The sequence below is a fragment of the Amphiura filiformis genome, chromosome 14, assembly GCF_039555335.1.
Source record: "Amphiura filiformis chromosome 14, Afil_fr2py, whole genome shotgun sequence".
In the NCBI taxonomy this organism is placed as follows: Eukaryota; Metazoa; Echinodermata; class Ophiuroidea; order Amphilepidida; family Amphiuridae; genus Amphiura; species Amphiura filiformis.
This window is the reverse complement of record NC_092641.1, coordinates 50,826,177-50,898,265: the sequence shown is the minus strand read 5'-3', so window position 1 is coordinate 50,898,265 and position 72,089 is coordinate 50,826,177. Positions and strand designations below refer to the sequence as shown.

The window sequence follows — 72,089 nt, the reverse complement described above, 5'->3', positions numbered from 1 at the left end:
GGTACAACTCATTGTTCCTAATGTCAAACTTGTCAAAGTAATTGTGATTGTATCACACAAGTAAATGAGAAACATGTGGTTGTGGACTGAACATGGTTTGGAAACTAGCTCTCGTATATATTTACACACATTTTGTTCTGCTTTTAAAATATTTTTTTTATTGTAAGGATACTTGACCTGCCTAAAATAACTGGATACTGAGTATTGTGAGAGGGGTAAGATGGATGTTGATTTGAGCCAAGTGTTTTCACTGCCAATGTTCAATGGAAACAAAAGTTCACTATTTTCAATTTAGATGTATCCGTAGGAGTCTTTCAACAAATGAATTCTTGTATAAAATTGGAAAAATTGAAAGTGGCCTATGCTCATTTTGTTAGAAAGCTAAAAGAAACAATGATACATTTAATTTGGGATTGTTATAGTGTACCTAGGACAACATTATGAAATTTCTAAAAGATGTAAAATCAATGTGCAGCAAAAATATTTTGACATTTGTCTTACGATTGTAAAAGATACATGTTTAGAAAGATAAAAAAAAATTCTATGTGTTTTAACTAATTTTATACCTGACATCTATAGGCAAATTTGGCATAAATTATTTATATTTTAATCCTTGTCAGTTTAGTATTAATAGGGTGATCGCGTTTTCCGAGCTTGCTCTTGTGACCGTTCTTTCTAAGTAGCTTTTGTTGTTTATTTATTTTTTGATGGCGAAATTAGCTTGACATTTGAGACCACTTCCCTTCTTTTATTTCTGGTTTTGAACACTATATGAACAGGATGTTTGAACACGTAAATTATATTTGGTTAATTAGTTATTAAATATATTCATGATATTTGTCATGTCCTTGTGCATTATTTCTGCTTTTGAACATTATTGAACATTAATGGACGGCGAACATGGAGTCAGGTAAATGACGTTTTTATTTTAATAACATTTAAAAATATATTTTGTTGTTGTGCGCTTTCCTTGTTTGTGTATGCATTATTCCTGCTTTTAACCTTTTTAACATTATTGTTGTTCACAGAATAGCTAAAGTGGACATTTTCAGTGCCATTGAAAAGATCATATATGAACAAGGTCATGCTTGACTCATTGGAAATTGTAATGTTTTTTTAAAAACTAATTAAATAAAGATCATGTCCAATAAAATAAAGAAGCATGCTAAAATATATTCTTAAACACTTGAGAACGTGCCTGCAAACTTATTGGTTCTTACCCGTGTGATACGACACGATATAACACGATTCATTGCATGTGCATCGACGCGATAGGCGTACCCGCTGTTTGACCCAATCGGAGCCGCATAGCAACAAGGGGATCGATTTTAAGGTTAAACAAAGTGTTGAAGGGCTTTACCTCCAGAAAAAATATATTATTACCTTATACGTAAGAAAATATGTCTACTTATCATGTGAAATAAAAAAATCCGGAAAAAATTGTGTGAAAATGTGTTTTTAGCCTATTTTTTAGCTGTTATCAAGCAGTATTATTCGATTTGTTTACAAGCGCCAAGCAACTGTCGTCTGGGAGAGTGATTGACATCTTTATTATTAGAGAAGAATGGAATCTGTATAGTTCATGAATATTCATGTAGTATTTACACAACCTGTATCCCAGCCATTTTTGCCTAGTTATCGTAATCGTTCATATAAGACGCCCATATGATCCATGGTGTTAAACTGATATTCAACAACTTTATATCTCTCGATCTTTGCGATCCGAAATATTGAATTTCAACTTTAGGCACATCTCTAGCAAGGTAATAAATACCTGTCACAAATAGAGGTCATGAAATGTTACTTGCAACGTTAAAAATGTGAATAGAGAACAAATCGGGTTCAAACATGCTTCAAAAATATGAAGGTAATTGTCAACGCCTACTACCAGAATAGCCGGAAGAGGGCAGACTTCATAAGGGAGTGTTCATATATTTTAGTGGGGACAAAGAATTTGGAACTTATTTCGGGAAATTTCCTGGGTTTTTGGTTTTGTTTTTTTATTTTATCTTCCTGTTCGGGTGTTTCGGTTGGCACATTTTCGGGGCATTTTCATGCACTTCACAGGAGTTTTTCGTGGTTTCTCTGTAGCTGCCGTGTGTACTTTTCCCCACGTAAAGGGTATAAATCCCGGGGTATAAATAAATAAATGAATAATAACATATAAAAAAAAGAATCTGGAACTTCAACGTCAAAAAACAAGACAAATTGTACCCTGCTAAAAATATCAACCCATATCCTCTCTGAGAATAAAAATAATAAGACTCCAACCTCACCTGCAAAAAAATATTTTTTCGGGGGATAATTTGGGATAAGTTCGGGCCTATTTTATTGCGACAATTTTCAAAATCTATAAGGTGAAATGTGTCGTGGGGATGTGCGGCAGATTTGGGGTGCATTTTCAGCCATTTAGTTTAGACTCTGTTGTATTTTAGCCATGATTTTATTGACCCTCAGTGTCATGAAAATTAGGTTCAAGAAGGGTATTTTCAATAATTTTCTCGAAAAAGTAAAAATTTGCGAAAACTTTCAGTCCAAAAGTTGATACAATTTTGGGTCTGTTTTCTTCAAATTTGGTTTAAAATCGTACCGTAGTTTTTCGGAGTCACAGCCTCACATCCTTACCCAAACCAGCTTGAGAAGGTTCCCCCGGGTGTGTGCAAATTTGTAATTTATAGGCCTACACTCGTTATTTAAGCCTAAAATCAAAGTGTTAATACCGTAACACTGCCATGGCCCGTTTTGTCGTGATGACTGGCTTCCAAAATGTAGGCCTATTTTAAATTATAAATCTGGTCCCGCTAGAGGTGTGTTTTTACCCGCGGAGGTCTCTCCTCGGGTTCGTGGATGTGCCACAGTTTTGGGGTAGGCCTACCTTTTCAACGACTATGATGGGTGGGTTTACAGCGAAGACCAACTTTTGGGCGCATTTTGGCAAAAGTGCCCTTAAAAAAGCGTCAAATTAGGCCAAATTTGGATGACTTTGATCCCCGCGGTACAAATGTTTGAAGAGACCCGCCCGAGGTGTTTTTATTTAAAAAATGGTCGGGCCTGCTAAAAACCTCCGGAATCAAGCATGGGTAGGCCTACCAAAATGCCTTGAGACCCCCCCCCCCAACCCAGCGCCGGGACCTACATGACATGATATTCTCCGCGAGTCCACCAGAAAATATAAAAAAATTTTGATAGGCCTACTATATTTGTCTGTATAAAGAGCTAGGCGTACCGGGATTTGCCGACTCCAATGTTCATTTTGAACCATTAATATTTGAGCCACGGCGCTCGGGAATGTGAAAAGCGGGGGGGGGTAGGAGCAACAAATTATTCAGGACGATCTTTTTGCGTGAGATTTATTACCTAGGCGTGAGATTATACTACCTTGGCGTGAGACCGTGAGAAAGTGACCCAATGCGTGAGACTCACGGCCAATGCGTGAGAGTTGACAGCCCTGCTTGTAGGCCTACCGCGTATGTCTACCGTGATGACAGTAGCGTAGCTGCCGGGGGGGCAATTGCAAAAATTGCCTATTTGGGCCCCCGCCCCCTAGTGCAAGGAAAAAAAGAGGGAAAGGGGGGGGGAGAAAGAGGAAAAAAGAGAGGAGAGGGTGAGAGGAGAAGAGAGATGGGGAAGCCAAACGATATGCAATACAGCTCAATAGACCTACCATATACGATTAGGATAAGCCTGGAAAAAGGCTATTTGGGCCCCCGGCCCCAGTGGGAAATTTGGTGGATTTGGGCCCCGCCCCATAGGGCCTACAGTCTTGCCCTCCTGGAAAAAAAAATCCCAGCTACGCCGCTGCGTGATGATGTTGCAAAGTTGCGGAAGTTCATTCATAAATTTCCCATTTCCACTCGACAACAACAGACCAGCACGCAGCGCGCAGTAGCTAATCCCCGAGCTAATCAGAGACATGTGCGTTTCTCTTTCAAAAGAAAATAATGTGACCATGTGACTTACACGATGTACGCTTCAAATAATTATGCTCTCGGCGTCAAAAGTATGATAATGGAAAATATTTATAATGAACACTCCCTTATTTAGCCACACCTTTCTCGTGTTGCCTGGTATATCAGCAAAATCCTACACTATCGCCTTCCCTTGGTAAAATCCCTGATAAAAACTCGTGATATTGAAATTGAATTTCAGCGCCAGAACTTCCGTCATTCTAGCATCATGGATGGATATGCAGTGGCGCCGCTAGAGGGGGGGGCAGTATTTCCCCAATATTTTTTCTTTCTCATCCAGTTTTAGGCAAAATCCCCACCATTATGTAATTTTCCACTTTTTGCGGCAATTTCAAGTGCAATAAGTGCCCCGTCTCAAATTCACTTCCCCGGGCCCCATGCCCGGAAAAAAAAATTCTGGTTCCGCCACTACGGGTATGGCCATAGCTAGGGGCGTCCCCCCCGTTGCCCTTGGTTATGCTGGACGTATGAGAAATTTAGAGCTTGTTCAATTCCGCCAATTTTAGAAATTTTAAAGGTAGGCCTATATACAGTGTAGGCATGTATATAGCCTATAGAAAAACGGATCACAGTCAAATAAAATATAAAAATCGTAGGCCCAATAATTTTACTAATGGCATTTATTGAGCTGCTCACTTCTTGAAAATCCTATGGTTTAATATTGATATTATATAATTGAGCTCCTTGTCAAGCTCCTCAGTAGGCCTACACATAGGAGAGTGACTAACTGAGCTCCCGCTATTTTCAGAAATGAAGGCCTGGCCTATTAAATGAATAATTAGGATTGAGGCAGCCTTTTGTTTCATTTTACAGAAGTTTTTTAATCCCCCAAAATTAGTGGGTTTTTTTAATGGGGAGTAGGCTTTTAAAACGAAATTCAAATTTGGCAATATTTTCCATTGCTTAATGAATTGATCTGCGTGAAAATGCCTAAACATGTGGCCAGAGCGGGATGACTGGTATAAAAATCTTAACTTGTGAGAAAGGACGTAGGCCTATGGGGTTGTATGAGGCTGTGGATCACGAAATGCCCCTTTAATGTGTGCTAGGTAAAGTCATTCTTCCTTTCGACCTGCCAAAATTTAATTTTATCCCCCCCCGGCCCCGGCTTGCCAAAAAATTGCTTTCTCGAAAGGCTGTGCAATCAGTACCGGTATTAGCCTACTAATTATAAGCCAAAATTTCCAAGCGACTCGCTAAAAATCGCTTGCCTCCCGTCTCGGCCAGCCGAAAATCGCTTGTCCGCACCCCCTGGACTGCCAAATTTTTGTGGCCCCCCCCTTGGCCTGCCAAAATGCCCCATCCCTTTGCATATAGCCTATATATAGGCATATGCCAATTTTTTTTTTTTTTAATTTCCATACCCATACCCATACCTTAAATGGATTTCTAAATATCTACCTGTTGCAAGCGCAGCATTGGCGCTGGATTTTAAGCTAGAAAATACCTAAATATTTTAAAATCCAAACTCGGCAACACCACTTGCCCTCGGCAACACCACTTGGCAAATACAGCCCGTCGTAACAATGTCGTACGTAAACAACGTGTTTTAAAAAGAAATGAGAGTGTCACTTCTGTCAAAAAATTTCGAATTTTGGCCTTGAGCAGCGACAATCAGAGGTAAGAAAAACACAGTATGACGCAGCTTGAAATATAGAATCACTACATCAATTTTGAACTTTGTACTTCAAAGCACAAGCCGAAACGAGGTGAAATGGTTCGAAAAAAAATTGATTTCGCTGTATTTTTTATCGCGAAACTAGACAATTTGGCAGCAGCGAGTCGGAAAAATAGCAAATATCTCAATTTTCTGCTATCGAAATGAAAATTTAAATAGCACCTGCATGCAGAAGAGGGTTTATAGAAATAATGTAGGTCAGAATTTTGTCTATGAAATCTTGCACGGAATTATTATTACTGGTTACAAAACGACATACAAGTGGAGGCCATTTTACTTCAAATTCGGCCAACATTTTAAGCTTACATAAAAATCGAGACAACCAATATCAAGAATGAATATGCACATTCTTTTATTGACTTGTTTGTAATGTGCGTCGAAGTTCCCAACAAAATCGCCACTTCCAATGAGAAATTATGGCCGTGTTCCCAAAAATCTTGATGCTCCGGATATTGAAAAACATTTTAAATGTTTGAAAAGTACATTTCATTTTGAGCCAAGTGGAAAATTCAAGCATAATAATGACCCTTACACTTTCAGCTTTTAGACGTAGTTTGCGTTTTCTCTCTCCGATATTTATTTCCAGAAATAGATAAGTTTAAAGGGGGCTACGTGCATCCCATTTTGCTTCTGAAAATGGCAAAATTGTGTATAACCTTAAGCCCTAGGTAATTCCTAGTAAAATGTAGGATTTAATTTGAGTAAAATTTGGCGTAATAATGATGTCGCCCGTGTTATATGTGGCGATAGATGCACGACAGCGGCTAAAAACAATACCTATATACACTAATCAGTGCAGTTTGAAGTGTCCCGTTGAAATGTGGTATCGTAATTTTGAAAGTTGTATCGCAACAGGGGGGCTGAAGAAAATTCAATTTTGCCACCCCTTCCTCAACAGCCCGGAAAGGTTGACCCAATTTTTTTCTCTGTCGTTTGAAAAAGTGAAGAGCAAAAAAAAAACAATGGGTTTCAGGCGCTAGCGCCCGAAAAGCAAGACATTTTGGTTGTATAGTACTATTTTTTCAAAAAATTGTATGCTTTATCAAATTTTCCGCCCTTTTTTATTTACTAATTATTATTTCCATCCCCTTCGTTTTTGCCGCCCATTCTTCTTCCGCCGCCCCTTCATTTTGGCCGCCCCGTGCTTTTACCCCGGGGGGCTGGCGCTCCCAAAGCCCCCCTCCAAAAAAAAAAAAAAATACGTGCTTGTATTGAGGTACGCTATGTCAAAGGTTCGCTACGTCGAGTATCGCTATATAAAAGGTTTGCTATGTCAAATATAAACTGAGGTTCGCTAAGGTGAATTTAAACTTTTTTTATGTTGAAGTTAATCCTAACCCAGTCCTAGTCCTAACCTTTTATACCTAAACCTACAGTTTGATCAGCTCGTAATCGGCGGGAATTATTAGGTTTTTTCTCACTACGCTGAAAAGTAGACCCCCTCTTAAAATGTCATAGTTGACCTGTCTGGTCCCTATTGTGCGTGTTAAAGAAAATAGACAACGTATTGGATTTGAATTAATAATTTGTGATGCTTCCGGTTCTCGAAATAAAATATAGGCCTATAGATATTAATCCGCGATGTTATAATGCCCGCCGATTACGAGCAGATCAAAGTATAGACCTAGCCCTAACCCTACCTAACTCTATTTCATATTCGACACGGTGAACCTTATTATTCGACAGTGGACCTTCGTTATACATGTATGTCCTAATGCATTGGGCTTACAAAGTTATAATACTTCGTACACGTATAGAGCTGCTTTTCAATGGTATTTGCTTAACGTCCAAATATAAGTTTAAGACGTTTTGAAGGGCGCCTTTTCACTTGTGTGTTGTTGGAGGTACTAAAAATATTTGTATTTATAGAGGTGCTAGTAAATAAAGTTATACGGTATCATCATGATCATAGATTAAAAAGATGCTGTGTATTAAATTCCATACGTGTTTCACTAGTGGAAGTTTTGGATGAGAAAACGGACATTTTGATGAGAAACGGCCAAAATGGTGAGAATTTAATTTTCTCATTCTTTTGGATGAGAAACTTCCTGGTGTGTGTGTGTCAATCATTATTGTCTTATTAAAACTGGTGAGAATTGCTAATCCCCACTGAGCTCAAAATAAACATTATTTTCTCATCCAAAAGAATGAGAAAATTAAATTCTCACCATTTTGGCCGTTTCTCATCAAAATGTCCGTTTTCTCATCCAAAACTTCCACAAGTGTTTCCGGGATGATTTTGGATTTTTTTCTGCAAACTGGAATAGCAAAATAACGCCTTCCTTGAAACCACGGTGCCTACATTGTACATGTGAGAGTGCGAGTGATGAGTATAAATAATCTCTTGTTTTTGCTTTTTATAACTAAAATAGTTTAATTTAAAGTTACTCTGAATATAAGCAAACTTTATTGACAATTTTATATTAAAAGTGTACTTTCTTTTGTAGGCAATTTCAAATATTTAGAACATTGCTTAGTACACCAGTGTCTTGACACTTTCATATAAATCAATCATATGATATTTGAGAAAGTACACCTAGATGTCATTATTTGATAACATCCGTATTTCGCATTAGCTGACACACATATATATGACGCACGCACAATAATAAAAAATCAGACGCATTCATCATTATATTATTAACGCGAAATTATAGTAAGTGTTGGAGCGCTATCTTTGCGGCAAACTGAATACAACACAACGCATCATTAATTTGTCTAAAGGCCACATGAATAGACCATATTAAGTTATTGCTAACTAAAAGCTTTTGCATTAGAAATCTCGACAAACAAATTGAACCATTTTAACCTTAATTTAGGAAACAACTCCAGAAAATGAGTAAATATTTTAGATGCTGAGTGTACTTTTTGTGAACAAAGACATGTGTATATTATCGAGGACTACTAATAAAATGACAAAGTTTTCCAACTTGTCCAAATATGCTCGGTTGTTGGGTTTAATATCAGACATTAGACATGTTTTTACGTAGACATCCTCGGAAAGTCAATTAAAAATCCCTTAAAGGGAATGCCCCCATCATGAATAAGTTGTTCCATCGTGTAAAATTATCAATTTAACCATTAAATTTCCAGAGGAAGAGTTTTTGGAACAGAAAAATACTTCACTCACCTGTGAGACGGGAAAAATGTATCAACTCTGTATACACTCAGAACGCTAGTCAGTAGATGGCAATTGTTATACAAGACCCACTTAGTCGCTTAATTAGGCACTAGAAACGATCAAATTTGGTGTTGAAATTAGTAATATTTTTAGTTACACCTTTTCATTTTATAATTAATTTTATCGGTCAAATTAAAAGCAGTAAATGTCAGAAAAAAATAGAATGCTTGGTACTGTATTTTTCAAACCCTTTTCATAGGTTTTAAATTGCCCCTGGAGCTTTTTTTGCGGTCAACGTTTTAGCTTTTCAAAGTAACATAATAAATCTAATGGAAGATATCTGTGAAAAATCCGTGACTAATTATTTCTGCTGGTTATATTAGAAATGAAGTACTGAGTTGGACATTTTGGCAGTCGCAAGTGAAAAAAGGAGAAATCAAAACGGATATTCTGACAAACTATAATAATAGACCTGTACGATGTGCCTTATAAAGTTGGAAAAAATCTTTCTTTGGCGAACTATATTAGTTTGAAACGCTAAAAAGTTAAATCCAAAAAAGCTCATGGGCGAAGTTCAGGCGTGTAAAAAAGAAACAATTTCATGCTTAATTTTAACACCAGGATTTTTTTGTAAAAGTGTATAATCCAAGCACTATGCTTTTATCTGACATTACTGGAAAAAGTTAATTCCAAAGCAAAAATGAGTATCGATCGACTTTTAGCAGTACTATGGATAACAAGAGGATTGTCAGTAGCGTTCTGAGTGTATAAAGGTAAAGAGGTCCTGCATGTTTTTATTGATTGATTTCAAGGGCATATCTATTGCAAAAACAAGTTTAACTCCATTCGAAGAGAATAATTATTACATTACAAGTTGACACTCGTTGCAATTGTTTTATTCGTATTTCTCCTGAAAAAGGAAAAATTGTGTTTGTAAAGTGCTGCCTCGTACACAAATGTACGGTCCTGCCCCTGTTGGAAGCAAAATTGATTTCCATGGCAGGAGACTGGTGACGTCACAGTAAATGAAGAGTCATGTCACATACACATGAGCCCTGGATATGAGCTATTTTAACATTCAGTCATGTGTATACTATGCGACCTTGTACCACGAGAAATCGGGAAGGTTCGAACAAAAGGTCATATTTGCATAATAAATACGATATGGATATACACAAGGAGGTTAGATATAGAAAGGAGAGGAAATAGATTACGTAACGCATATTGTTCCTTTGTGCCCATTAGAGTTTCCGCCAAGCTATTCATCGAGAGGTACCTTTTGGTCTAGACAAAGGGCTTCCGCCATTAAATCGGTATCTGCCCTGACAGCGTATTAACGCTATATAGGCAGGCTACTGTCAATAAGTGATCAAACGAGAGTCACGTGAAAGCGCCTACTCTAGCGAGCGGTACCTTTTGTCATACTATACTACCACACAAGGGTGTGTTCGAGTTGTCGCACACACGCAAAAGCACGCTTTACCGTAGATATAGAACTATTTACCACCCATCTTAATTTAGGCGCCTCATTTAAATAAATTCAATAGAGTTGCTGCTCGATTACCCGTAACAACGTGTCGTTGCTGCCAGGTATATAGGTCTATCTGTGTCTTTTCTATAATTAACTCCTTCGCAGCTATTATATCATGAATATCCATTTTAAAAGCCAGAGCTAATTGAAGTAGTGGAGGAGGGGTCGAGAGATGAAAAGAGGGTCGAGATTGTAGGGAGGGGAGGAAGACAAAAGGAAGGAAGAGGGGGAGAAGGAGAGAGAGAGGGAGAAGAAGAGCGATGGAGTCATAGGGCTCTCAATTACATAGGCGTATGTGAGGGGATAAATCCCCCCCAATATGTTGCCAGGGGGATGGTCAATATAATCACCCCCCCCCCCAATATTGACGCCTGTGTATTGGTTTCTGTCGAAATTAACCTCATATTTGGCCATTTTATAGCCACAAAATGCCACTTGTTTGCACTTCGCGCGATTTGATTCCACTTTTGTCCCATATTTCACCAGTTTAGTTTCAACAGGCCTATGCTAATATTTTTCGCGCGCATTTGTACCATAAGGTTCGCTGTACTGGGTACTTAACCCCCCCCCCTGTCAAAAAGAAATTTACGCCACTGCTTAAGTGTGTGCATAAGAAAGAATAAGTGCAGAGAAAGGAAAAGATAGTGAACTTAAAGAAAATAATAATTATTATTATAGAGTCTAAGCATATAACAGCACTAGGCATCCATTTAATGATGCCAAAACCTTAATACGTTACGTAATTAAAACACCCAGTCAGATATATTTCACACCTGTTAAACACAAGTCACCCAATTTAGATAACTGGACGTTGAATGTACACCCTCATGAATATTGATTGGCAACATTTTCCAATATGTCAGCGCTCAAATCGGACACAATAGAACAATAGACCCTTCAGTGCGTTGGATATACATCACGCTCAAATTCTTAGCTGGCACAGTAAAATTAGTCTAAACAATTTTTTATTGTTTAGGCCAAATATTTTTCAACAACTTGATATACATATGAACTGTAATATCACAATTTACTAATATATAAAAAAAGAAGCGGCTGATTTTATCCGTATGTTTAAAAACCATTAAATTTGTAACACTTGATTAGACTTTTTTCTGAGAACAACAACAGAATACGTTCTGTGCATTGAGAGCGTTTACAGTCCATTCTCACAATGCACGCACATCTCATTTCATGACGTCAACTTTTTCTAGGTAGACTATGCCATAGACTATTTTTGATGTTAATCATGATGAAAGCATTCAGTTGAACTCGAAATTATACTGATATTAATTACATCAAAATACTAGTATAAAATTGTTATGAAAAAGTTTATATAATTATATTAGTGACAGTAAAAGTAAAGTGTACGTAGGCTTATATTATTGAATGCAACATATCATAATGTCATAATTGTATTGGCACTTCAATACTGAACAATTCTGAAGAATCTGCCAGTTTATTAATCGCGAAATTCCAGGTTAAAAATAGACTATGGACTTTTGATTTTAAACGGGATTTTGAATGGGCAAAGTCCCTAACACTCACACTGTCAATCATACTTGTTTATCAATCAAATTTAACCGCACGCAAATACAAGACGCGTTCATGAACTTATTGACGCGTTCATGCAATTACACAACACAAAGGCGGGGTAGGCCACATACTTGTGTACCATGTAGTTATTAATGGTAATGACAGGTACCCGGAGGATTTAAACCATAACGAGATCAGGGCGACCAATCACAAGCCAGATCCATTTAAAGATGCATTACATCATGGCCAATTTTAGTAGGCCAGATTTCCGACAATCTCATCCATAGAAGCTCATAGACAGCCGTGTTAAGCATGAAAACCGCAATCCAATGTCAGTAGTCCACTTGGGAAGCTAACAAACAGAGGGCGTAGGGTGACTGAAAAGAACAGATGTGAAAATCTATCAATTGTGCACACATTAATTAAATCAGAGTGTTAAGCTTAAATACAATATCCAGAGTATGCACAATGGGCAAGTGGACTACGGGGTAGTCTATTTTCTAGGTTAAGTTGGTTTTTGCGGAATATCAATTTTAAACGTCTTATTTTCTCAAAAAGGAGTCATTTTCATTGTCCTCATAATATTAGCTTGCCAATGATATAATGTTGTCCGAGCAATATATATGACCTTTAAACAACGCGCTGCAGGGTTGTATTGTTCTATTGTGTCTGATTAGAGCGCCGAAATATTGGAAAATGTTGCCAATCAATATTTATGAGAATGTACATTCAACGTGTAGTATTTGAAATTGGGTGACTTGTGTTTGGCTGGTTTGAAATACATCTGACTGGGTGTTTTAATTACGTAACGCATAAAGGTTTTTGGCATTATTGAATGGCTGCATGTCTAGTGCTGTTATGTGTTTAGTTTCTATAATAATTATTAGTCTAGCCGAGCGGCGGCTAGACTCCTGTTTCCCAGTAGTTTCTTAGTCTAGCCGAGCGGCGGCTAGACTCCTGTTTCCCAGTAGTTTCTTTCTTAGTCTAGCCGAGCGGCGGCTAGACTCTTGAATCCCAGTAGTTTCTTAGTCTAGCCGAGCGGCGGCTAGACTCCTGTTTCCCAGTAGTTTCTTCTTCTTCTTCTTCTTCTTCTTCTTCTTCTTCTTCTTCTTCTTAGTCTAGCCGAGCGGCGGCTAGACTCCTGTTTCAGTAGTTTCTTTCTTCTTCTTCTTCTTCTTACACAGCCGTGACGTTAGTCACGGCTGTGTCTTTTTTTTTTTTTTTTTTTTCTTTCTTTCTTCTTCTTTCTGCCGACCACTACATTTGCTCTAGCACTTAGATGCTTGCACCGATTTTGACCTAACTTGGTCACAACCATCATTGAACATGCCCCTACATGTCACATGAAATTCGTGGGGTCAAAGGTCAAGCAGGGGTCATAGGGGTCAAAAACGTGATTTCAACTCAAAATGCTTCTTCTCTCACAGATAATGTAGGAGAGTGACACCACTTGCACACATGCATTGTTATTATCCAGTGTCTATGGGGTCCTCACAGATTTGGGGTCAAAAGGTCATTAAGGGTCACTTCCGGTAAAAACGAAAAACCTTCAAAAATTTTATTTGCTAAGAAAAACATAAGACAGTAACGGTATGTTCACACATAAATTGTGGTTACCCCGTGTATATGTGGTATTTTTTATTTAGGGTCAAAGGTCATTAAGGGCCACTTCCGGTACAAAACGAAATACCTTTAAATGCTTCTTCTCCCACAAATTACGTAGGACAGTAACACCACTTGCATACATGCATTGTTATTATCCAGTGTCTATGGGGTCCTCACAGATTTGGGGTCAAAGGTCATTAAGGGGTCACTTCCGGTATAAAACGAAAACCGTCAAAAATTTTATTTGCTAAGAAAAACATAGGACAGTAACGGTTATGTTCACACATGAATTGTGGATACCCAATTCATATGTGGTATTTTTTTATTTGGGGTCAAACGTCATTAAGGGGTCACTTCCGGTATAAAACGAAAAACCGTCAAAATTTTTTATTTGCTAAGAAAAACATAGGACAGTAACGGTATGTTCACACATGAATTGTGGGTACTCAATTCATATGTGGTATTTTTTATTTGGGGTCAAATGTCATTAAGGGTCACTTCCGGTCTGAGACGAAAAACCTTCAAAATGCCCTTCTGCCACAAGTAACATAGCAAAGTGGTGCCACATGCACCCATGCATTGACATTAGCCTATGTCTATGGCCGTTTTCATATATTTTGGGGTCATAAGGTCATTAGGGGTAACAACACGGCTGTGTTCGTGGGTTAGACCACAGCTTAGTCTAGTTCTTCTTCTTTCTGTCAACATTTAACATAATTTGCTCTAGCTCCTTTATTATTTGACCGATTATGACCAAACTTGGGCACAAGCTCCACTACCCCAGCCTTTACATTTGACATGACCCATTTGGGGTCAAACGTCATGCATGAGTAATTTTGGCTAAAAATGTGATTTTTACCAAAAATGCTTCTTCTCCTACAGATTACATGGTACAGTAATGAGATTTATACATTGACCTTGGCTATAGCCGGGGCCTATGGGGTCCTCACAGATTTGGGGTCAAAGGTCATTAAGGTGGTATTTCCGGCACATAACCAAATACCTTCAAAATGCTTCTTTTCCTACAGATTCTATGGTACAGAGATGCGACTGACACATATGCATTGACATTAGTTGGTGTCTATGGGGTCCTCACAGATTTTGAGTTCAAGGTCATACAGGGGACAAAAATGGTTGATTACTGAAAATCACTTTAAAATTCAATATTTTCTGCATATTACGTGCTGTGATCATCCGAATAATGCCAAAAGGGCTCTAGCATTATGTTCATATACGACTGTAATCAGATTTGGCTTAAACATGGAGGAGGGTCTGTTTTGGGGTCAAAAGGGTAAAATTCTAAAGTTTGTCCGATTGAAATGAAATTTAGTATATGTGATCTTGATATGATTCAAAATATATTGGAGGTCATGTCAAGGTCAGCAGAGGTCAACCAAAGGTCAAAAGGGGTCAAGTTCTAAAGTTTGTCCAATTTATATGAAAATTAGTGTATGTGATCTTGATATGTTTCAAAATATAATGGATGTCATTTCAAGGTCACCAGAGGTCAACCAAAGGTCAAAAGGGGTCAAATTGCAAAGTTTGTTCAATTTGCATGGAAATTAGTATACGTTATGTGGATATGATGCAAAATATGTGATGCAGGTCATTTCCAGGTCATCAGAGGTCATTTCAAGGTCACGGCTAGACTTCGCAGCCTTACTAAGGATGCAATATATCTAGTTCTTCTTCTTCTTCTTAGTCTAGCCGAGCGGCGGCTAGACTCCTGTTTCCCAGTAGTTTCTTTCTTCTTCTTCTTCTTCTTCTTCTTAGTCTAGCCGAGCGGCGGCTAGACTCCTGTTTCCCAGTAGTTTCTTTCTTCTTCTTCTTCTTCTTCTTCTTCTTCTTTCTGTCAACATTTAACATAATTTGCTCTAGCTCCTTTATTATTTGACCGATTATGACCAAACTTGGGCACAAGCTCCACTACCCCAGCCTTTACATTTGACATGACCCATTTGGGGTCAAACGTCATGCATGAGTAATTTTGGCTAAAATGTGATTTTTACCAAAAATGCTTCTTCTCCTACAGATTACATGGTACAGTAATGAGATTTATACATTGACCTTGGCTATAGCCGGGGCCTATGGGGTCCTCACAGATTTGGGGTCAAAGGTCATTAAGGGGTATTTCCGGCACATAACCAAATACCTTCAAAATGCTTCTTTTCCTACAGATTCTATGGTACAGAGATGCGACTGACACATATGCATTGACATTAGTTGGTGTCTATGGGGTCCTCACAGATTTTGAGTTCAAGGTCAAACAGGGGACAAAAATGGTTGATTACTGAAAATCACTTTAAAATTCAATATTTTCTGCATATTACGTGCTGTGATCATCAGAATAATGCCAAAAGGGCTCTAGCATTATGTTCATATACGATTGTAATCAGATTTGGCTTAAACCTGGAGGAGGGGTCTGTTTTGGGTCAAGAGGGGTAAAATTCTAAAATTTGTCCAATTTAAATGAAAATTAGTATATGTGATCTTGATATGATTCAAAATATATTGGAGGTCATTTCAAGGTCACCAGAGGTCAACGAAAGGTCAAAAGGGGTCAAATTCTAATATTTATCCAATTTAGATGAAAATTAGTATATGTGATCTTGATATGATTCAAAATATATTGGAGGTCATTTTAAGGTCACCAGAAGTCAACTAAAGGTCAAAAGGGGTCAAATTACAAAGTTTATTAAATTTGAATGAAAATTAGTATATGTTATGTGGATATGATGCAAAATGTGGTGAAGGTCATTTCAAGGTCATCAGATGTCATTTCAAGGTCACGGCTAGACTTCGCAGCCTTACTAAGGATGCAATATATCTAGTTCTTCTTCTTCTTTCTGTCAACATTTAACATAATTTGCTCTAGCTCCTTTATTATTTGACCGATTATGACCAAACTTGGGCACAAGCTCCACTACCCCAGCCTTTACATTTGACATGACCCATTTGGGGTCAAACGTCATGCATGAGTAATTTTGGCTAAAAATTTGATTTTTACCAAAAATGCTTCTTCTCCTACAGATTACATGGTACAGTAATGAGATTTATACATTGACCTTGGCTATAGCCGGGGCCTATGGGGTCCTCACAGATTTGGGGTCAAAGGTCATTAAGGTGGTATTTCCGGCACATAACCAAATACCTTCAAAATGCTTCTTTTCCTACAGATTCTATGGTACAGAGATGCGACTGACACATATGCATTGACATTAGTTGGTGTCTATGGGGTCCTCACAGATTTTGAGTTCAAGGTCATACAGGGGACAAAAATGGTTGATTACTGAAAATCACTTTAAAATTCAATATTTTCTGCATATTACGTGCTGTGATCATCCGAATAATGCCAAAAGGGCTCTAGCATTATGTTCATATACGATTGTAATCAGATTTGGCTTAAACATGGAGGAGGGTCTGTTTTGGGGTCAAAAGGGTAAAATTCTAAAGTTTGTCCGATTGAAATGAAAATTAGTATATATGATCTTGATATGATTCAAAATATATTGGAGGTCATTTCAAGGTCACCAGAGGTCAACCAAAGGTCAAAAGGGGTCAAGTTCTAAAGTTTGTCCAATTTAAATGAAAATTAGTGTATGTGATCTTGATATGATTCAAAATATAATGGATTTCATTTCAAGGTCACCAGAGGTCAACCAAAGGTCAAAAGGGGTCAAATTGCAAAGTTTGTTCAATTTGAATCGAAATTAGTATACGTTATGTGGATATGATGCAAAATATGTGGTGAAGGTCATTTCCAGGTCATCAGAGGTCATTTCAAGGTCACGGCTAGACTTCGCAGCCTTACTAAGGATGCAATATATCTAGTTCTTGCACATCCGCCATCGGCGATGTGCATTCTTTTTACCGCGTTCTTCTTCTTTCTTCTTCTTCTTCTTCTTCTGTCAACACTATGATCAGCCATCGTAGCCACATGCTTTCAGGCATGTTGACCATACTTGGTCAGTATAACCGTTTGGTGGTGCCACAGATGTCACATGATCAACTTCCGGTCAAATGTCATCCACTTCCGGTCAATGGCCAAAACTTGGATTTTCACTAAAATTCCTTCTCCTCCCACATATTACATAGCACCGTGACGTCACTTACATGCATCATCTATAGCCAGTGTCTAAAAGTTATACCACAAAATTGGAATCAAAGGTCATTAAGGGGTCACTTCCGGTAAAAGTCTGAAAAATTTGTAAAAAATATTCAAAAAATCACTGTCTTTACAAATTACATAGCAGAGAGTCGCCATTAGCACACATGCATCGCTATTATCTAGGGTCTTTAGGATGCCTACAGTTTTGGGGTCAAAGGTCATTAAGGGGTTACTTCCGGTCAAAAACCAAAATTATCAAAAAAGTTTACATTTTTTTTATCTCAAAATGTAAACAAACCAGAGTAATATACCCATCATACATGAATTAGTGTTACATGGTGTATGCATGGTATTTTTTATTTTGGGGGTCAAAGGTCATTAAGGGTAACTTCCTGTTTTAGCTAAATAACTTCAAGAATTTTATCTCAACAACTAAACATAGTAGAATTTTTTAATTAAAAGTGGAACAATGCATTTTGTCGTTGTATATAAGGTTTTATTTTCATTGAGGTCAAAGGTCATTAAAGGGGTCAAAAGGTCAATCATAAATTTAAAAAATCATAATCCATGTATAAGTTCCGATAAAGCTGAAAATTCACCAGGAATATTCCTTATGACATCCTAAGCACTATGTAATATTTTTGCGGGGTCAAAGGTAATTAAGGGATCACTTCCGGTTCTCACAGATTCGGAGTCATAACTCATTTGTCACTGCTGGCTGTGCATCCTCGCGGTCGCAGGCGAACGCAATCAGATCTCGTTTACATTATTGATTTTTATTTAGGGTCAAAGGTTATGAGGGTCACTTCCGGTGTTAAACAAAATACCTTCTAAAATACCTGGCGGTTGTGCATGCTCGCGGTCGCAGGCGACCGCAGCCAGATCTTGTTCTTCTTCTTTCTGTCAACATTTAACATAATTTGCTCTAGCTCCTTTATTATTTGACCGATTATAACCAAACTTGGGCACAAGCTCCATTACCCCAGCCTTTACGTTTGACATGACCCATTTGGGGTCAAACGTCATGCATGAGTAATTTTGGCTAAAAATGTGATTTTTACCAAAAATGCTTCTTCTCCTACAGATTACGTGGTACAGTAATGCGATTTATACATTGACCTTGGCTATAGCCGGGGCCTATGGGGTCCTCACAGATTTGGGGTCAAAGGTCATTAAGGTGGTATTTCCGGCACATAACCAAATACCTTCAAAATGCTTCTTTTCCTACAGATTCTATGGTACAGAGATGCGACTAACACATATGCATTGACATTAGTTGGTGTCTATGGGGTCCTCACAGATTTTGATTTCAAGGTCATACAGGGGACAAAAATGGTTGATTCCTGAAAATCACTTTAAAATTCAATATTTTCTGCATATTACGTGCTGTGATCATCCGAATAATGGCAAAAGGGCTCTATCATTATGTTCATATACGATTGTAATCAGATTTGGCTTAAACATGGAGGAAGGGTCTGTTTTGGGGTCAAAAGGGGTAAAATTCTAAAGTTTGTCCGATTGAAATGAAAATTAGTATATGTGATCTTGATATGATTCAAAATATATTGGAGGTCATTTCAAGGTCACCAGAGGTCAACCAAAGGTCAAAATGGGTCAAGTTCTAAAGTTTGTCCAATTTAAATGAAAATTAGTGTATGTAATCTTGATATGATTCAAAATATAATGGATGTCATTTCAAGGTCACCAGAGGTCAACCAAAGGTCAAAAGGGGTCAAATTGTAAAGTTTGTTCAATTTGAATGGAAATTAGTATACGTTATGTGGATATGATGCAAAATATGTGGTGAAGGTCATTTCCAGGTCATCAGAGGTCATTTCAAGGTCACGGCTAGACTTCGCAGCCTTACTAAGGATGCAATATATCTAGTTTTTCTTCTTCTTCTTCTTCTTCTTCTTCTTCTTCTTCTTCTTCTTCTTCTTCTTCTTCTTTCTGTCAACATTTAACATAATTTGCTCTAGCTCCTTTATTATTTGACCGATTATGACCAAACTTGGGCGCAAGCTCCACTACCCCAGCCTTTACATTTGACATGACCCATTTGGGGTCAAACGTCATGCATGAGTAAATTCGGCTAAAAATATGATTTTTACCAAAAATGCTTCTACTCCTACAGATTACATGGTACAGTAATGAGATTTATACATTGACCTTGGCTATAGCCGGGGCCTATGGGGTCCTCACAGATTTGGGGTCAAAGGTCATTAAGGGGGTATTTCCGGCACATAACCAAATACCTTCAAAATGCTTCTTTTCCTACAGATTCTATGGTACAGAGATGCGACTGACACATATGCATTGACATTAGTTGGTGTCTATGGGGTCCTCACAGATTTTGAGTTCAAGGTCAAACAGGGGACAAAAATGGTTAATTACTGAAAATCACTTTAAAATTCAATATTTTCTGCATATTACGTGCTGTGATCATCAGAATAATGCCAAAAGGGCTCTAGCATTATGTTCATATACGATTGTAATCAGATTTGGCTTAAACATGGAGGAGGGGGCGGTTTTGGGGTCAAAAGGGGTAAAATTCTAAAGTTTGTCCAATTTAAATGAAAATTAGTATATGTGATCTTGATATGATTCAAAATATATTGGAGGTCATTTCAAGGTCACCAGAGGTCAACGAAAGGTCAAAAGGGTCAAATTCTAATATTTGTCCAATTTAGATGAAAATTAGTATATGTGATCTTGATATGATTCAAAATATATTGGAGGTCATTTCAAGGTCACCAGAAGTCAACTAAAGGTCAAAAGGGGTCAAATTACAAAGTTTATTCAATTTGAATGAAAATTAGTATATGTTATGTGGATATGATGCAAAATGTGGTGAAGGTCATTTCAAGGTCATCAGATGTCATTTCAAGGTCACGGCTAGACTTCGCAGCCTTACTAAGGATGCAATATATCTAGTTTTTATTTTCTTTATTCATTCTTTACTTTTACTTTCTCTGCACTTATTATTTCTTATGCCTACGCTTAGGGACCTATCACTCCCTCACCCTCCTTTTCTCCCTCTTCCTGTTTTTCTTTTTGTCTCGATCGCCCATTCGATACTCCTCTTTTTCCCCTCGACACCCCCTTCACTCCCTCACTTACCTCTGGCTTTTAAAATGGATATTCGTGATATTAAAGGAAGGTGACCTGATATATCTGGGAAATCAAATTCTTTAAAACTTATATATAACGCAAAATGTCGTTCCTTTCAAGCATTCATGCAAAAAAAACACGTAAATGTTCTTGGTAAATGTGTCTAATTCCTTATGGAATTAATACAGACATTTATACAGCGTGATACTGGTAGTCTATACAGTGTTTTTTACTAATGGTAACAATCCTGATTCTGTAATAAACTGAAATCAAATTAAGGATCCTATTTTTCTCATTAACATAGGTATTGGGAGTTTGATTTTGTCACAGAATTGCAAGTGAATATGGGTAATATTTTGGTCATTAGAGCATGACGACCAGATAGGTGGATCGCTTGTTTATTTACAGGGTGTCCCAGAATGATTTATACCGGGAATTTTTCTAGGTATGAGGTAAAAGTTAAAAAAAAGGTAAAAAAAGGGTAAAGGATGCGAACCTGCGAAATTACTATAGCATTACTATTGGTCGTATTGTTTTAATATATTTATTATTATATATATTTAGCTTTCTTAGAAATTTTAGATTTTAGAAATTGGACGTTTTTAAAAGAAGTTACAGGACATTGCGTAAAAATGGTGAATTCCAAGTTTTGACAAAAAACCCATTTTGAAAACTTGTAAAATTACTAGCCGTTCAGCACAAAGTTATTTAGAAAATGTTATGCAGGTATCTTTATTGTGTCCTATTCTTAGTTATACTAAAAGTCGATATCTATCAATTATATATGATGTTACGAAGCAATCCTTGTGTCGAGACTCCTCCATGTAATGTTGCTGTAGGGGGATCGCTACACCTCCTCCACAGCGAGTCTTTGGACAAGGATTTGTTACTCTTGTGTAACCTTTCTACCATTCTTTCTTTGGCGGTGGTTTTGAAGACAATTATTGTGGTATGTGAGTTTAATCATTTGAAATGCCGGCAGAGATAGATTTGTCATCAGAGTATAGAGAAGGTTCGTCCTTAGTGTCACAGTTTGTATTAATGTCCACTTTGTATTAGCAAACCCACAGCTACGTAACAGAGAAGATTAAAATTAACTGCGGAGGATCCTTGAGGAAGTTTATGTCCTCTGTAAAATGATATTTTGGGTAAAATTGTGGTCAAAATAACATAGAAAGTATGTCTTTCAACCTAAATATCTGAAGTCATATTCAATGTTTCACTTAATCGTATGTCAAGAATTCTCTACATGTGTGCCAAATCTGGTGTATTTTCTATAAAAGAATGTAGGATTTTTCCAATATATTGCACAGTAACGCTGGACGATGGTGATAAAGGATGACTTTGCGCTGTAAATTACACACATGCAGTTTTCATCCATTTTCAGTGAATATCAATGTCACGCCAAAACGAATCAAGCTATATATTTATATGAAAGTCACCGAATAAGTAGGAGACATGTGTGTCATTGTATCGCACTTATTAAAATTAGATACACTGTTGACTATATATTTTTAAATTTTGTTCAAACACGGTATAAATCATTCTGGGACACCCTGTATATTTGTTCTTTAACTCTATCAAAGTGCATTTGTTTAAAACAATAATCGCTCGCATGTGGATAAGGTATTCTGTTAACACATTTATTAATGTTTTAAATATTAATTAGTTTATCGCTAGGATTCTTTCAAAGTCGTTTTTAATGGCAACCGAAATGGCAAAAGTACTAATAATGTATTAGTCTAGTCGAAGCAGTAATAAAACAGACGCATAGACCATTAAGTGAACCTTCTATCATACAATGTATTTCTTTGTCATCATTCATATTTTATTTATCTAACGAGAAAAACCCAATAATACTATTTGAAGTAACTTAAAATAAATCAAACGCGTGAAATGTCCCTCATACAATGATTGCATTTTTTTGTCATTATTTTTTAGATATCAAATCTTTACCGTCTTTATATGTTACTGTTTCAACTATTACTATTTATTTGTGATCACGGTTTTTGTCATCACTAACTACTGAGCCATATTTTGTAGCACGGACTACGAAGGGGTGGGGGTTGCAAACCCCCTAATTTTCAATTAGAAACGCCATATACCATAAATCTGGTACCAAGGTATAGCTATATGGGTCGCATCTATCACGTGATGCCAAAATAAGTACAAACATTGGAAATTATGGCTATGTACAAAAGTATAGGCAAAATTGATTTTTGGCTAGAAATTCTGCAAAAATTGGATTTCCACCGAATTTTCTCCTGACTATTTGAACCTGAATGACAAGTAAAACGTTAGTAGCTCTTGGAATAATGTCACAAGAGCGAAAAGAAATCATCGATTTTACTTTAGAAACCAATGGTGGGCCTCGCCAACCCACCTCTATGATCATCTTTGACGGCTGGTCTTACCCCCGGGTGAGGTGCTGGGGGTAAAATTTATCACTGTGCTGTAAATATTTTTAACCTTTCGTTTGAACAAAGTCTTGATGGTCTTCGACATTTAACAGCGATAATATTTTGTATTAATTGTTTGCATTAATTTGTATTTGTTTTAAGTCTTAACACGTAATTGAATGGGATTTGACAGACATTTTGAAAAGCGCCATCTAGAAATACGCCTCCATTGTAGTCTTTATTGAGTAATTTTATCTTCCTGTACGTAAGCCATTTATAAATAGTTTTGGGATTTGGCAGCCATTTTTTTGAACGCCCTCTAGCAAAGTTATTGCCAGGTCACACAAGTCCCAAAAAGTCTACAACACTTTTTTTATTAAGTATCATAGTCTACTATAAAACTATGAAAAGAAACAACTTAGGAGATGGGCTCAAGTGTGGAACCAAAATTAATTTATCTCCAGTACTAAAACAATATTTGAAGACCTGAGCGCAAGAAGACCGTAAGTCCACTTGGCTACATGTTCCATAAAACATTACCAAACTATACGCAACTTTAGTGTTTACATGTTGAGGGGTCAAGTGGACTTAAGGTCTTCTTGCGCTCAGGTCTTCATTTATAGAACGGTTCAGTTTGCAACATGTTAACGAGAACATTTTATTAAACAGTTTTCAAGTTTTCAGGAGATTTTCTCTTTAGATGAAACGTGTTTACATTATGCTTTCCGATGATTGAGATTTATATTATATTGTATCAAGTCAAAAATCAATCAAAGGTAAAGATGAAATTGCCTGTGTAAATTCTGGATATGGTAAAATCATTGACATATAAAATCGAACACTTGCTTAACACCCTCACTCGTCAAATTACTTTTATTACTATAGTAATCATCTATATTGCACTTAGCGGCTGTTTTGTGTCCACATAAGCGCAACATTTAACATTCACGCTCTGCTTTCATCTTATATAGGCCACGGTCAAGTATTCCCATTTAAACGCTTCCAAATTAGGTATGGAAAAAAACAAGCAACATGCGATCGCCAAAAACATTGAAGCGCTACATCGTTAATGGTGGAGTATAATGGAATTTAATTACACCCTCGCATGCATATGTGACTTGGTAACCACGTTATAATTGATTAGATGCAAAAACAGTTCAGATGGACGATGACGTATTAAAACTTTGGATTCATTTGAAAAACTGCGAGCATTGTGGCTTTTATATAAATATCTGTTTCTCTAAACTGATCGAGTCAAAAGGCACATGACAGTTGCTCAGATATTTTCCGAATCCGCTGTTGTTAATGCTATTTAGTGAAAGCATACAGTTATTTCATCTGAATATTATCGAAACGTAAATAGCAGCGACAAAGAGCAATATGGCGTCTTTACAGAATTCGACATCGTTAGCAGAGGATTTTGCCAATGCGTCAATGGCACCAGAAGAGATGTCAAATAACGATTTTCCTGGATTCACCTTTCCAAAAATACCATCAGAATGCAGCCAATACGATTATTTGATAGATACAAATGCCTTTTACTTTACCGAATCGTTGCGGATTAGGCTTTTCGAACGCAGATACTTTGAGAAGTTCGTTATCACCATTCTCTTTCCCATTGTAATTGTCTTGGGATTTACCGGTAATGTTGCATTTTTGTTCGTTGTTGCTCGAGTCAGAGCAATGCGTACATTAACCAACTTTTACCTCTCTAATCTTGCAGTGGCAGATCTGCTCTACATTATAATGACAACGGTTACGTATTGTGTTCCGTATGCATTATCCAACGGTTTGAGTTACGCGGAAATTTTTCAAACAAACGCGCAATGTTTCATAGGGTATTGTATCCAATATGCAACATTTTATGCTTCTCTTTCTTTGGTAACATTAGTGACCATTGAACGATTCCTTGCAATTTGCCATCCTCTTAAGCATCGAATGGCTAACACTATGAAACGCACGGTTATTCTGGTAGTCATAGCGTGGACTATCGCCGTGGGAGCAGCAGCGTGTGTTGCACCAGCCCATGGAAAAGTTGTTATAAATTGCATTATCTGGCCGCCAGCAGAACGTTGGCAAAGATTTCCTTCTATGAAATACTCTTGCGTTTATCTCCACAAAATATATAACGACATTAGAGATTTTGCTTTGCCAGTTCCGTTTATCATAGTGCTTGTGATCAATATCATATTATACAGCAACATCATCGTAAAACTCAGCAATCGAGCGGTCACAAAACACGAAGAACCAGCTGGACAATCTAGCACCAACAAAGTTCGTAACCAAGTTGCCAGAATGCTGATAATCAACGGCATCATTTTCTTTTTATGTCTTATACCGTGGCAATATCGTCGGCTTTCTCGGTTCATCTTTCGTCATATTGATTATTTCCCGTATTCGGGCGATACGGAAGAGGCATTAACGTGGATTTCAAACTGCTTATTGGTTCTCAATTCGGCAGTTAACCCATATATATACTGCTTTACCAACCCACGATATCGTTCAGCATTCATGAAAGCTATCGGACGTGCAGAGATTCATTCAAAAGAAACAACAGGCGTGTCATCTGTAGCACAGACCACTAAGGCATGAGACCTAACAAAATTGTAAATATGCCCACGATTGCTATTAAGGTTAGCAACTATTTTAAACGATTGCTGTTAAATAAGTATAGTATTACGTGAAACAATTGAATTAAATGTTTGTAATTTATAAGTGGAGTTGTAGGCATTTGCTACACTGTAAACTGGCCAGAACACATGGAACGCGTTCATTAAAGTAACGGTTTTTTAACACATGACACGTGTTCAACTTATTTAGAGAACACTAGTGTTAATGTAGAGAACACAGGTGTTATTACCTCAGAACACTAGTGTAACATGTTCTAATCCTTTAAACTCTGGTGTTCAAAATTACTATCTATGAACACCTCGGACACATGAAAGAAATGTAACAGTTTTTTAACACATGACACGTGTTCAAACATTGATTTTCAGAATGCTGGTGTTCAACCTTTATTTATACATTTTCAAAATCTAATCTCATTACTCGACAATAACAAATGCATGGTAGTATAAACAAGATAATGGCGGTGTTCCGAAAAATTCCGATGAAATCAGAGAGTTTTCACCTAAGGCAAGCCCAAGGCTCGAACCCTCGCCGATCGTATCTCCCGGCTGACAGCGCAGCGCATTAATCGCTCTGCCATTCCCTCTTGTGTCTCTCCGAGTCGCTCCCAAAGTTGCCCTGAATTTCATTCTTCTCTAAATCCTTCGAATTTACTCTCACTATCATACCATTTGTCTTGAAAAAGACAGTTTGGAATAGCGTTTCCCGGGAGCGTTTTCACGTTGCCTCGCCATTGTTGTTGTTGTTGTTACTTATATCCCTCCTTCAAAGGAGCACCGTGTATTTCTCGCTGACACGTCGCAGCTCTCCAACGCCTATATCTGCTCATGCGTTCCATTTTTGAACACCAGTATTCAATATAATCATTCAGAACACTTGTGACACGTCTGATCAATACTATGTGTTCTACATTATACTAAAAGAACACTAATGTGCAAGGCTTATTATATTTTCAAATACACTAGTGTTCTAAAGAGGCAATTATGAACACCTCGGACGCGTCTGACTAGCGTCATGTGTTCGGGAACATTTGCAGTGTAGAGTAATCTATTTCATGATGCAGTCATGTCTATAGTAGAATTCACTACGACCTTTGCAGGCTTAAACCCCATTAAAGCTATTAAACCAAGATAACACTCATTGAAAACAGCTCAACTGATTAAATCAGATCTTCTCTGGTTGTGCACATGTGTCTGTTTTACCAGAGAAGATGAGAATTGTTTTCTCATCTTCTCTGCTTTTACCTGTGCGGTATCGCAATGAGCTGGTATGATGGTTTCAGTTGGGTAACCGATTATAAAGGAAACGGAGGGTAACAATGGTATGTTGGCCTTTGTTCACGAAATTAGACAATGGTCTGCTTTTTGTAACCAGCGTTCTTGAAAATGAGCAACATAATGATTGTTGACTTAACACGGTTTGGAAATAATTTCTTCATATTTGTTGGTGTTATCTGTCGTTTACATATCCTTCCTAAAACACCAAAGTACGAATATTTCTAAACATCTAAATTAGCTAAAAATTTAGGACATGTTACAAAACTATATTTTCTAGAATTTAAGAAGAGTACTTTTAATATTGCCCGGTTATTTTTCACACAGCGACGTTAACTAGGCAATGTACTATTACCTATAACATACACTAAAACACCAAAGTACGCATATTTGCAAACATCTAAATTAGCTAAAAATTTAGGACATGTTACAAAACTATATTTTCTAGAATTTTAGAAGAGTACTTTTAATATTGGCCGGTTATTTTTCACACAGCGACGTTAACTAGGCAAATCCACACACTACTAACGTACGCTATTTGTAGAGGTCACGCGTCAATGGTAAGAGCACTGTGTATTGTGTATAGGAAAACGGACAGTAACTGCAGTATGTGTCGTAAGAATTATAAAGAATTATAAGGGGTTGTGGAATAATTATGAGCCTTGGGGGAGGGTAAAGTAAGGGTGAGGCAGCCGAGAGGGAGACGCAAGCATTTGCTCGGCAAGTCGAGAGGGGGCAAGCGATTTTTGGCACACATTCATGGGATGCCTTTAAAATAAAACGCTCTAAAAGTCTTAGGAAACGCTTAAATATGGAGGGGGGCAAAGATTTTTAGCAGGCCGAGGGAAAGGGTGGAGGTAAGCGATTTATTTGTTATATCTGGCCGCCAGCAGAACGAAACTATTTTTGGCACGCCATTTGGAAATTTTTACCCTCTTCCCCGGGTGATCTTAATTATTGCACATCCCCTTAGAGACGTATGTGAAGCAGCTTTTCGATAAATGACCACTAAATAAACAGTAATCGAACCCTGACGTTGGGAGACTGTGCATTGTTTGACCCTCTAGGCTGCCTATTATCTATTGCACAGTTGTGTTTTCTATTTGACTCACACAAGGACTGCTTGCAATTTCGTTTTGCTGTGTGTATTTTAAGTTTGCGGGGGTTTATTTTGATGTAAAAGTACTATAATATTAAATAAATAAAATTAAAATTAAGGGAAGGGGTATGAACGTTTGGACAGTATTTATTTTGGGACATTAGAGCACATCAGACATATCGAATTGCATTCTGAATACAAAGAATGTCCTTCTGATATCAAATAATTTTGATTTTTGAAATTCGCAATGTAATACACATTTTATGGCAAATCATTAAAAATTGATATTTTTGATATTTAACAGTACTCGAAGTAAACTTTATAAATCTGATGATTTATACTTAAAGTGTATGTGGGTGTGATGAAAAGACCTATTTTTTGGTGTTTTGGGAAAAAAATCCATATCTTCAATACAAAAGGTCAAAATTGTCAATTGATCGTCGGCTTTTCCTCCCAGCTACATACACTTTAAGAATTTATCATTAGATTATAAAATTTATTTCGAGGACTGTTATATATCAAAAATTTGAAAAATATCAAATTTTAATAATTTGTCATAAAATTTGTATTATATTGTGAATTTCAAAAATGAAAATTATTTGATATCAGAAAGACATGCTTCGTATTCGATACGTCTGAGGTGCTCTCATGTCCCACAAAAAATACTGTCGAAACGACATAAACGCTCATTCTAGATCCCTTAAGATATCTATTAGAATTAAAACTGTTTTGTATTAAAATACAAATAGATTTAAATTTGAATTTTTGTTTTTATTTCTATTTGTAAAAGTTTAATTATTATAGTTCACCTTAATTTAAATGATATCAGTATTTTGTTATTTTATTGTTAATATTCATTATGTATGCGTGCATTTATATATTTCACGATTATTCGGTTTAAATTTAATAAACATAAATAAACTTCAATCGAGAGAGATTGTGCGGAGGGAACACTCTGTGAAAAGATTGAAAATTTCACTCTAAAAAGATTGAAATTTACTCGTATTGAGGAAAATATGTGATTTTCACTCTTGGTAGATTGAAATGTCAATCTTTTCGATTGACCCGAAGAGTCACTCCGAGGAGGATTGACTTTTTCACTCTTTGGAATTTAGAGAGTATAAAATAGCAGAATTGTTTCCAATTAAATCCATCTTGACAAAATAAAACACACACTATTATATACGATTTTCATACGTAGTGTTATATAAAATGATTAAAGAGTTTAACCTCAACACAACACTATTTTTTCGCTCACCTGGAATGTTTTCGCTAGCTCAACTAGCATCTTCAGCAGATGGCGATGCTGTGATGACATCTTGTCTACAGTCGTGATATCCTTCACTGATGACTTCATATGATTGACTGAATGACGTCATAGGATTTTACGATGTAGTACCGTCCCTATCAGCAAGTTATCCTAAATAGGATATATTTCTAGTCCTTTGTCACGATGCAGTCTCGGTTTCTGAGTCCTTATGTGTATTGCTTCCAGAACTCTACGGGAATACTCTTTTTGCTCCCGTTCTAGAACTTTTACAGTTTCCCAGTCAATCTGGTGTCCTTTAGATCTTACGACATACTGGCTGCTGATACCGGTGGTGGATTTGTGTTCACTAATCCTTTTCTCGAGCTTCCTAACCGATTCATCTGTATAACTGGCATCACAGTCAGCGCGTATAATCTCATTCTCATGTCTTGTCTTTTGCCACAGACCCACTGACAGCGATCGGTGAACATGTATCAAATCACAAACACCTGTACCTACAGGTAAATTAGGTAATTCTTGGTCAAGCTCGAACACTCGGAACGCCAGTTCAGTGGCTCCGCGATAAACACGCGCAGTACAGAAGAAATTTAACATGCACGCGCCTTATGTTGCGTACACGCTTAGTACGCTACATGGACACAACATGTAAGTTCGAGCTTGGCCAAGAATTACTTAAGTAGTGCCGAGGGCTCTTGCTATCTTACCAACATAAGTATCCGTGCACTCAGGGCAGCTGATTTTGTATATATGTGATTGGACACTACGAATCAGCCGTAAAGTCGGCCCGGTCAATTTTGTTTTATTTCGTGTTTAGAAAATATATATCATAAGCTTTAAAATAGTATATCATTTGACTTTTGACGATATCCAGAAGCGGGGTTATGGTTTGTTGAACTCTGCTCCTTCAACAAAATGGTAACCTTTTTCGGTTCTACGTGTGTCTCTTTTTCCACATTGCTGGTAATAAAGTCATTTCAAATCATCTCCAAGTCAACAAGTTTCAGGAATGTCCTCTCATTGTTATTGTTGGTTATATATACCTAGACAAAAAACAATGCAATTGTAACCCACCACTTGAACAGGATTTAGCCAAAGCAAACAAAGACTAGAGTTATTTAATGATTAGATGATTATCCTCTTCAGCAATATATTGATTCAGGATTATTGATTGGTTTAAACGCTATCAAATGAGAAACATGTCGCGCCTAATTGAGACACCTATGAATACGACCTGCACGCACACTTTGCACTGTATCTCAGAATACAATTTGCCGAGTTTACGGCTTATTCGTAGTGTCCACTCACATATATTACTAAATTGTGTTGGAGTCCAGGATTGTCGGAAATGGATTGTCTGACAAGGGATTGTCTGCAAAGCCAACAAACATCTTCCGTGGCCACGGGGTCAACGCACCAAGCCGGTTAAAACGATAAGCTCCTTCCCCACATCGTCAACACCAGGTAAACAAACTAATAGAAATACGCCATGTAGCGAAATCACGTGGAAATGTAAACTCACCCTCAATCGACAGTTTACAACATCAAGCGCCAGTCTAATTAACTGAATTTATACTCCGTCATTTAATAAATGAGTTTCAATGAGAGGATTTGAAATGACCGCCACACTTGAGATAATTTTATTTCTAGCTATAATAATGGGAATAGAAAAACATGTAGCAGCCTTGTGTTATCAGTGGGTCTGAATTGAATTAAATTAACAGTAAATCAACTGCTGAATACATAATACGGTGACGTTACTTTTGAAGGCGAGTTGTAATCATGGTCATCACACGGAATTAACAGAAACAAAAACAAAAATGTAGGTGTCTATTTATTATGTGATTTATTAGGTATTATAATAGGTGATGACTAACAGATGAACAAAATGATGCATGCATGGAAAAAAATAGAAGATTGACCATCCAGGTGCTCCAGGTGGCAAAAAAATATCGGAATTTGTTATTCCCGTTAGGGAGCAAACCAAAAGATGCGATGTGAGCATCGATTGCAAGGTTATCAAAGTTGTCAAAAAGAACTATCATCATCGGCCAATGTAATGGATCGCCACTCCTTGCGCCAAAAGTGCGATTCATGCTGTGGCTCGTTGTGATCATAACATATTGACAAATTGCTTTTAAATATAAACACGTTTAGGTTTTTTTTTAAATACTTAAGTCTGGAGCAATAATTAAATCTATGAACACTGATACATTTGAGTATACGTATCTTTACTACGTGTAAATAATGCAAATCTGGTTATATAATTATAAAAATTGTACATGGTCCAAACAGTTGTGTATTATTATAATAGTCTTTAGCACATTGTCCACAGTCATGCTGATGTTTATGCTTCAAAATATTATTTGTTTATCATCTCTGCAACCGAGGGCCTTGTGACAAATGCTGTTGCAAAAAATGTATGTTAAAACTTGAACAAAGTTTATTTTGGCTGGTGTTTATTATGAGATAATCTCCCACCAAAGCAGAAAGTTTGTGCAACTGAAAAATAGTTCAACTTTGATCAAGGAAGAATGTTTTTGTGCTTTGCATGTGCATTATCTTTTATATATATATTATTACCGTTTAAAGGCTGGGATAGCGACGTGTTCATGTATTTATTGTGGGACCTGAGAGCACATCAGACATATTGAATTGCATTTGGAAAATGAGAAATGTCCTTCTGATATCAAATAAGTTTGATTTTTTGAAATTCGCGATATACACATTTTATAAAATTTATACTTTTGAAATTCAACATTCCTCGAAGTAGACTGTATAAATCTAATGATATGTACCTAAAGTGTATTTGGCTGGGATGAAAAGCCGTCCATTATATGAAAATGTTGACCTTTCGAATTGAAGACATAGATTCGATATATCGATATATCGAAGTAAATTTTATAAATCAAATGATATGTACCTAAAGTGTATTTGGCTGGGATGACAAGCCGTCCATTATATGACAATTTTTGACCTTCAGTATTGAAGATATAGCTTTTTTCCCCAATACACCAAAAATCTGATGTGCTCTAATGAATATGAGGAAACATCGCTATCCGAGCCCTTAAGTGATGAAAATATGATTCAAATATTGATATGACGTCATTCGCGGATGACAAACCGGGTCTTGACACCAGAACTGAAACAGAAAACGAAATAAGGCACAGTTTTCACTATCTAGGGCGCTTCGTTAACAGTTAATTGTGCCGGGTCAACTGACCCAATTTAGATCTATAATTGGTGGGTCCTAAAAAATGCTATTTATTGCCTAGCTAGGTAACGAAATGTCCCGGATAGTTCAAGCTTTCCTTTTTGTTCTAAACTTATTACCAAAAAGTGCGAGAGTTTACTTCAAACTACTTCGTTTTCACAATATACAGGGTATCCCCCCAACAAAAAATAAAGAGAACCCTCATTGCGCCCTCTTTTTCTCCTATTTTAGAAAAGTTAATCAAATACAATCGGCTCACAAGTTTTGAAGATATGCTCTTTTTAAGAAATTTACCCGTTTTTCACTCTGTCCACGGATGAGGTTGGCTACTTCAAAAATTGAAAAGGAGTACACGTACCATTCATGAATATCAAATATTCCTCAATGATAACTTTATAAGATACCTTTATTTAGGGAATGGGCTTTTCCAGTCGGCTAATGGGCTATGGATTTTGTCAAGTGTCATTAATTTGGTGGTGTGGGATGGGACTTCTTTTGCTATACTTGCAATCACTTATTTGGGTTTTTTTATTTATGCCTTTTTGTTATGTTTCTAACTTTCTTACTTTGTTGTATGTTGTTTTCTTTTTATTTACAACATAAGTCATTATTCTTTTTGGAATAAAATGTAGCTCTGAAACGGCTGTTTCGTTTGTCTTTGGTTCTTCTGAAGTAAGTGTACTGTGTTGCTCTGCCCTCTACCTGGTTTTCTCCTTGGCGAATACAGGATTCAGCCCTGTTCCTCGTTGCATCAAATGTGTCGCGTACAATCATTGTACGCCCGGATACTTACCCCAAAGGAGTAAATTGAGTGGTGTGAGGTCTAGTGATCTTGCAGGCCACTGTACAGCATGACCTATCTCAACCACTCTGTTTGCTATCCGTGGACAGAGTGCAAACGGGCACATTTCTTAAAAGAGCATATCTTCAAAAGTTGTAAGCCGATTGAAATAATTGTTTCGGTTTATTAAAGATTACGATTGCAGATTTCTTTACATACCAAAATATATTTGATCAACTTTTCAGAAATAGGAGAAAAAAGGGCGCAATGAGGGTGTTTTTTTGGGGGGGTGGGAGTGGGGGCACCCTGTATGTCAAACAGATGGCGCACACGCAATGCGACCGTTATCGCAGTTTTGGGGAAATATTAATTACATTGACCATACCATCAAATGACTAAATTTGAGCGCCACAGATAGTCTGAGGGGTCATTAGTTAGAAGAGGGTTAGGGTTGGGGTAAGTGTTAATTGGGTAGAGTTGTGTTTAGGTTTTGGGTAAGTGTTAATTATGGTTATGTTTAGGGCTTAGGTTATATGTTAGGGTTAGGGTATAGTTTAAGGTCCGTGTTGGGGTAAGGGTTAGAGTTTATAACTATTCAGATTTTTTAACCATTAACCTGTACACCAAGTAGTCGAATCCGATGGTGATTTGTTTGATCGTTTGAACACATCGGGTGTTATCGTTATCTAAGAGAGAAGCACCAACTTTGTCCCGGTAGTCATGGTAGTAGTTTAACCTATTTACATGAAAAGATCATTCCTATATCCAAAGTTCGGTGTAATAGAGCAAATACTACATGGTTTATTATATAGGAGAAAAGGGGCAGCTATTTCCCTCGGTTCAGGGTACGCTGTCTACGCTATATAAAATATTTTGTTCCAATAAAGTATGTAAGATGTTGTCATTGTCCGCAGTTTCATTTCTGTAGTCATTGAAGAACCATATAACTGTGGCAAGAAAAAACAAAACAAAACAGAAATTTAATAAAGCGTAACAAATTTAAGGTCAAGTTGATCTGCATAATTTAAGATTCCTGCTCTCCGATTTCGATATTCCACCCCCTTAAATGGTTTGGAAATTTATTTCAAAATTTGAGATGCATTAGCAGCGAGCAAGAAAATCTATTCCCACTCTTGTCTTCACCCCGATGCAAGAAAACCTATCGAGTTTTGCGCAAGCTAGTTGAGATTTGCGCACAATGGTCGAGCTATGCAAGATAATGTATGTAATTTTGCGCACACTTACGCACAACTCTAGTTTTGCACACCTTGATCTAACAGGATTAATAATTATAGTAAAGGGTTTACACTATTTTAAATGTATTGCCCTGCACTAGACATTACGTCGTTCATCTAAATTGCACAGAGAGCGTGTTTATAGTGAGCCAGGTTATCCGGTATTTGGCGTATCACACCACTCTTTGTCATACATAAATTCTCCCAGCCACATTTCCCTAACATAATATGAAATTTGAAAAAAAAAAAAAAAAAAAAAATTAGTTCGCCAGAGGCGGGGCTCGAACCCACGCTGCACTGCGCTGCTATCATGCATACAGTATCGACATATTACCAGCGCCTTTACGCTCGGCCACCTGACTTGTTGGTGCCATCTTTATAATTTAATTCATTCTTGAACATATAATCGCAACTTCATTACTTCAACATACCACGTGATAAGCAAAGACAGAAAACGTGCCATATTTTGGAATCTTATCTGCTTAAAAACATTAATGTGTATTATAATAGAGCTATCATTATCAATATTGTCGAATTCTCAAGCGCATACAGACAATTAATACGAGGGGACTATGCACATACATAAAAACACAATACATAAATCGATTTTGATTTCGGCCTCGTGCTCTGCTCAGGACATCGCGTCGGTTGCGAGCCCAGTCAGCCTACCATTTTTCTTGTAAGACGGTCTGAATTTTTGAAATTTATAGTAAAAGTCCACGTAGCTCCCCAAAGTTTCTTTCAGATGTTAAAAGATTAGATTCCCATAAAGACGAAACAGTAATCTTTAGTCGGGACTTACGTAAAAATTTACATAAAATTTTCACCATCAATTCAGTGTTAATTTTGACTAAAATCAAATAATATTTTGGCGTATATAAAATTGAAGTAAAATTCTCTGCCTCCTAAACCACATAAATTTTAGCACGATTGGATATTACGAATCGTTATATGTGACCGTTCACGGCGAATGAACCGTAAATTCCTCCCCCGGTCAATTTTGTTTTATTTCGTGTTTAAAAAATAAACATCATAAACTTAAAAATGGTATGTCATTTGACTTCAAACGATATCCAGAAGCGTGGTTATGGTTTGTTAAACTTTGATCCTTCAACAAAATTATAGCTTTTTTCGTTTCTACATGTGTCTCTTTTTACACATTGCTGGCAATAAATATCAAACAGTCTTAATTGGCGGTCATTTCAAATCATCCCCAAGTCAACGAGGTTTAAGAAAGTTCTCTCATTGTTAATTGCTGGTTATGCATACCTATACAAAATACAATTCCTGGTAACCCACCACTTGAACAGGATTTAGCAAAAGCTCACAAAGACCAGAGCTATTAAAAGTTCTATAGCCATCTAAGGTAGAAGCTTATTATCCACTTCAACAATAGGATTATTGATTAGTGTTTGACTATCAAAATTTACACCGTAACTCAGAATACAATTTAGGGAATTTACGGCTCATTTTTGTTGCCGGGTCACATATATGATGTGCAGTTGATATTCATAAATTATATTCTTTTATACACAGGATGCTACAGTTTTAACACCAAAAATATTTCACTGAAAATTTCAAAAAGGTAACCACGCTTCCCTAGAATGTGCAATAAATTAGCATTAAAATTGTCTTATTTTGCAGCATTCTAAAAACACTTAGCGTATGGCGAAAAGAGGAGTATTAGCGTATATTAGCGTTTAAATACTCCAAAATCAATTGTTATTACAGTGTGATCTTTCCGTATACAGCTACTATAAACACGCTCAAAGACCCGGATCGTTATTCTATAGAATTTCCACATCATGCTATTCACTCGCACCTGTAAGATTAGTGTCTTTGAACAGAGCAGTGTCGTAGTAAATCTATAAATACACACATACACAGATGAGTGTATCCTGCTTATAGTGCAGGGAAATACATTCAACATTAGTGTCAACCCATTCCTATTGTAATTTATCCTGTTTCATTACTACGTCTACGGTGAATTGTGATTATTGCACATCGTACCGATCCTAACGCTCATTTAGATTTAGTGCAAAAAGCACGCATTCAGTATTTGGTCTTCCTAACAATAATATTGTCAGTCGTCATTTGATTCGTTGGTTTCTTCTTCTTTCTTTCTTTCTTTCTTTCTCTCTTTCTTTCTTTCGTTCTTTCTTTCTCTCTTTTTTTTTCTTTCTTTCTTTCTTTCTTTCTTTCTTTTTCTTTCTTTCTCTCTTTTTTTCTTTCTTTCTTTCTTTCTCTTTCTTTCTTTCTTTCTTTCTTTCTTTCTTTCTTTCTTTTTCTTTTTTTCTTTCTTTCTTTTGTCTTCAAAGAGCAAGTATAGGACCTTTCTTTCTTTCTTTCTTTCTTTTTTCTTTCTTTCTTTCTTTCTTTCTTTTGTCTTCAAAGAGCAAGTATAGGACCTACCTTTTTGATCCGTGTCCGTTTCAAGAAAGGTTGGTGAAATTGTATCGATCAACCTGTAAGATTAATACACGAATGATCACACATTGAACTCTATTTTATATTGTATCGTAGGGGAGGGTTGTCACTATTTATCATGAACTTCAGTTGTACATCTCAAAACTACTATAATCGGTGCCAGAGATAAAGATACTAGTTCGCGTCTGACGTCACTGGCAGTGGTCAATCAAACTCAGAAACACTTTGCTTACGAAATATCGTGTGGCTGATATTTCTGAACGCAGCGATATAAGAACGTGCCCTATGGTTAGTTTCTCACCTTCAAACAACCCGTCTCAAAAGTTAGGCCTTCTTTTAGGTAGGCACCATGTCAACAATGCCTTGTAAAGATGCTTTTGCATTGCAAAAGTACCGTCATCGTTTGCCATTTTCTGCGATCCCTTTCTCCGATGAAGACACCAGGTGAATCAACCTTTCTTATACACGCTATTAGCCAATCACGGCCTGCGGGGATTTGCCCTGATTTTGACATTCGACGAGAACTAGTATATTTATCTCTGGCTCCCATTATACCTCAAAGCTATGTTGTTAGTCGAAAATGTTGCTCTTACTCTAGCAAAATAATAGATTATAATATGCTGCTTATAAAAGATCTATAGCTGGTACAAGGTATGATTTAAACAGTCAAAAGATTTATGCGCTACGATAAATATAGGGTGCATAACTTATAAGTTCCCCCCTACATATATTTTAAAATAAATCGAAAACTATTTGACGAAATGCAAACTTGTAAAATGATATGGGTAGCCTTATTTGTTTTACACATGTTGACCAAATTTTAGCGTCACACGTCATTGCGTTCAGTCACAATGGTTCATTATGTAAAAAAAGGAGACCGTTTTAAACAGTGTTAAAAGTTGCATTTGAGTCCATAGGACTCAATTCTCAAACAATACAGTAGGACAGGGGTATTCATGTGTTTGTAAAACAAAACTTAATCTTTGGTATTCTTCTTCTTCTTCTTCTTGAAAAGCAAAGCAGGTGTTTTATTCTTTTCTTTTTAATGATAAATTTATGAGATGGAAGGGATATGTACTGCAGTGAGAATAGACCACATCGCCAGTAGTTCATCACATGTGATAAGTCACATTTTAATAATGCCGCGTTTGCCCGAACTGGAGAAGAGATGTTAGAATATTGCATACAAGGTGTTGACCAATATCATGGAGGGAGTGTGATGTTTTGGGGTGGGATTAGCAGCAATGGAAGAACCGATCTGGTAGAAGTTCCAGGTCGACTTAATGCCGCTCGTTATGTTAATGAAATCCTCTCACAACATGTTGTTCCCTACCATGGTGCTATTGGTGCAGATTTCATATTCATGGATGATAATGCTACACCTCATCGTGCCATGATAACGAACGCATACCTGGAGAATCAGGGAATTGAAAGAATGGATTGGCCAGCAAAATCTCCTGACATGAACCCCATTGAGCATCTTTGGGACCATGTTAAAAATGAGGTTGACCTTATCAATGAAAACAGAACACTGCAAGAGCTAACCCGAGCAATCCAACATGTATGGAACAACATGGACCAGCAACGGGTCCGGAATTTAATAAACAGCATGCGGCGACGTTGCAATGCACTTGTCAACAGTGCAGGAGGACACATCCCCTACTAAACATCTAGACTTTAAGTTTTATTTCCATTACAAACACATGAACAGGCCTAACATACTGTATTGTTTGACAATTGACTCCTATGGACTCAGGTGCAACTTTTAAAACTCCCTCTTTTGTTACAAAATGAACCATTGTGACCAAACGCAATGATGTGTGACACTACAAATTGGCCCAGATTTGTAAAACAAATAAGGTTACTCATAACTTTTTACAATTTTGCATTTCGTTAAATAATTTTCGATTTATTTCAAAAAGCATTAGGGGGAACTTATAAGTTGTGCATTGTATAGTTGATGTTAACTTATCGATGATGTGGCAGTAGGGTGAATTTTAGTGCAAAAATGCATCATGAAAAATTTCATAAAAAAAAAATTATGATCAACTTTGGACGGTGCGCCCGGGCTTGAAGGTTTGTATGCAAATTCAATAAGGTTTTGGTGCAAAGTTTGTCTTCAACAGTTTTTTCACAGAAAGACTCAACTCATGTGAATGAATTTCTCAGGTGTGTTAGATACACATGTTTCCAATGTAAACCCATCGGAAATTTATATCACCAAGTTCAATATTGTCTATAATAATTTTTAAAAAAGTACATTCACTGGAGAGAGAGTGAATCCTCTCAGTAGCACTGCTGATAGTTCAACTTCTTGTAATAGTTAATGCAAAGGCAGATAAATAAACTCATGAATATTAAGGTTACACTAAGAAACGTATAAAAAACGTATAAAAGACGTATAAAGTTGTACTCTAAAACAGAGTTTTCTGAGTAATCAGATATCACAGCGAGTGAAATGTTGGTGCATTGGATGTAGCTTAACATTATCTTTGTATGTTTACACACATGTTTTGAATAAATTTGAAAATCATTCGTTTAAAGCGTTTTTACGCACCATGTTCACAAGATCAAAAACGCGTTCCATGACGTTTTTTTCAAATGTGCGCTCCGTATAAAACCACGCCAAGTGATTGTTTTCCCCTTTTTTTTATTGTACTACAAATCGATCAAAGAAATAATGTTGCCATGGGGAAGAACCAAATACAGTACCAATTAAATTTTAAAAGCCTGTTTTGGGGGAACATTTTCGAGAATCTTGATTGAGAAAAATTGTTTTGTTACATTATCGATACCTTGATTGTGGAACGTTAATTTTGACATCTAACTACCAACATTATTTCTCAACAGTCTGTCGATTACTCTACCATTTGATTTTCATTCAAAATTGAAGCTACTTTTGCAAAAAACGAGTTTTTTCATTATCGATGCGACCAACTTTGCGAGGGTAATGCGTTTGTTTATCATAACAGCCTGCATGCACTATTGAATATCATAGTCAGTTTGAGACCATCTGCTTTCGTAAGCCTCCTCAGTAGCTCAATCGGTTAGCGCGTTTGGCTTTTAATCTTCTCGACTATGTAATATGTTTTGACCTGGTCAACTAGTACGGGTTCGAGTCCCTGTGTGGTCCAATTCTATTATTTTCTATTTTTTCTTACTTTTTTCTCTTTTTCTGTCTTCTTTCTTGTTCGTGTCTTTCTTTCTGACTGCAGTCAGGCTCTGAAGAAGTCAGAGCTACTCCTGACGAAAGCTTGACAGTTCTAAACTTGTCCGACGGCGAACCCACTAAAAAACCCACTAATTAGAGATTATTTCGAGGGCTTAGCGCCAGAACAAGCTATGTCCATTTGTTTTCTCAATTACATGTTACTCGTTTCGGCAACAGATGGACAGTAAATTATACCCTCCATAATAGATGCAAGTGACTTTGGGGTATATGCATGGTCAAAACAGTTAGTTAGACGCAAGTGACCATGCATATACCCCAAAGTCACTTACATTTATTATGGAGGGCATAATTAACCGTCCATTTGTTGCCGAAATGAGTAACATGTAATTGAGAAAACAAATGGACATAGCTTGTTCTGGGCTTCTGGCTCTAAGCCCTCGATTTAAACCATTCATTCATTCAATTATAGGCTACCTTAAGGCCTGGCCAAATGTTTTGGCTGTTCTGTCTACTGCTTTCCCACCATTGAAATAATTGAGATCAATTTTGAATTTTCTCCGCTTGTCAATACTTTCATTTAATTTTTCTTACATATTTGTTTCATGAATACCTAAGACCACATGCTAACAGGTTTAAAGCATAGTTGGATAAAGTTGATTATTACTTACCAAAAATCCTCATAGACTCTACACACAAATCTTCAAAGCCCGGGCACACCCTCTAAAAATTATTTGAATTTCATGAAATTTTGCATGGTGTATTTTTACACCAAAATGAACAATATTAGGGGTTGGCCTGTTAAAAAATAAAAACTTTTGTATTTTTGAATCACCCTAATGTGGCAGTCTTGTTCATAAATGCTGGAACTTAATTTGGTACCAATACTGCTGATGCTGCAGGTAGAGGGAAGGGCTCTATACCACACTGATCTGATATGCTAAGAATTGCGGGTAAGCATCATTAAGGGATCTGGAATGAGCGTTTTGAGCGTTCGACAGTATTTATTGTGGGACATTGGATCACATCAGACATATCGAATTGCATTCTGAATACGAAGAATGTCTTTCTGATACCAAATAATTATCATTTTTCGAAATTCACGATATAATACAAATTTAATGACAAATTATTAAAATTTGATATTTTTCACATTTGTGATATATAACAGTCCTCGAAGTAAATTTTATACATCTAATGATATATTCTTAAAGTGTATGTAGCTGGGAGGAAAAGCCGACGATCAATTGAAAATGTTGACCTTTCATATTGAAGATCTTGGTTTTTTTCCCCAAAAAGACCTAATTTGTTTTCGGAAAAAAATCCATATCTTCAATACGAAAGGTCAAAATTTTCAATTGATCGTCGGCTTTTCATCCCACCTACATACACTTCAAGTATAAATCATCAGATGTATAAAGTTTACTTCGAGTACTGTTAAATATCAAAATATCAATTTTTAATCATTTGCCATAAAATGTGTATTACATTGCGAATTTCAAAAATGAAAATTATTTGATATCAGAAGGACATTCTTCGTATTCAGAATGCAATCGATGTGTCTGATGTGCTCTAATGTTCCACAATAAATACTGTCCAAACGTTCATACCCCACCCCTTAACTTGATCCACTGAATGACATTACCAGCATGGTTGTGAGAAGAATTAAGGAAGCGAAAAAATCACTTAAATTTACTTACAACCATTACCACCATACACTGTACAGCAGATATCACCACATTGGTCGTTACTTGTGGTAGTACTAGTGGCCAAGCAGCTGAAACAGGCACAAACATCATCATTACTAGAGCAAGACGAGGTAAGAACGAAAGCGAGCTGGCACACCAAAATCGCAAATACAAGGCAAGTTATCGTCCAATTCTAATACACAAAATGGAATGTAAAAACGGCAACAAAATATTAGCACTTTATATGTATAGACGAATCCAACGAGCCAAGTCATGGTCAGGATTTGGTCGGCCATATTTGGTTCCCCGCATGCACCAAACAGGTGTTGTGACTGCCCAATTGGGTGGATTAAACCCGCTTAAAATTCGATGTTAGATTCTTTTGTGTTGTAAACTGTCATCATTCTTTTGTCTACGTGTAACACGGGTGATAAAATGCAGTTTAAAATACCCTCCCAAGGGCGCATCATTTCACATTTTAGGTGAGATAGCTGGGTCCCCGTCGCGGTTAATGGCTGCCATTGAGGAATAGGAATGCGTGAAATTGGATTCGTCTATAGTGTTCGAGGGTTGAGGAACAGAAAGACGTAACTCGCAGATGACCTGGTCTCACAAAAGGAGCACATAGTTGACCAACTAACTTTCTGAGATATTCCAGATTTGAAATCCTTATAATATTATTAATTGCATACTCTCTATTGCTTAAAGCGTTCAACCCATTATGACATAATCTGTCATCCTCAATGTCAAAAACCAGTCTCTTCCCAATTAATGAGGCTTTTCCCTGAAAAAAAAATCATTGAGGCCATTATTGAAACCGTATTCGGTATATTTGTTGTTATTAGGTCTGTCACACTACGACGGACTGGATTAACGTACATCACCGAATACAAAAATATTTTATTCGGTGGAAAAATCACCAGTCCGGCAGAAGATTCGGTGGGATTTTGGGTCCGATTCCCGTTCGTCTCTCTATGCGTTGTGGCCGCTAATAACCCTGCAGGCGTCTTATATCCGATCGTTCAACGTCCGACAAATGACCGGATTTGGGGTCCGAATCCCGTTCGTTTCTCTATGCGTTGTGGCCGCTAATAATCCTGCAGGCGTCTTATATTCGATCGTTCAACGTCCGACAAATGACCGGATTTGGGGGGCAACGTCCGACAAATGTACGGATTTTGGGATCCGATTCCCGTTCGTCTCTCTATGCGTTGTGGCCGCTAATAATCCTGCAGGCGTTTTATATTCAATCGTTCAACGTCCGACAAATAACCGGCGAATCCGTGGCATGTGGCACCAACAGGGACGTCCACACTATCAGAAAAGTGGGGAGGAGAGGGTGTTTGAGAGGGTTTTGACCCTTAGAGGCAGTGACGTAGCAAGCACCTTTTCAGAGGGTGAACAAAGTGGGGAAAGACAACTTTTAAGGGGGAAAACTTTGACGAAAATGGTCAAATATTGGCTAATAAGTACAAAAGGGCTACAAATCTGATATATCAGGGCAACCAGAGTCCGGGGGCAATAGAGGTGAGAAACCTTTGGACAATGAAGGCCCAATTGAAGCCATTTGTCATTTTTAGATCAATTTTAGCACTATTATTGGGTACTATTTTAGTTTGAAACAGCCGCAAATTGGTGAAACGAAAGCCTAATTAAAGCCATTGAAAAGTTTTCACAATTATTGTATAATATAAACAATTGTTTTAAAAATAACACGTGGATGTCCATAGCAGAAGCAAAATGGAAGACTTGTCCATTTTTCAATATGATGATTCAATTGAAGCCATTTGCATGGGGACTGTAGGGCCTATTAGGCCTGGGCCTATTGTGTAAAAATTTAGTTTTAAAAATGGAAAATTTGGACACTTGTTTTTGGTGCATCATTTTTACACTATTATTGCCTTAAACAAAAAACAAAGAAGGCCCGAACTGAATTTGCAAAATTTAAAATGTTACACTGATCCACTGACACTTTAAGATATAAGACTTCAGACTCGTAATTTCAGGTAAAGCATGCATGGATTGATATGTTAAAGTCAGTAATAGACCTAAGTCCGTCTTAAATACTGATTTTGGTGACAAAATGGGAGTACAAAATGTCACGGGCCCTACATATCGACGGGCCGGCAGTAATTTTCACAGGCTTTTGGGCCAAGGAACGACATTTAAAGCACTGCCTATAATAATCACAGGCCTATACTTAGGCTTACTATATACTATCCTGGGCCTACTCAATAACATACAATTTAACCTTTTCCATGTTTTCTCTTCTTTTTCTTTCTTGTCAATCACTAAAACTGGTAGGAATTTGCTATTGCGTCCTCTCCCCTTCAGAAAGTGCCCTCACCTCCACATGCTCAATACTACTTACATGCCTAACATACAATTTAACCTTTTCTCTTCTTCTCTTCTCTCTTCAATTTTTCTCACATTCTCTTTTTTTTTTCTCTCCTTTCCCCCTTTTTTCTACTTGTCAGTCAAGTACAAAATGATATTGCGTCACACACCTTCAGAAACCCCCATGATTGATGATATTTCGCCATAGGCCTACATCCAGTCCTGCGAAACCTTGCAAACACCTTCGGTATATAAACGAAAGAATAACGAACCCTCCCTCAACTGTATGCTCAATACAGCACCTCCGTTTTCAAGTTTTGTGCATGCACAAAACTTGAAACATGACAGACTAAACAATCATCACCTAACACGAAACGCAATAGCAGGACATATGAAGAACATAAAACGAACATTGACGAACAACAACGGATTTACTAAAATACCATCCGTTTCTTGTACGGAAGACCTATTCGGTGTCACTTTGACAGAAGCATTTTAGTAAATCCGTTGTTGTTCGTCAATGATCAGTCACAAATGTTCTTTTTATGTCCTGCATCATCCGCCAAATGCGTTTCGTGTTAGGTGATGTTCGCCATTAAGTCCGTCGGCATGCACAAAACTTGAAAGGGAGTGTACCGAATACACATGTTCGGTATTTATCCGATGTGTGTTCGTATGGTGCTGCATATTGCCGGAGTTTGTTCGCTCTCCTTTCGTTCATGTTCGTTCTTTATTCGTTGCACTCGGCCCGTGTTCGTTGAAAATACGTTCCTGTGAGGCCTTCACCACCGGATAGCATATTTTTGCATTCGGTGATGTACGTTGACCCTGACAGACCGTGTTAGTGTCACACTACACCGGATCGGTCTTCCGTATAAGAAACGGATGGCATTTTAGCAAATCCGTTAGTGTTCGTCAATGTTCGTTTTATGTTCTTCATATGTCCTGCTATTATCCGCCAAATGCGTTTCGTGTTAGGTGATGTTTGTTTAGTCCGTTGACAATACGTTTCAAGTTTTGTGCATGCACAAAACTTGAAACGGAGTGTGCCGAATACACATGTTGGGAAGTTGTCCGATGTGTGTTCGTACAGTTCTGTATATATACCCTGGGTCTGTTCGTTATTCTTTCGTTTTGCAGGTGTTTGCAAGGTTTCGCAGGCGCTTGTGCCGGATGTAGGCCTATGGCGAACATGTGGATCAATCATGGGGGGGGGGGTTCTGAAGGGTGTGTGACGCAATATCATATTACCCCAGTACTTTAGTGACTGACAAGTAGAAAAAAGGGGAAAGGAGAGAAAAAGAAAAGAAAGTGAGAAAAATTGAAGAGAGAAGAGAAGAGAAAAGTTAAATTGCACGTGATTTAGTAGGCCTATGCATGTAAGTAGTATTGAGGGAGGGGCACTTCTGAAGGGTAGAGGACGCAATATCAAATTCCTGCCAGTTTTATAGTGATTGACAAGAAAGAAAAAAGAAGAGAAAACATGGAAAAGGTTCAATTGTATGTTATTGAGTAGGCCCAGGATAATATATAGTAAGTCTAAGTATAGGCATGTGATTATTATAGGCAGTGCTTAAATGTCGTTCCTTGGCCCAAAAGCCTGTGAAAATTACTGCCGGCCCGTCGATATGCAGGGCCCGTGACATTTTGTCACCAAAATCAGTATTTAAGACGGACTTAGATCTATTACTGATAATAGTGTAACAATGATGCACCAAAAACAATTTTCCAAATTTTCCATTTTTAAAACTAAATTTTTACACAATAGGCCCAGGCCTAATGATGTAAATAGGCCCTACAGTCCCCATGCAAATGTCTTCAATTGGACCTTCATTTTGAAAAATGGACAAGTCTTCCTTTTTACTTCTGCTATGGACATCCACGTGTTATTTTTAAAACAATTGTTTATATTATACAATAATGGTGACAACTTTTCAATGACTTCAATTAGGCTTTCGTTTCACGAATTCAAACTAAAATAGTACCCAATAATAGTGCTGAAATTGATCCAAAAAATGACAAATGACTTCAATTGGGCCTTCATTGTCCAAAGGTTTCTCACCTCTATTGCCCCGGACGCTGTTTGCCCTGATATATCAGATTTGTAGCCCTTTTGTACTTATTAGCCAATATTTGACCATTTTCATCAAAGTTTTCCCCCTTAAAAGTTGTCTTTCCCCACTTTGTTCACCCTCTGAAAAAGTGCTAGCTACGTCACTGCCTCTAAGGGGTCAAAAACCCTCTCAAACACCCTCTCCTCCCCCACTTTTCTGATAGGGTGGACGTTCCTGTTGGTGCCACATGCCACGGATTCGCCGGTCATTTGTCGGACGTTGAACGATTGAATATAAAACGCCTGCAGGATTATTAGCGGCCACAACGCATAGAGAGACGAACGGGAATCGGACCCCAAATCCGGACATTTGTCGGACGTTGACCCCAAATCCGGTCATTTGTCGGACGTTGAACGATCGAATATAAGACGCCTACAGGATTATTAGCGGCCACAACGCATAGAGAAACGAACGGGAATCGGACCCCCAAATCCGGTCATTTGTCGGACGTTGAACGATCGGATATAAGACGGCTGCAGGATTATTAGCGGCCACAACGCATAGAGAGACGAACGGGAATCGGACCCAAAATCCCAGCGAATCTTCTGCCGGACTGGTGATTTTTCCACCGAATAAAATATTTTTGTATTCGGTGATGTACGTTGATCCAGTCCGTCGTAGTGTGACAGACCTATAAATGGTTTATGGAATGATGTGGGGCCGTAGTGGTCAGCGACAACCTGTAAAGTGTACTGAGGCTTGTGGATTAACAGAAACCTTAAGGTTTTGGTCGGCGCTTGCACTTACATTAAACAGGCAAAGCTCGCTAACCTAATGACAGCTTTATTTGCCAACCTTTAAGGATACGATACATGATTCACCGACAAGTGACTCATTTCGGAATGCGATCATGAATTTTGAAGAAAAAAAGTTTCCACAGGCTTTGTTGGGACTCGAACCAGCGATTCTAAACTTCCTTCGATTACGCGTCTAGCGCTTTACCGCTGGGCCACCGTGGCAGGTGGGCAGATGAGTGTAATGATAAAAGATAAATCTCATAATGCCATCTTTAGCCTTTTGTTTACTAAAAAAGACGCGTTTTGTAAAGATAGATAAGCCGTTTTATGCATAAATATCACGAACGTTTGGGAAAGGTTTCAAACAAATAATAAAAACACTGATGTGATGATGAAATTGCGTAAGTCGGGAATTATCTGCGTCGCAATGTTTTGTTTTGGTTTTAAGAATTTGACCTTACAATTTACGACTTCATGACATTATCATTCGAAATCAACAAAAGATATTCCAACACTATATATCCTCATTCTTTCTCTAGAATGTTTTGTACATGTATGTGAAATAGCTTCAACAATGGTTCGCTGCATAATGGTAAAAATAGCCTTGACCTAAAAAAGGGCGAGAGGTACCATATTTACGGATTCAGGCTAAATTTAAAATTGATATAAAACGTTTTTTTGATTTTTTACAACAATTAATTTTTGTCGTATAAAGAAATTGTATCTGGCGTGAATTACACTACAGTTTTTATTCCTAGGGCTCTTTGACTTCTTCAAATAATTTTTTTTAATGATAGAGTGAATCCCCTGGCCCTCTATAATTACGCACAAAAGATCGAGTCCCCTTAATGCGGCCCACACGTTCAATTTATTGATCAATATGAAATCAAGGAGGCGCCCCACCTGACCCCCTCAGATTTGCTTTATATTTTAGTCATATGTTGTACCTGTAAAAATATTAAAAACCTGTAAATTTGAGGTCTGTAGCTCTTACGGATTTTCTGTGGCAGCCATTTGAAGTTTGAGTAGGGGGGTCTAAATTTGGACCCAAAAGTTGCCCTTTACATAAATTTCATCTTTGGGAGTCTGTGCCTTCTTTATAAAATGAGAGAGAGGTCTGAAATTTTGTATACACACTAACTGCATGCCCAATTTGTCAAAAATAAAAATAAAAAAATATGTAATTGCGCGTTGTGTCACGGGGTCATTAAATATGCAAGAAAAAATGTAATGTTTTGTAAACTGGCATGTTTAGCCCCCCTAAATTCACTTTATTGGTCAGATTAATTATTTTTTGTTATCACTGATGCTATATATAGGATAAATACAATGCATATCCAGAAAATTGAGGTCACAACTCATTTACATTTGGAACAGCGCCCTCACGAAGATGAAATTTATTGCAAATTCAACATTTTCAGGGGGCCCAAAGTCGATGTGGTCCACCTTCAAAATTTATAAAACATCACTTTTATATAACTACAAGTCTTAAATTACAACTTTGTTAAATCCCAGTAATTGTATAGGTTGACTTCATATAAAACGACAAGCCCAAAGTTGACCATTTTCTTATGATTGCATGTACTGCAAATGTGCCGAATTTGGAAGGCTTAAAAGTCAAATTGGCCCCAATATTGAAAATAAAATGAAATAAAAGTAAATAGGGCCAATAACTACGCATCTAATCATTTATTTTCAATATTGTGGCCATTTTGACTTTTAAACCTTCCGAATTCGGCACATTTGCAGTACATGCAATCATAAGAAAATGGTCAACTTTGGGCTTGTCGTTTTATATGAAGTCAACCTATAAAATTACTGGGATTGAATAAAGTTGTAATTTAAGACTAGTAGTCTTATAAAAGTGATGTTTTATAAATTTTGAAGGTTGACCACATCGACTTTGGGCCCCCTGAAATTGGTGAATTTGCATTAATTTTCATCTTCGTGAGGGCGCTGTTGGAAATGTAAATAAATGTTCACCTCAATGTTTTGGATATGCATTGTATTTGTCCTATATATCGCATCAGTGACAACAAAAAACAATTAATCCGACAAAAAATGTGAATTTAGGGGGGCTAAACTTGCCAGTATACAAAACATTACATTTTTTGTTGCATATTTAATGACCCCGTGACACAATGCGCAATTACAGACATTTTTTTTTTTTTTTACTTGTTGACAAAATGGGCATGCAATTAGTGTGTATACAAGGTTTCAGACCTCTCTCTCTTTTTATTAGGAAGGCACAGGCTCCCAAAGATGAAATTTATTCAAAGGGCAACTTTTGGGTCCAAATTTAGATTCCCCTACTCCAACTTTAAATAGCTACCATAGAAAATCTGTATATATTGAAAATGAAATGGAAATTAAAGTAAATAGGGCAATAACTACTTATCTAATCATTTATTTTTAATATTGTGGCCAATTTGACTTTCAAGCCTTCCGAATTCGGCACATTTGCACTACATGCAATCATAAGAAAATGGTCAACTTTGGGCTTGTTATTTTATATGAAGTCAACCTATACAATTGCTGGGACTTTACAAAGTTGTAATTTAAGACTAGTTGAGAAAAGTGATGTTTTATAAATTTTGAAGGTGGACCACATCGACTTTGGGCCCCCTGAAAATGTTGAATTTGCAATAAATTTCATCTTCGTGAGGGCGCTGTTCCAAATGTGAATGAGTTGTGACCTCAATTTTTTGGATATGCATTGTATTTATCCTATATATAGCATCAGTGATAGCAAAAAATAATTAATCTGACAAAAAACGTGAATTTAGGGGGGCTAAACTTGCCAGTTTACAAAACATTACATTTTTTCTTGCATATTTAATGACCCCGTGACACAACGCGCAATTACAGAATTTTTTATTTTTTATTTTTTGACAAATTAGGCATGCAGTTAGTGTGTATACAAAGTTTCAGACCTCTCTTTCTTTTTATAAGGAAGGCACAGACTCCCAAAGATGAAATTTATTTAAAGGGCAACTTTTGGGTCCAAATTTAGACCCCCCTACTCAAACTTTAAATGGCTGCCACAGAAAATCCGTAAGAGCTACAGACCTCAAATTTGCAGGTTTTTAATATTTTTACAGGTACAATATATGACTAAAATATAAAGCAAATCTGAGGGGGTCAGGTGGGGCGCCTCCTAGACCATTGATAGTAACAAGAGTGGATATAAAATATACCATTTTACACGCACAATGGTAGATTTTGTATCCATTGCTGCATCTAGGGTCCGCAATATTAATCAATAACATTAATCGTATAAGGGCCGCATAACGATGGGCGAGCTTGACGTCATAAACTGGTACCTTTGTGTTACATGTCACAAATTGTTGAAAATCAGAGGTGATGTGGCATAAAGTGCTGTAACATTTTTTCTATAAATCTGACAATAGTAAAAGTATATATTTTCGAAAAGCTTATAATACAGGGATAATTATTTTTAGTTTCAAGTTGATACACATGGTTGCCCGAAATATATACAGGGTGAAACAAAACAAAATAAGTGCTTGAAAACTTGTCCATGTAATTTACATTTTTTTTTTCACTGAAATCATTTTAGTAATAATAATAATATATTTAAATAGATAATGACGAAGCTTTCAAAAATATAGACTTTATTTAAGTTTTGCCTAACGTTAAAACATACAGGGTGTGCCAAATACCGTAAACGTTCGCCTAATGGCGCTATGGAGTGCATGGAAATGAGAGAGCGCCATCCCTGTAAAAGCCGACTATTATCACTGATCATTAATGGTACGTGTAGTTAAAGGGTGAAACCTATCGACACATACAATTATGAACAAGATCGAACAAACTTGTTCATGATAATGCGGTAATCATTCACCTGATACATTGTGGCCCAGTGAGCAGAGCATTAGACTATAGTGCGAGGATAAAGAGAACTTGTGGAGAAGATTGATGGTTCGAATCTCATGCAGTAATTTCTGACAGATTATTATGTCTGTCAATGTTTTTTTTTTTGCTGATTTGAGGAAATTTTATTCTCTATTATATCTTTAACATTGTTTATATAATTTTATTATTTTATCTTGTATGTGTCTTTTTTCATGCTTTGTTTTTATCGTTTCATTTTAATCAAATGTTGTAATGAACCTATTTGATTGTATCATGGAGGTATACCTCCATGATTATATAAGCATTTGTTATGTGTGTGAGACGAACTGTCGTGTGCGACAAGTCTTTCAATTCGCGCGAGTGTCCTTGCCTATACATCAGTGGTCATAAGAGGTATATCATTTTATTCGAAAGGGGGGGTCCCAAATATATGGGGGTCATAAAGTCTTGGAAAGAATAATAGGAGGGGTCATAAAATGTTTTATGACTAAAATGTAGGGAGTCACACGATGACCACAGAAAGTGTGTTATTTTATTCAACAAGACTGATTTCAATACAATTTTGGGGTTTGGGATTATAAAATTTTTGTTGCCGAAATAGGGGGTGCGCAATTTTATTGACGCAGACTTTTTGTAAATTTGGGACCCCCCTTCCGAAAAAAATGATAGCCCTCTAAGAGGATTCAAAAGCTAACCTCTGCCCCAATAATCCCTAGCTACGAGTATATTTGTTTGAAACTGTTCCACGGAGGATGTATCATAATAGGCTCAGTCTTCAAATGATATAAATAAAATTTGAATGAGTGAACGAACAAAATCATACAACGACCAACTGAATAGATGCTGTGCATATGACGTATCGTCCCGTAAATATGGCGGACTACTCAAATGCATTCAACAAAAGCATGATTGCATCTACCGCGACAGTTTGTCTCACACACATAACAAAATGCACTACGATCAAATAGGTTGATGACAACATTTGATTGAATGGACTGCACTGCGCCATGATTACGGGGAAGAAGCCGGTTCAAATCCTTTGTTTGGAGCCAATCGATAAACGCAAGGCCTCTATAGCTATCATTGAATACTGGCTAGGATTCCACAACACAATGAGAACATGTTATAAGGCGCTTTGGAAGGCACACAATGCCCCAATGGCTTTCCATATTATGTGCACTCAACAACTATTCAGTATCGAAGCCCGGTATCGAAGTTACTTAATGTTACTATGTCAACGGGATCACGCGCTTAAGTAATGAACCACGATCGAAACAATCAGTACACAAAAAAGCATACCAAAATAGCGTGATCGTAATGATCGCCATACAAACAGTGCTTGGTTCCGATACCATCACGGAGTTACGTAACTATTTCGTGGTCTGATAGTTATATGATCAATGGTCTGATCTACTTGGGTTCATCCTTTTAATAAAAGAAAAAATAGCTGATCATTTATAATGCATAATGAATAAAGTAATGTAGTTACACAATTTGAAACATTGAGGCTAGCTCGAGATACTCTAGCTAAAATACAGGTTTACATTTACTATCTTACATTATCTTGCTGTATTTCTATTTTTCAAAGGTCATTTAACTGTTAAATGTAGTGGAATATATCACGCATTGATAGGTAGCAGGTGGAGCAAATTTTGTCAGCGGTTTTTGTTGCCGTTTGTTCGCAGTGCCTATTTATCTAAAAAAAAAATAAGAAAATTAAAATTAAATTAAAAAAAATTCACAATATTCATTCGTAAAATGGGGACAAAATCAAAAAACATTTCTTGACCTTCTTCACATAAAAGTGGGAGCAGAAATCAAGATTCGAACAAGTACCATTCACCATTCAAGGCGCACCCTCTACCGACTGAGCTAACGTGTCAGACAATAACAGGGTGTAATTTTCAACTGAAGAATATTAAAAAAATATAATATAAAGAAATTACAATGATATAAAAAGATTTACCAAAATGAATTAGGTATAACGTATGAATCGATTTATAAATTAAGTCAAATGGCACTTTGAGAAAGAATACCCGAAGAAACCCCAAAACATCTGCTGCTCTAGCAACTAACCTAGTGACCTAAAGTATTGGGTCATGTCACAATATTTTTATAGGCATTATGTCCATGTTGCTCAATTTAACATACACGTATCCTTAATGCTGTTGAGATTTTACAAGGATGGCGCTCTCACATTTCTAAGAATCCAAAAGCGCCATTAGGCGAACGTTTACGGTACCTGTACAAAATTTATATAAAATATTAAGATAACTGTTTACGTATACATTATTTGGCCAAGTATTAACAAATGAATACTCAAATATACTCCAGAATGACTTGAATGTTGCAGATTACAGTAAAAATCTTAAGTTATGCCATACAAAATTATACAGGGTGTCATTAAATACTAACGCAACATAATTTCTGCTATTTTAAATGTACGACATACAAAATAATATGCTGTGAATAGAAAAAAAACAGGTTTAAAACATGAACATGTTTCCTACATGTACATCATCCCAGGAAGCAATCCCTTATTATTTATTTTAAAAAGGAATGGAAATTAGTCGTGTTCGTAAACTTCACCATGCATGTATAGGGTGTACCATAAAATTCCATGATTTGATTTTTTCGTAGCATAAATTTACTACAATTGTAGGTGATCTTAAACTTCAAACATACCTTGTCCCTTACAAAATGTTTCATACAGTGTAAATGTTTCATACAATGTAGGGCTAATTCCAGTGCACTTGGTAATACAATGCTTAAGCATGTCAATAACTAGGCATAATAATTGAAATGTTTACGATTTTCCCAATATCCATAAGCCTATTAGAATTTTGACAACAGTAGGGCCTATTTTGTGATACATTATACAGGTAATTCTAGATTCCTAGAGACAGTAGCTTTCCAAATATGTATACTCTTACTATGCTAGGGTGAATGGCTCAAATGATTTTTAAAAATGTGTATGCAATGAAATCGCGCAATTCACACTGCGAATTACTGAGTCTTGCATACCGACAAACAGGATGGTCACGTGACGTTCTTTTCTGAAAAAATTAATTTAATTAAATAACATAATCATTATATAGCGCTTTTCCCCAGATCTCGGAGGGTTCAAAGCGCTGTAATTTCGTTCCCATGGTGAATCATCACAATCAGATCGCATCAACTAGGCTGGTTACTACCGAACCTGGCGCAAACCTATCCGCACTTAGATTGTAACATCCACCAATTATCTGTACAGGTCTCCAAATTCCATTGGGTGAAGGAAGTTTTTGATAACCAAACAATTAGTCACCGATTTTTGAAAGCAAGTATAAACCGGAGATCCCGGAGAAAACCTGCGAGAGCGAGCATGGAGTCGGGGTAAACCAAGTGCACATAAGTCCTTTGGCCGCGCCGGGGCTTGAACCCGGGACCGCGGGCTTTGTTATAATAAAATCAATTTATTAATATCTAAGTGCAACATGTTTCCTTTAAAATGATACCAAGTATTAACATGTCGTCCATTAAGGTTTGCCAGAGTTATTAACAAAATTAAGGGAAGAAGTGCACCAAAAATCATTTTTTAAAACTAAACATGCTAGGAACTTCATACTTGGTGTAAATGACACTTGAGACCAAAAAATCAGAAAAATGAAAAAAAAAAAATCTCATTTGCATATTTAATTGGCGGCATCTTGGATCTTAGGTGTCGGGTTTCAAAAAAATAACCGGAACGCAACCGTAGATGCTAGAGATTTAATTTTTTTAAATGAAAGATAAAAAATGGCAAAAAAAAGTATGAGAGCAGATTCTTTATAAAATGCTTCATTTTTGAAAAAAAAGAAGTCTAAAACCTGATAAGACCAAAAAATTCAATTTTTTGATCTAAAAAATGTGACGGTGCGTCAAAACAAAAACAAAATTCAAAAATCTACTCTCATATTTTTTTACAAATAACAAAACACACATTCTGTGAAAATTTCATTCAAATCCGTCGTAAAATGGCTTCCCGGTTCTATTTTGAAGGCTCAAAAATGCAAAATTGAGAAAAATTCTAGAAACATCTAGAAACACCTTTTATGCAAATTAGATGGCCATTTATTACATACAGCATGTAAAAGAAGCAGGCACTTGATTTATTACAATTTGTTGTGAAGATAACATGATAAAAACTTATTTGCTTTATGAGATACAGATTTTTGACTGTAGAGATGTTATATATCGCCTCTTGAAAAACAATAAAATACATAATAAATATCACTGCTTGAAAAACAATAAAATACATTAATAATACATTTGATCGCGCAAGATTCTTCACTTCAAATTGCAGTTTTCGTGTGGGATCCGTAAGTGCGATTTTTGTGGAATAAAAAGTATGTGAAAGAAAAAAATCTGCTCTTTTACCTGGAATGACAATGAAATATGACTATAACTGGGTGTTTTTGCTGCACTTCTTCCCTTAAAAATGATACATTGAAAAAGCACGATTCTGCATCGATATTATACACTGTCTCTCCCCCTAATCCACCGCCCCTAATCCTCAACCACCCTTGGCACATTTCAATTAGAACGTCATCAAAAAGTAATGAAAGATTATTTGAAAACTGTATTTTACATGAGTACTAAAGAATAAATTATCTTAAATTTAAGACCTTAATGAGCTTTCTAGGTGAAGGAATACGCAGGAGACAATGTTTTGAAATCCATGCTGCGCGTCAAAATGTAACAAAACCACATTTTTGGGTTCCCCGGTACAGGGTGTATCAAAATGATTGGTACCCATCAATTTTGATGTTTATTGAAAAGCCTACCTCTTCCAAATACACTTTTGGATACATTTGAAATATCCAGAATGTATAGTTTATGACTTGTTTTTGTAATTAATTTACAAATTATTTGGATCTTATGTTGAATTTTGATGTGTCAGGCTCATCCATTATCGATGAAAACTGATGGGTACCAATCATTTTGATACAGCGTGTATATGGCGCAGGACCAGTTATCTATACCTAGCCTCACTCGAACTCTCAAACCAGCCAAATTTGTCATAGCTTTGAATTGCTGGTAGAAAAAACTGTGATTTTAGTGTCAACCTATCTATATATAAAGCAGGTCGTGTATAAAGGGAACCGGTCGCCATACTCAGTTCTGGATGTATACATAAAGAGCTAAAATCGCCAAATTGGAATACTAGTATAACTAACGGGATGCCCATGCTCCGCGCGGGCCCCCGCTAACTGAGTAATTGTGAATCACTATCACGGGAAGAATCACTGAACATTTGACATATGAAGACCTGAGCGCAAGAAGGCCGTAAGTCCATTTGGCCCCTCAACACGTATACACTAAAGTTACGTATAGTTTCTTAGGTGTTATAATGTTTAATGCATGTTCCAGGGTGAAAACATCATGAAAGGTCGTGAAAGATTTGTTTTGGCCCCTGAACATGTATAAAACATTACCAAACTATACGAAATTATACGCAACTTTAGTGTATACATGTTGAGGGGCCAAGTGGACTTCGGTATGGTATCAATCGCCATACTATGCATATGAAGAGTGTGATGTGCCTTGAATAGTTTAATTTGATGATTTATCTTTGTTTACAAAGTTACATGAGTGATGACATTTTGGGGGAATTCCCCTCTCAAATTGAGCAAAACAAGTTGAATCATATCTAATTTGGAATATTTGGAAACCCCCTGAGGGTTTAGTAAAGTGAAGATGACATCACGGGATTCCCCTCAGGAAATGATGTCATGTGAAAGGTTAATGTTATAATTAAGGCTTGGGAATTTCCAAGATCACATTTGGCTATTAATATTTGGGATTTCCCACTGCTTGATATATAAGAAAATGTAAACACAATTGTTCACAGTTTGTAGTGTTGATCTGGGCTGGCTAGCTAGCTAATATGCTTACAGTCCAATTCCTTCAAAGAAAGGAAAGTGCGAACCAGAATTAATTTAAGTAGTCAATGCACTACTATCTGCCAGTGTTGTCGGAGAAGATCTAGAATACGTCAAAGAACGTACTTCTTCCAAGAAAGGAATATATATTCTTCGACTCGCTGAAGTCTGGTTCATGCATAAATTATCCAAATATGATGATCTATGGTTTTTGATACAACACAGCTGTCAAAATAAGTGGGGACAACTACAACGCAGTCCTGCTTCCTGAAGATATTGTGTGTGAAAGGGGGAAATAGCACTAAGTTTGGAGAAAGCAGCACAAGGAGTTAATTTTGGAGAAAGCAGTGCAAGGAGTTAAGTTTGAAGAAAGCAGCGCAAGGAGTTAGGCGTTTGGAGAATGGCGCAAGGAGATAAGAGTTTTGTGTGAGCATTTTATTCGCAAGGATTTATCAATGCAAGTGCACAAAGGACTTCGCTGATTTTCGCAGGACAAGTGAATAAGGATATACATCAGCCGTCCAGAACATTGCAAGAACTCTTTATGATCACCAAGAAGAAGAATGCTGGCTAAGTACTAAATAGATAAAGAGTGATTATATTTGATTATTGTGTATGTGCATTTGTTGTCATATATTGTACCAATCATAACGTGCTTTCAATTAAAGACTTAGATTTTGTAAGCTTAATCAAACAGTGTATTTGTGTTGTGCATTCGTGTGAGTTCGGGTAAAAGGTGATTTTGGCCTTGAGTCAAGTACGACTCGTAACAAAATTGGGGGCTCGTCCGGGATATACACTGTAAAAATGTTGACATTATTATACTGAGTCTTGAAAGTGAAAGTACAGTATGGCAGAGTTCAAAGCAGAAGAGTTTCTTGAAACTATAGATTGGGAGAAGTTTGATGAGTTGAAGAAGCCTGATTTATTAGCATTTGCCAAACATTATGACTTGAAAGTAAAGCAGGCTACAAGAAAGCAGGCAATCAAAAATGCCTTGATGTTTTGGTCGGGAGGACATTTTTGATGAATCCTTGTTGGGAGAGAAAATAGAGGTCGAAACTGAAATCGGTGGGAACTCTGCAGTTAAATTGAAAGAGTTGGAAATTCAATTAGAACTGAGGAAAATAGAAATGGACCAAAAAGAAAAACTGGAAATTATCAAGTTAGAGAATGAAAAACAAGAAAGACAAGAAAGACTAGACATGGAAAACAAGAAATTAGAAATGGAAGACAAAGCACGCCACGAAAAGATGGCGCTTGAACACCAAAAATTGGAAATGCAAGAAAAGGAAAAGCAAACAAAATTGCAAATGGAAACACATTTGAAAGAAAAAGAAATTGAGGAAAAGTACAAGTTTGAACAAGAGAAGTTGGCAAAGCTAGGTGACAAATACTCATCAAGTTTCTCCTCAAAGTCAGGGTTTCATGTTACAAAGTATGTGAAGCTTGTGCCTAAATTCAAAGAAAAAGAAGTTGACGAGTATTTTCAACATTTTGAAAAGGTAGCTACAAATTTGAAATGGCCTAAAGAACATTGGACCCTACTTTTGCAAAGTAGTTTTGTGGGGAAGGCCAGGGAGACTTACTCAGCTCTACCAATAGAGAAGTGTAATAATTATCAAGAAGTCAAACAAGCAGTCCTTAAGGCCTATGAAGTTACGTAATACTCGGATTAACTACCATAGCAATAGGTGAATCATGCTGATTACTTGCACCTGTAAGATTAGTATCTTTGAAAAGACCAGTATTGTATTCAATCTATATGTTCAAAATTGTTTTCACCTATTGCTATGGTAATTAATCCGATAAATTACGTAACTTCAACAGCGTATGTCCGACGTGTTATGTCCGATAAGCCTATTACCGGTCATAAATCACTCCTTTCTACATGAGCACCATCAGAAAATGTAACCCAATTTTAATTTTTTTTCACTGAAAATTCACTTCCAATAAACGCCCCTCTTTAGAAAAAATTACAGACAATGCGGTAGGTATGTCATGTAAGAAAAATGCAAATTCAAAAGTTCCAAAATTCAGACCAATTTTGTATTTATGTAGGTTCTATTATAATTTTTTTTTTGTTATTATTATTAGTAGTATTATTTTAGTTTGACAAAGTAGTCCCGTTTTACAGTAGACTTAGCGGAGGTCCCAAATTTACAAAAAGTCGGCTTCAATAAAATTGCGACCTCCCCTATTTCGGCAGCAAAGATTTTATAACCCCCACCCCACCGTTTGCACCCCCCCCCCTCCAAACAGGCATCAGTCATTTTGAATAAAATAAACACACTATCTGTAGTCATGTTGTGTTGTGACTCCCTACATTTTGGTCATCAAAATTTTTTATGACACCCCCTATTTTTCTTTCCGTATTTGGGACTCCCTAATCATCTTATAAAATCCAATTGCATGCCTTTCTGTAAGCATGCTTATGGCTTAATAAATTTCATCTCCATTTACATCCAGGGCCATAATGCCCCCCACTGAACCCTCTGGAGGATTTACATTTGCTACACCCCCCCCCCCCCACCCCCACCCTAGAAACTCGTGTAGGTCATCCCAATAAGGATGGTCAATTGCTCCTGCGCCTGAACTTTTCACCCGATCACGGAGGGTGCGATGGAGAGTTTTCAGTGCCTTTATTTTTGCATGTATCTGCTTCCCCGACCGTATTGGGAATCCCCCCTTGTCATGTAATAGCGTGGCTATCTCCTCCCAAAGCTTTTTTTATCCCAGAAATACTGTCCGTGTCTCTCCAAATTTTGAGGATAGCCAATGTTTCCTTGTCATTGTAACTTTAGGCTCTCGGTGGCCCCCCAGGACGACCTCCGAATTAATTCAAACTTGGCACATGTTATTTTTGTGACAATAGGAACATTTTAAGACTAGGGACAGATGAATCCATTGACATGAGGGGCATCTGATGCACCCTACCCCCCCTGCTCGTGATCGCCGTCGGTAGACGGAATGCGTTGTTGAAAAAAAAACAGGAAAAGGGGGAGAATTGTAAATAAAATGATGAATGTTGTGAATTACACATAAAAATAATGTGTTTTTATGTTAGTACCGCCTATTACCCTTTCTTTTTTTCTTCTTTTTTTTGCTCTTCACTTGCAAAAAAAAATTGGGTCAACAAATCACAACTTCCGTCGGTAAAAAATATTTCCGTCGGTACATTTACAAGTTGTGCCCCCTCGGTTCCAAAATCCTGGCTACGCCACTGACTATTACCGACGTAATTTAAGTCCGGTAATGAGTGATTTAAGTCCGACTGTGTGAACACGACTTTAGTATTTAATGACATTGTACAATACATGCCTACTGCGGATGCGGTGGCATAGTATAATTCTCCACTGACGTATAGAACATCAATAACAAACTTTAGTACTTCTCGGACATAAAGATTATAAGAGATTATACACCATGATGTTGGATTCATACTTGCATCTACCAGCATCTACTGCGACGTCGCCCGAAGCTAGCCTTTCGAATATGCTTCTCGTGTGGCGTGTGTAGATAAACGAATTAGGTATGAAACATGCACGTAAGGTTAACATTGTCACACGTCTGCACATGTCCGTAGGTGCTAGGCCACGTATAAACTTTCATTTAACATTCTAACCAAGCACATGCAGTATGCACCTCAAATCTAACCTTCTACCTCTCTTCAGGCAAACATAGTCCAAGAGTTCCTTAAACGTACTATAGATACTATAGCAGGGCTATGACACTCTATTCACGTGGTTTCTTTTCCAACGCTAAAAGATTACGAATTTTGGTGGTTTGTAAATGAAAAGTGTCCGCACTATCGATTGATTACGTAACTGTTATGAATAATTTATTAGTTTTTCAATGCAATCGCCTCGACCCATTAATACATATTATCTGTATTTATCAAAGTACTTGGAATAGCAATCTGGTGAGTTCACTGAACTACGCCCAAATACTGATGGAGTTTTAATGGCGCTAATCCTCTCCATACACAGATGAACAAATACAATAGGAGAAGGTCAACACATATGACCTCCTATATGACATGTTATATGAGATGTACAACAACCTGAATATCATAAAGATCAGTGTTCGTTTGTGCATATGAACTGCATATTTACAATACTAAATATTACTCGTTATATATTATGTCAAATATTGGTATTATGACAACACGGTATATACATTGTATATAAAACGACTAATAGATCCTACTATCATGGCGTCAGGTCATTGGTTCATCATATCCCGTATGTTTCTTAAAATTCATTCACATTTGAGACAAATTTCTGTGCCCATTTTATAGGCGTACAGGTGGATCCGGTTTTTTTTGTCATTTTCATTTCTTTTTGATGAAAGAATTAAGGTTTTCCACTGCACGGAGGCCGCTATGTGATACTAATTTAATGCTATTTGTAAATGAATGCGGATTCCCGGTTGTTGTTTTTCCACAGTGTGACAACTGTCCACCCATCCAGACAACATCATCACATAATAAAACGTCTGTATTTGTACGATGAGTAAATATTAAACTGAACTTTGCCTTGGAACATTGTGTAAGACGGTGTAAGATTTTGTGGGCGCCCTCAACATTATTATCCTCTTTGTATCCGTAAATGACATGGCATAGACTGTGTGAATTCTATGAAAAGACTACTTATACATGGGGTCATATCCATGGACACAAGAAACGATAATTGACAACACGATACGCGACTGTATTTAGGGGCTAACCACTAATAATTAATAATGCCGGGTAGGGCCTACTCCTGGGCGACTCGTGTGGGCAAAGACGCTTAGGACGGTGACCAAATGAGTCTCAAATTTCACCGGGGAGGGGGAGGGCACTCAAGTATGATAATGTAGGCCTATACGCATGTGTGGCCAACTTTTTAAACACCCCCTAAAACGAGTTTTACCCTACCAGCAAATTTAGGATCAATAGGCCTAAGCTAACTTAATACACTAAAGGAAGTTTTGGATGAGAAAACGGACATTTTGATGAGAAACGGCCAAAATGGTGAGAATTTAAATTTTCTCATTCTTTTGGATGAGAAACTTCAGGTGTGTGTGTCAATCATTATTGTCTTATTAAAATCCGGGACTTTGGTTGACCTTTGCTAGACTCCAGCACATGTTAATGACGCAAAGACAGTTGTGGTAACACCATGGTCGCAGACCTGCTAAAAAGCTCAAAAACAGATAGTAATGAAACCAGTTTTTATTTTCCTTGCTCTAGCGAGTTCACAGAGAAGGTGTTTCTAGTACAATGCAGCGTCGGACTCTAGCTGAGAGCGTAGCCTGAGTCCAAACGGACTCCAAGAAGGGCTCTCCATACACAAATGAACAAACACAAAGGAAAGTAGTCTCCTCCGTGACCAGCTTGATTTCGATGGAGCGAAACCAAATTGGCTGCAGAGGAGGCGGGTAATTTTGCCATGCAAATGAGGTGAGTGCCCTCTCAAGAATAACTGGTCGAATCCAACGAAAAGTGTACACGGCATGTTCAGGGCCATAACTTAAAAGTATTAATCAATTCTCATTCGTTTTTGTATTTTGTTTATTCGCCTTGATCATACGCTTCGCGCCATATATAATAAGACCCCCTTCTGTGAAAAACTTAGACACAGAGACCCCAAAACATGCTATTTTTAGCCATTTTTTCAAAATATTTCTTAAAGTATTTTTAAAAACATCTAAATCAGTTATGAAAAGAAGTCATTGGATTGAATCTAAATTGATTTCCTGAAAGGTGTGTATTCAAAGATTGCCTGTTCAATTTTTCACATATTTGTACATAATTATGAATTTTTTGTGATAATTTTTTGAGTGGTATTTTTTTACATTACCTACGAATACAATTTTTCATAGCACTAGATATATCTTTAACAAATGGAAATCACTAATAAATGCGCAATTGATACAAGCTTTGATATGTCCAATACTGAAATGCATTGCATTCGGACATCTTTATTATTGTGTTTAGCTGCCAGAAATTCTAAATGGCACAAAGGTAGGTTTGGTAAAAAATATGCATTACCTCCGAATACATGTTAAAAGCTGTGTCATTTCCACAAAGTGAGAGAATAGTAAACAATAGTTAAGCAATAGGTGCAGAGTAATACACTCTTTATTTCTACCAAGTTTCAATAGCCTGCGTTTAAATATTTCTGAGATGTCAACAATAAAAGCAAGTATTCGTAGGTAAATTTCGGTAACCGAATGTTACCTACGAATGCAATTTGACATCATGACAGTATTGTGAAACACCGCCATTCATGCCAATGCCCATATTGGTACATAACGAAGGCCTGTATGTTTGCTATCAAATCATATGTCAATGAAAGTTGCGAATTCACATACATGCACATCATGCAAAAGTGAATACGGCTTAATTGTTGAAAAATATGTACTGAAATAGACGACGGTCTGCTCATTTGAAAGAAAAATCAGATTCAAAGAAGATTAGAAGGGATAAATACTTGGATTTGTCAACTGTCATGTGTGCTTCATTTTAAATGTTTACCGACCTTCTGGTTTCTGAGTAATTTGTGTCCAAATGGATTTATTCGAAGGTAACTTTTGACGTTTTCGCTAAGGTTACCTACGAATACCATGGAAAAAACGACTGTTCTCATTGTCTCAGGATCTAGACAACACAGTGATGGACCCTGGTATAAAGCTAATTGTAGTTGCCCTCAAACGAAAGGCCACAAGACGTAACTGACTCCAAGATGGACTTCACAAGTCTGCAATAACGGTTTTAAGCGATTTGTGTGCAATTAAGCAAATTAAAGTCACTTTAGTGCCTTTGTTTCTTACTTCAATCCTCTTTCAACCGCTGTGACCGACATTTTAATACATGATAGGGTCTAAAGTATCAATAAACGCACATAAAGAAAATAATACATTCAAAGTGCTTTATAAAATGAAGTTTTGATTGCGATATCCACCAAAAGTCTAATTCTTACCTACAAATACTGAAATGTTACTTACGAATACAGCATAATACATGACATGTGTAATGAAGTGTCCCTACCAATGGAAATTAATTGTCAAAAACTCTAAGCGGTACCACAGGACACTATTATTACCCATATACGGATTCATTCAACAATTAGTTATTATGTAAAATTGCTGATTAACTACTTGTATATCAAAATGAAGTGGTCAAAATCTTGCTAAAAGCATCACATTTTTTTTGATCTAAGGTAATAGCATTTATTCATTTGGACGTACCATCTGAAAGAGATCTAAAAACTACCATTTTATTAATTCATTACCATAATAGCAAAATTTAAACCTCTAAACTCAATATAGATATTGTTAAATCGCTCATGTTACCTACGAATACCCGGGTTTCTTCACCTTTTCATTGTATAAAGCGTTAGGTGTATGCGTATAATTCCTAATATTCTTGAAAACATATATCCTACTCGTTCTTATACAATGTGTAAATTGATTCATACTCATTTGATAAATAAAATACAGAAACTGACCTAAACTTCATTTTCAAAAATAAACTAGCATAAATTGACTAAGATCATATTGATCGCGTTATAAAAATAAAAACAAATATTTTCTGGTTGAGCTAGCATTTTCCTGACACCCTGTGGTCTACATTACACGAAAAAAGCGTTAATGGGAATATTCCATTTGTTTTAGGTTGATTAGTATTGCGATAGTGAAAGCATCCTAGTGGTATTCGTAGGTAACATTGGGTTTTGATATCACATTTACTATCACACGTCCTGGATTTATTTTTCAAGATTAGTAATGGCACTTTTGGTTCCTATAAGGCCAATATGTCATCAATCAATGGGCAAAAGGAAAAAATTGTGGAGACATTTTTATTTCGGACTTTTATTTTTGGCCCGTGGACACTTTTGGTTGGATTCGACCAACTACTCTCTGACTATAGTTACAATAGTACATTACATTTTAAGTCGCTGGTAACCAGTATTTCAAAAAAGGGTGTAGTGTAGCTTTGAATTGATGTGATGGGATTCAATAATTTTATTCTATATCTATGTTGACCGGCAGATCGCTCTACCATGTCTACGGTTTCACGATTTTTAAATTACTATATGACCCTAGAAGGCATTGAGACAAACAGTATGCATGTGAAATGTTCCAAAGGTTAATGATCGAAAATGAAAAGAACATATTAACGTTTATCATGTTTGTCTCCGTATGCACATGCGCGTATATTTTACAGCAGTGGCCGAGATGAGCAAGTATTTCTAAAAGGCTGCTAGAATAAGAAAAATTTTAATGCTAATTTATAGCACATGCTGAGGAAGCCTGATTAACTTTTTAAAATAGCCGAATGAGAGGGTTTTCAATGAAATATTTTTTCTGTAAAAATATGTATAAAAGAATAGTTGAATATTAACTGATTATAACGATTCGTGATACCCAAGCGTGCTACAGTTTATATGTGTCTATCATCATAAAAAAATTTAGTAAGACAATAACATACACATTAGAAATAAAGCAATATTAAAATGGAATCAATCAATTAAAGACAAATTGTAACATTTGCTGAGGAAGATCAATATCTTTTCAAAGTTCTGTTTTTACACGACCCTGCAAAAATCAAAACTATATCTTCAATACAAAAGGTCAAAATTTTCAATTGATCATCGGCTTTTCATCCCACCTACATACACTTTAAGTATAAATCATCAGATTTATAAAGTTTACTTCGAGTACTGTTAAATATCAAACATATCAATTTATAATAATTTGCCATAAAATGTGTATTACATTGCGAATTTCAAAATAATGGAAATTGTTTGATATCAGAAGGACATTCTTCGTATTCAGAATGCAATTCCCCATCCCTTAAAGCACAGCGCATATCTAATTACAATGCAACTAATTGTTACAACTGTTGAGTAAAAAGGGAACAGAGCAATAAAATGAGTGAATTAATCATATTATCATCATTATCATCTTAAACGCTGGCGAATTTATCTAATAATTGGATTACCTACCATAGCAATAGGTGAAAACAATTTTTGAATATACCGCGCTGAACAGGTACGTTCACCAGTACCTCTGCATCGAACCATATTATGCTGATCACTCGTACCTGTAAGATAAGTATCTTTGAAAAGACCGGTATTGTATTCAATCTATGATTGCAGACATACACAGGTGATGAGTGCAACCTGCTTGTAGTGCAGCGCGATATATTCAAAATTGTTTTCACCTATTGCTATGGTAGTTAATCCGATTTATTTTATAACTTCGCCAGCGTATTATCAAAACTATCATCATGCAGATTTTACTTACCGCCATCGTGTAGTAACCCAAATCAGTTTCCTGGTAAAAGTTCGTAACGGTTGCTCACCAAATTAATACTGCGTAATGAAATGAAGCTTTCAAGAATTTCTACAGTTTATATAAGAAACAAAACTTTCCAAATAATGATTAGGCGTATTATGCCAACGGTGACACGTTCCACCTCTTTTTTTTAACACAAAAGACCCATAGAGGGCGCCGTAGTGATCAGTTTCAACCAATAGCGTTTTAATTTACATTGTCATAGTAATTACGCCTTTGTTAAAGTCACCGATGAAAATATAATCATCACCTATAATAATAAAACACATGTCTACGTTTAATTTTGCATGATTGATATAATTCGATCGCGTGTTGTTTAGATAGTATGATCAATAATATGAAAAATTATTGTAAACCGTAAACCGATAATTTAGACTTACTGGCGCTTTGTGTACCCGGGCGTAAGCCATGTGCTATTAGCATCTGACGACCAGATATTGAACAAAGTAAAAAAGTTTCTTTCGTGAAACTGTTTTCTCTATGAAATCAGTAATCTAAAGCTTCCTTCAAATGTTTGGCTTCCCTATTTGTCTATTGGTAGCTATTGATGACCTTGGGTATGAACACATAAAGTTCGTTCAAGATTATAATCAAAATATTAACTTCAAAAGGAATCGCAGATCCATTCTTTGCGCGTATTTTATGATATATACCCCAGTACCTAGACCGACCATCACAAATGACCAGGGGGAGTCGTTGGTATATACAGTAAAATTCTATGATTTTCATTTAAGTTTGCTCTTGTAAAATTATTGCACGAGATACCAACTTTTTCAATTTTGCCTATAATTTGTACATAGCCAGAATATCCGAATTTTGAGAGGACAAATCCACATTCTATGGGGAATGTTTGTACTTATTTTGGTCTCACTAGATAGAGCAGACCTATCATAGCTACACATTGGAACCAAAAAGAAGTAGTTCGTGTTACAAATAGGCTTAGTACAACGAGAGTTCAGGACCTACCGTGTTAAACAAACAAACAAACAAACAATCATTTTTTTTCCTAAATATCTAACATCGATTGCTATTTGATTTTTTTTTTTGGTCTTGGAAGAATAGGCTCGCAGAGTCGGTTGTTATAATTATAAATTCCGGCAAAAATATTTACGCGTAAACAAACAAACAAACAAACAAAAACACACCTTGAATTCGTTTCCCGAAATTGGTATGTGCTTAAAAATAGGCTTATTCTTAGAAATATTGTTTAATTTGTTTACATTATCAATATTAATGTAGAAAATGCAAACGAACGTTTTTATCTTATGATTGTTTTGTAAATGGATTATTCTTCGGTAAGGTGCCTATTTGCAATCCCTCCACTTTCAGGAGTCATAACTTTTTTAGCAGTTGTTTAGTATTGACGTTCCTTTTATATCTTAAAACATCAAAATATTGAAAGAAGCTCTTATTTTCGAGAAAATTGCTTGTACTGGGTGTCACAACCCCCAAAACCCCATGTCCCGATTGGGGGGTCATCAAAACTTTTGATGCGGATATATTTTAGTGGATAACTTCAGCATCGTAAAAAATATCGGGAATTACAAATTATTTATTGTATATTGTAGAAAAAGTTATTGTAACACATCTTTCATAGCAAGGAGTAAAAATAATTTCACCCTTTATGTCTAAAATGTCCTATACCGTCACGAAAATTTTGAAACGCCTGGAGAAAAAAAGACTAATTTTGTAAGGTCATATATTTGACCCCGAGAGCATGAATCAATCTGCAGTTAATTCATTAGACATTTTGCCCTCATGTTGGCGCAATAATTTCATCAAAACTATAATCATTTCTTCACTCATACAGATGGGTACCTTTATTAATCGTCATCTCCGAACGCTTCTGATCACTGAAATGTTCGCATTATTTATTTTACTTTTTCCAATACATGTATTACAACAGTTGTACGTTTATTTCTATTCACCTCCTTTATTGACCATGTGTATGTTATAGTTTTACCTATAGGGTCGTAAGTTTGTTCATTTTGTAATATACCATCACGTCATATGAGTTTACTATGAGAGAATCATTTCCATCACGTGACAGAGATGATACAGCAGCATTTCCATTCATTGATATCATCTCCGCCACTCTACAGATAATGCCCTGCCTCGACCTTAAAACTGGTCAAATGGAAATGTAATGATATGTTGCATATATAGTCTTGGTTATACTCATTTCCTCTGTAGGTAAAAAACAAATGTTCAATGTGCGACACATATTTGGTATCAGTTGAACTTATATGCAATTGTGACGGAGATGACGACGGTGACGGAGATGACAGTGCAGAAAAAGCCAAAAAAATGCATCAAGTTGCTAATGAAAACTTTTTACTACACTGGAGACATAATTTCTTTCTTAATCTGTAAAAAAAAGTTTCCAGAAAAATAATTTTGAAATTTTTATTTTTCAAATCTTCAAATAGGCACCTTACCGAACAATGACCCAAACATCAAATTTGATGTTTGATGTCGGGAAATTCCGAGGAACTACCGGAATTCGGTTCCCTAGGAAAGTGGATCAGATTAGCATATCTTATACTCCGATGTGAAGGTCGAAATGTTGCAGCGAGTAAAAATTCACTTAAGATGTTTATGGGATCCAAGCATCTAGTGAATTAAGTATCAAAATGGACAAAAAACAAATTCAAAATTAAGCACCTTTTTGTGTTTCCGCATGCTAAATCGGTAATATGTACACCTTTTGACGTACAAATTAGAGTATAAACACGTAGATGACTGTACATGATCTAATCATCTCGGCTGGAAGATGGTGAAGAAGATGTATACTATACATCACGCTATACGTTATACGACAATTTGACGTACAATTCACGCATACGATGCATGGTTTATTGGAGTTAGATCGTCATACACATTATTGTCGTGGTATTATACAGCCTGTCTCAAAAAAAATTGTGCAAATGAAAAGCGCCCTCTCTGGCAATTAGAAAATACCGTTGTGACATGATAATTACATCAACGTCAAGGGCGTAGTCTTAGCTCTCAACTGCAGAACAAACTTCCAAACGCACCTCTATGATCCGAATCTTTAGTCCACTGCACCAATCCAACACGCCGCTAATCCGAATATGGAATGCAATGCGCTTTTTCGAAACGCCACTAGTCCAAATCGGGAAAACACTGCTTATGTCCGACACTGCGCTAGTCCGAAACTGCCAATCACTGCGCTAGTCTGAAATTGGAAACCACTGCGCTGGTCTAAATCTAGAAAAAACAATTTCTTCAGTCCGACACTGAAGTTAGTCCGAATCTGGAAGACACTGCGCTTAAATCAATATTCGGACTAGCGCATTGTTTCCCAAATTCGGACTAGCGCAGTGTTTCAGACCGAAGCATTTTAAATTAATTGTCACTCAACTTGTTCCCTCGCACATTTACATTGCCTCCCAATGCCCAAATGCGGCTTACATGAAGGGACATAGGTGCATTCCCCCAGTCTTGAGTTCTCCCCTCCCCGGTTTACCTGTTAAAATGGATCATTTTGACACACATTTTGGCAAATTTTCTCGAATCCGTGGGGGATATATCCAGTTTTATACAGAGTTCATTATTCATCATCTTAAGTTATTTATACGTCCCGCCTGCCTGAAATTCCGAGTATAAATAACTATCGGCGGGCTAATACACGCATTGACGATAGTTACTTGCGCTGGAATGAAAAATCAATTTTCTTCCTTTTAGAAGAGTAGAAGAGAAGAGAAGATAGGAGAGTAAAGGAAGGAGGAATTGGCCGAGGCTCCTACTTCGATCGGTATAACGGTCACATTTTTTTCAAACTTATATCTTTTCAGTTTACTTTAAATGTTTGTTTGTTTTTTGGGTGGTTTTTTTTTGGGTTTTTTCAGTTTCTGATCATACTATAATAAAGTTTGCATCTCAACAGCTAACTTAAGAAAGCTCAAAAGTGAAAAAATAAAACAAAACAAAACAAAACAAACAACGAACAAACAAAGAGAAGAAGAGAAGAGGAAAGTGTAACTTTGCAAATGCAAAGAAACATAAAGAGAATAAAAACACCAGAAACACTGACTGCCTAAACAAGCGTAAATAATCCAATTAGGGCTGTTGTTTTTTTGTTCATTCGTTTTTGTTCAATAGAAAGGATTTGTCAATATATAACTTATTCTATTGTCCACAATGCAACAGATGGGTACCGTTGTATTATGTTTGCATGCATGTAATGTACCATAAAGAGCCAAATTATATGCGGTTTTAAATTAATTTTGTCACTTATCTGAAATATCTTTTTGCACGTCATTTTGTCGAAGCTGCAACTTTGCTTGGCGTCAACTTTGCCCGTTGAAAGTGTCGTTAAAACTCAATGATGCGTTCAAATCTCATTTTTTAATTTAATGATATTTTCCACTTTTCAACACAAATTTTTGGGTAAAGTGAGCTGTTCGATTTTTCACAGCTGTTCATAAAAAGTAGATTTTGAACAATTCAGTTAGCTCCAACGATAATGCACTAGACTATGTGCATCTGTGCATGGTACGTTAGTGCTTGACTCTGCGAGTTCGAATCCCCGCAGTGTCTATTTCTATTTCAGTAGTCAAGTTAGCTCAATCGATAAGGCGTTCGACTACGGTGCGAGAGGTTGCGGGTTCGTTCGAACCCTGGAGTGGTTTAGTACGCTCTCGTGGAAAAATTAATTTCGTTTGAAATTCTCCTGTACATGGAACTTACTGCTAATTGTCTCGTTGAAACCACTACGAAAATCTGGGAACTGATCTCTCTGTCTGTTTGTCTGTCTTTCTGAAACTCCCGAAGGAACTCGGCAGGGGCTATTGCGCCAAGCTGACATAAGGTCAATTTCTTTACAAGCATTTTTACGTCTGTTTGGAAACGTCATGCCCTTGTGGTCCATTTTGGGACGGTACAATGATTACTCTTGGGTCTACTCAGTGGTGACAATGACCTCGATGGGGTTCGAACCCATAACCTTGCGATCACGAGTCCAATGCTCTAGCTACTGCGTCACATGACCCACAGGTCGAATCAACAGAAACGGATATATTAATTAACGTCACCACGACCATTTTTAATACCGTATAGCCAGCCGGTACAAGCATAACCATGATAACCAATCCGCAAATGGCCCTTTATTAAATGAATAAATAGATTAATTAATTAATTAAAAATAATAAATAAATAAATAAATAAATAAATAAATAAATAAATAAATAAATAAATAAATAAATAAATAAATAAATAAATAAATAAATAAATAAATAAATAAATAAATAAATAAATAAATAAATAAATAAACAAACAAACAAATAAATTAGGGGATAACAAGTGCACGACGCCAACCTAAACCTATAGGCCTCTGCACACTTTACTTACAGTCAGTCAAAGTACCGACGCGGACGTACACATTGTGCCGACTTTGAAGGCACGCATATCTGCAGCAGAGACGCAGCATTGGGCACTGTTTACTCGCTACATACACGAGCGTTGTTACTTTGTACTTCAGAGTTAAACTGTATTTTCGCTGACCATTATAGCCTAAGACACATCGTATACACCATCTAGCAACATTCAGGGACGCAGCTCAAAAAGACTTCTGGCAGCTCCTCGAGTAACGTACGGTTGAACCAAGACAATTAAGGGATCTGGAATGAGCGTTTTGAGTGTTTCGACAGTATTTTTTGTGGGACATGAGAGCACATCAGACATATCGAATTGCATTCTAAATACGAAGAATGTCTTTCTGATATCAAATAATTTTCATTTTTTGAAATTCACGATATAATACAAATTTTATGACAAATTATTAAAATTGATATTTGTTCACATTTTTTGATATATAACAGTCCTCGAAGTGAATTTTATAAATCTAATGACATATTCTTAAAGTGTATGTAGCTGGGAGGAAAAGCCGACAATCAATTGAAAATTTTGACCTTTTATATTG

The 72,089-nt window shown here is 36.8% G+C and overlaps 1 long non-coding RNA gene across 1 annotated transcript; it reads right to left on the bottom strand.

Moving 5' to 3' along the window:
* Positions 1-31,150: 31,150 nt before the first annotated feature.
* LOC140170268 (uncharacterized) lies at positions 31,151-66,209 on the bottom strand. The gene is made up of 4 exons (XR_011861512.1): positions 66,095-66,209; positions 41,849-42,029; positions 36,965-37,017; positions 31,151-34,264 (listed from the first exon to the last, which is right to left on the bottom strand). It is a non-coding gene; the product is annotated as an uncharacterized lncRNA (long non-coding RNA).
* Between the last annotated feature and the right edge of the window lie 5,880 nt (positions 66,210-72,089).